Source organism: Tachypleus tridentatus, chromosome 3 (assembly GCF_004210375.1).
Source record: "Tachypleus tridentatus isolate NWPU-2018 chromosome 3, ASM421037v1, whole genome shotgun sequence".
NCBI classification, from domain to species: domain Eukaryota; kingdom Metazoa; phylum Arthropoda; class Merostomata; order Xiphosura; family Limulidae; genus Tachypleus; species Tachypleus tridentatus.
Window position 1 is genome coordinate 19,230,713 of NC_134827.1, and position 72,089 is coordinate 19,302,801.

The following is a 72,089-nucleotide window of genomic DNA, read 5'->3' on the forward strand; positions in this document are numbered from 1 at the left end:
GAAGTCTTCGTTACATTTGTTATGAAGTCACGTAACAATGGTATTTCTTAATTATTTGTTAATTTGTTAAACAAGTAAAACCGAAGAAACCACGTCGATATAGAGTAATAATGGAATACAAATTAATGTAGATCACACACATATTTCTGTCCAGTTTAGTTAAACAATCCGTTGAATACTGGAGTTACATTCCGCGGAAAACAGTTTTTATTTTCAAGTTCCCCCTAGAGGGCGAGCGCGTTTTATCATCAGGTATAAAACGAAAAGCCAGCGTATTTGCTCTTCCACTTTACATCTCTTAATGTTGTAGTGTTAGTGGATGGCGACAAATTTTCTTCATTGCAGTTAGTAAGTACACTTGATTCGAGATAATTGTCATTTATACCTTCTAGACGTTATTGAAGTACACCAAAATGGCGAGATGTTTAAGAGGTTCTCTTTTACTTTTAATTGTCTTTTTTTCTTAAAAAACAACAACAACATTTATGTCATAACTAATATTATTAATTTTTGCTATTTCTACATTATCGTATACGATAAATGGATAGCTATTTTTAAAAGAAAATTTAAATTAAAAACATTAATATACATTCTTTGATAAACAGCGTTAAACAATTGTTGTATTATTTACAAATAAAATTCTCCTTTGTTAATATCAGGGCAAAGTTATAAGCATTTATTTACAGCTAAAGTTGCCTATCTATCTACACGTCTTTCCAACAACGACTATTATTGTAACTTTAGCCTTCTCGGTATTCTCCTTTGTTAATATCAGGGCAAAGTTATAAGCGTTTATCTAGAGTTAAAGTCGCCTATCCATCTACACGTCTTTCCAACAACGACTACTATTGTAACTTTAGCCTTCTTGGTAGGTTTGTTAATATTCCATTTCTTTCTTACGATTAGGTTGAAATACTCAGTAACGTTTGTTTTAGTGTTACTTGTAACTGGCTAGCGTACAGTGAGTACATAAAAAGATGTGCATAACATGTGAGCGATAGTTTAGTTTGATTATTTATAATGAGTTGACTGTGAAATCAGAGATAACTGATAAACGAAACGTTTGTTGCAAATATAGTGGAGATTACACAACGTACTTGAAGGTTTTCAAATCGTTGTCCACTACATTAGTTTCATAGTAGATTGTACAGTCACCACTACATTTTTTACATTTCTTTCTGTAATAAATAGTTGTCGTTCATTTCAGTCAACTCACGTGAATAACAGCAGTGCATCTTCTATCAGTATTTATTAGCTTGAAATAGATTTTGTTTTAATACACCATAACATACTTAATCCTTGGTTGTTGCCCTAATTTTTTTTGTGTAATTTTGCTTGAAGTTTACGGAATCTAGAATCGAAGACAAAACGTTACTCTTATTTATAACGCGAATTACCTTGAGTAATTTTCAAGAATTCTATTGCAATTTGTATACATATGTATACTTATTTTATAATTAAAAATTATACTCATATACTTTTGTACTTTATAGTGTACACATGAAATATGTATATATACACTGTATGTTAGGACAAGATCAACAAACTAGATTTTTATAGGCTATTATAAAACACAAACGGTTGACTGATTATAAACTTCGCGCAAAGCTACTCAAGGGCTATCTGCGCTAGCCGTCTCTAACTTAGCAGTGTAAGACTAGAGGAAAGGCAACTAGTCATCATCACCCATCGCCAACTCGTGGGCTACTCTTTTATCAACGAATAGTGGGATTGACCGTCACATTATAACGCCCCCACGGCTGAAAGGGCGAGCATGTTTGGTGAGACGGGGATTCGAACCCGCGAACCTCAGATTACGAGTCGAACGCCTTAACCCACCTGGCTATGTCGAGCCTATGTTTGAGTGTAATATAAGGGCTATCTGCTCTAGCCGTCTGTAACTTAGCAGTGTAAGACTAGAGAGTAGGCAGCTAGTCATCACTACAACTCTTGGGTTACTATTTTACCAACAAACAGTGGGTTTGACCGTTACATTATAACAACCCCACGGCTGAGAGGGTGAGTATGTTTGGTGTGACGGGAATTCGAACCCGCGACCCTCTGATAACGAGTCGAGTGCTTTAACCACCTGGTGATGACGGGCCGTTGATGATGTGACTGAAATATTTAGACTAATTGCAAGAATAAGCAGGAAAACAATAATTAAGTATCATAAATACTTAAATGATCGAACAAAAGGATTTGGTTTGGAAGGAGAACCTTTCAATCCAAAAAACCTTTGTGATGAAATTTGACGTAATTTCTGTTTTCGCTAACAGATTGATAAACATGAATTTCAAGTTGATGAAGGCTAATAAGTTAATAGTAGGAATAGTGGGATTGACTGTTACATTATAACGCCCTCACGGCTGAAAGGGCGAGAATGTTTGGTGTAATGGGAATTCAAACCCGCGTCCTTCGGATTACGAGTCGAGCGCTTTAAAACCCCTTGCCTTCCAGGGCCTGGTACTTCAGGTAATGCGTATTTACTTGCTTAAGTAAAAGAACCATAGCAAAAGTGAAAGAGGACTATTTTACAACACTATTCTTGTACCTTGTAATCGGCAAGTCAAACGTGAAAAAAGTATTCTGTCTGTGTTACGTTGACGCTCGTTTTATAATACCAATACACAAGGATAAAAACAGTTCAGGCAGAAACAATTGTTAATGAAGAATTTGCTACAGGTGTGATATTCAATGATATTACTAAATGTAAGTAGGAGATTTTATTGAACCAAATCAACGTAATGTTCGAATTTTTAATGATTACCATTCAATTAAAGAGTAAAATTTTCTTTAGATATTGTAGAACCTTGATTTATAATTAGGGATTTTCATAGGTTTCAAAACTTGCTCGCTATTCTTACCTTATGTTTGTTTTGGAATTTCGCACAAAGCTACTCGATGGCTATCTGTGCTAGCCGTCCCTATTTTAACAGTGTAAGACTAGAGGGAAGGCAGCTAGTCATCACCACCCACCGCCAACTCTTGGGCTACTCTTTTACCAACGAAAAGTGGGATTGACCGTTACATTATAACGCCCCCACGGCTGGGAAGGCGAGCATGTTTAGCGCAACTCGGGCGCGAACCCGCGACCCTCAGATTACGAAGCGCACGCCTTAACGCGCTAGGCCATGCCAGGCCCCTTACCTTATGTATTCTGAAGACTGATTAGAATTATAAAATTAATAATCCGAAATATTTTATGTTAGTATGCTCTCGTTATTTCCAGTTAATTTTCAAATAATTTTTCCAACTGATGAATGTTAAATTAAAAATTGAATGAAAAAATATGTTTTTGCAGTTCACGTTTTCCGCAGGTTGCGAAACGAAAGAAATGGTGGCCTTAGGTCTATTTTTATTAATCTGAAATCAGTGAATAATTATTTATCATCGCTAAAGAAGTCCGTGAAAAATATGTTTTACTTTATACTTTAAATAGAATGCAGTAGCTGAGTGAATACCTTGAGGAGTTTATAAGAATAAAATTTGGAGTTAAACTCCTGCGGCGGGAAATTGTAGAGCTCTGTCTTAATCGAACAAACATACTTTATAAAATAGCTCTAAGAATCTTCAGGGTCTGGTATTAAGGTACTCGACTTGCAATATGCGGGACGTTGGATCAAAATCCATTACTGAAAATGTTTGTCTTTTCAGTCATGGGGGCGTTATGTTTGTTGGTTTGTTTGTTTTTGAATTTCGCACAAAGCTACTCGAGGGCTATCTGTGCTAGCCGTCCCTAATTTAGCAGTGTAAGACAAGAGGGAAGGCAGCTAGTCATCACCATCCACCGCCAACTCTTGGGCTACTCTTTTACCAACGAATAGTGGGATTGACCGTCACATTATAACGCCCCCACGGCTGAAAGGGCGAGCATGTTTGGCGCGACGGGGATGCGAACCCCCGACCCTCAGATTACGAGTTGCACGTCTTAACACGCTTGGCCATGCTGGACCAGTGGCGTTATGATTTAACAGCTAATCTTGGGTAGATGTTAATTTAGTTGTTTTCCCTCAAGCTTAGATGTTGATTTAGTTGTTTTCCCTCAAGCTTAGATTTAATTTAGTTGTTTTCCCTCAAGCTTAGATGTTAAGTTAGTTGTTTTCCCTCAAGCTTAGATGTTAATTTAGTTGTTTTCCCTCCAGCCTATTATTTTAAAATTACAAACAGGGACAGTGCAATTGTCTCCAAATTCAACAAACAAACAAACAAATATCATAGCACCATATATATTTTTAGCGCAAGCAACTCTCTAAAGTTGGTGATGTGAGTAAATGTGTCTGTAGTGTGTAGTTATAAGTCATACGACATGTTAAGCATTATAAGCCTCCTTCTAACATGGTATTATTGGTTATTTTTCAGTATTGGTTATTTTTCCTGTGGGATCATTTTTGGAAGTAACGAAAATTAACTAGAACGTGAAACAATGATGCCAAAGTTCATAGGTCGAGTCCTACGATTATCCGTGAATGAGGTACAACCGTTGGCCTATTTATGTATTTTAATCAGTCTAGTAGATGTATAAACGCTTTGCTTCAGGTGTGAAAGTAATTGTATTTCGAATATATTTTTTTCATGTTACATGTGTTAGAACATTATTCTTTAAACTGACTTATCTTTAAACTCAGGTTAACCAGTGCAAAAGAATCAACTGGTCTTGTTAACTAGATAATCATAGGAATCATATAGGTGCCCATGCGCGCCTGATATTACACCAGTTGATAAAGAGACACACGATAATAAAGTTTATCTTTCAGATGAAGCTTTCATTTTCTTCTTCTTTGTTTAACTTACCAGTGTCTAGACGCACATCTTAGAGACAGATAGATCTGATAAACTATTGGTAGTAAGACTAGTTTAACGTACACCTTTTAGGCTGCACGTACATTCAGATGCTCTTGTATTACAAAGGTAGAAAATGCTCTGTAATAAAACGTTTTTGGTTTAGACCTCAATTCACTTAAAATAAAGAAGTTTGACCATTGTTACGCACAAAACTACCCAATGGGCTATCTGTGCCCTGCCCACCACGAATATTGAAACCTTAATTTTAGCGTGTTAAGCCTGAGGCTTGCCGCTGAGCCACCGAGGTGTACGATTCTCTTATAGCAAAGCTTCACCGGGCTATCTAATATTAGTGTTGTAAATCCGTAGACTTCCTACTGTTCTTTCCTTTGTCACCTTGTATCGAATGAGTTCTGCCTTGTAAATTTTTCAACATGCTCAACTGTTTCAGTTGCAATGTTGTTTTTGGTTGGTGTTTTCTACATAAACGTTACGGCAACATTTCCTTACAACTGTCGCAGAATCTTCAAGAATAACTGGGTTGGAAATGTATTTTCCGTTCAGTGACCTATGACCTACTTTCAATTTCAGGTTCTGGATAAGTTGTAATTGATGATTTTGCACCAGTAATGGATTCTTTATAATTACCTCTGGTAATAAACGTTTTCCTTTTTATTGATAAATATTTCGTTTAAATCTTCTATATGTCAGCAACAACCACAGAGAAATCTTATAAGAGTTATTGTCTCTTGTTACGTTTCTAGTTTAGTTGAAATCCTTCCCTGTCAGGGAAATAGAAAATGCTATTTTGTTGCTATTTTTACAAACATATCTAATGACGATCCCTATCCTTCCTTTTATTTAATAAAGTACAATAATTATGTATCATTGGAAACTTGTCTCACTACGAGACATATTTTAAGTACAACATTCACACGTGTCAAGATTTTATTCTGCTCAAAGCTTTATTTCAAGTCTGTGCTACACATATTACACTGATCATCCACACGGGTCAATGTTTTCTCCTATAATTGTTTCATTGCAATCTGCAAATAACGTCTCGTATACCACTTGAACTTAATTTACCAATATTTTAAGGATATATAACTTTTTTGTAACAATTCAAATAAAATCTACTCAGTATTTGAAAGATTTTAAAAATGCGTAACGTGAGACATTTACATTTATAACATTAAACTTCAACATTTATTTTAAAGACATGTTTATAGCTAGGTAACAAAAATATATTTGATTTGGGTGTCTGTGTGGAATATCAGCTTTCCTTTAATTGTTTCAAGTGTGTATTACTCACTTTATATTGATCATCCGTACGACTCAGTGTTTTCTCCTATCATAGCTTTATTTTAATTTGCAGATAACATTTTGTATTCCATTTGAACTTCAGTGTTACCACTGTCTTAAAGATATATAAGTTGCATATATTCGTTGACGGACGAATTTTAAATATACGTAAAAAACTAATAAACTGCTTTATTTTATTTGCATATGATAAACACGTAAAACTAGTTTGTTCTTCCCACATAAATAAAGCAACGCATCCCAGTTAGTAAAGGATCCCATAAAGTAAGCCTTTATAGAGTAGATTATCGAGCTTTATAGAAACGATTTGCATATATACTAACATAGTACCTTGTTTATGAAGATGTGAACCTTGGTGCCAAGGAAAACGCATTTAGCATCGCACCTTTATGTTTGTTTTACTGTATTTTTTGGCTATTTAACAGTGCAATGCTGTCAAGGATAGAATACGGTTGGATTACTTTACTCACAGCTCTTTCCAAGGGTCCGAAGGAGTATATTTGTATAATGGAATTGTTAAGGTTATGAAGCTTTTTTAGGTACTTTCTTATGGAACAAGATTAGAGCAAACGATCTCTCATGGTAGATGGAAAAGAAGACATTGTCATATTTGAAAACAAAAATCTGAATCTCAGTTATCTTCTAAGATAATTATAATTAGAGGTAACCCTTGTAGAGCTTAGGGTTGTATGAACAGAAAATTTGTAGTGGAAATTGATCATTGCTTGTCACTTTCAAATTTTTGTGATAAAAACATTATATGAGTAAAAACGTTTTCTAGATATATGTAATACTTAGTTTCTCGTCGTGTGTTTTGAATAGCCTATTCTCAAATTGTATTTCGTATATAGGAAAATTAAACCACCGGGTTAAGTGAACAGAGCCTGACAAGCTTTCTAATATACCAATTAATATAGTTATAATTATTGAATTGGAAAAACACAAGATAGTCTTTATTGTAAACTAATTAGAATAACTTCATTGCATTTTCAACAATTTTGTTTGAGTTTCTTTAATAAAGAAATACAAGAGAGTTAATTGCTATAAACTATTTAATATAACTAATAATGAATACATGGATTTTTTTCCTTGGCTTTCTTAGGGAAGAAATAACTGAAGTTGTTAAAAATTAACTAAACTTGTTAAAATTCTATATTTGGCAGTTTTTTCCTTGGGTGGATCTTTCTTACAGAAACGGAAGCGTAGCGTTAGATGCTGGACCAATCGCAGAACTCATAAACGGTTTACAGTGGACGCTAGGACTTAGGTACGTTATATATATATATATATATTTATAAAATAATATAAATTATTATGAGCTTATAAACTCATATGATTATATACATATATTGTATATAATTATATAATATAATTACGTTTTTAAACTTATCTGACCTATATATACCAGGTCTAATATATAAATATATATATATATATTTCTTTTTTTCTCCATTCCTTTTTTTATTTTCTATCGTTCAATCTTTACATCTGAAGTAGATAAGACCACTAGCCGACAGGACGAGGATATTACTGTATGTGTAAGTTAAATATTTCTTGGTCCACTATATAATATCAAGTAATGAATTCGACAGGTTCTCATAACATTATTCACGCGTTTAAATTAGTTACTATATGGTAAGTAATACGGACCCTAACACTATAGATACAAAGGTTTTATTGTTTAAAGTATGATCTATTATATATGCTCACGGCCACACCATTCTGAACGAAATAAATCGTTTCGAACATCAATCAAATATTCACGAATTCGCAAAGTAACGTTTTATATTTAGGCTGGAAGACAAACTGATAAAATAACATAATGACGGTTTTTCGATATGCACTAAATGTATCGTACTTTGATATGGTAATGCATATCACCTTATTCTAATAGTTTCGTGTCCAGCATGGCTATGTGGTTCAGGTGCACGACTCGTAATCTGAAGATGGCGGGTTCCCATCCCCGCGGTAGCAAACATGTTCGTCCTTTTAGCTGTGGAGGCATTATTATGCAACAGTTAATCCCACTATTCGCTGGTAAAAGAATAGCCCAAGAGTTGGCGGTGGGTGGTGATGACTAGCTGCCTTCCCTCTAGTTTTACACTACTAAATTAGGGACGGCTAGCGTAGATAAGCCTCGTATAGCTTTGAGCGAAATTCGAAACAAACCAAGAAAGAACTTTCGAAAGTATTTATTGATTATGCAAATTAAACTCTTATTTTATGAAATAACCATTTGAAAACTTTTCATGATAAACCATGATTTAGTTTGAATTGATAATTCTATGCATACTAAATTAATCTTGTCTTCAATTTTATTGAATTTCGCTAGTAGGTTACTGATTGCCATTTTTCAGTTTCTTGATGTATTGGTTTAAGGAAGACTTTGAAGTAGTCGTGTACTTTCATTCCATATATCTTAAGTAACCATCACGAAAAAATTATTTGAGAAGTTATTTGATATGTAGAGTTACCAGATCATAGAAAATTCGTTCCATCTGGTGGCTCAACGGAATGTCTTAGGGGTTTTAACTCTCAAAATCGCGTTCTAGTACCTGTAATGGGCATAGTACACATAGTCTACTGTGTAGAATTGTGTTTTACAACAAACAAACAAGCACGAAAAATTTCATAATACCTAGGAAGCGTGGCCTCGTAGTTAGCACACCCAACTGTGAATTTGAGGGTTCGTGGCTCATGATTTGTTGTCACAACATTACGCTAGCAGCTTGTGGCAATTTTTGCATTATAAGAGTAACAGTCAAATCCCACTATTAAATCAGAGTCGGAGGTAGGTGCTTATGACGAGCAGCCATCCCTTCAGTACTTAAGTCCAAAATCGGCTAGCGAAGACAGATTTTGGGAAATTTTAAAGAAGCTTTTGAACAAACAAGTCTTTTGCTACAAATGTGACCATTAGTCACACTGCAAAAAGTCATTCCACTTTTAACCGATGAAATGGATTCTTTAACGATGTTTCCACGTGCACCATGAACAATCGAGGAAGGTGTTTCACTGCATGAATATAATATTTTGAGTTTTTTCTAATGTGCGCTTAATTTTATACATTTGACTGTAAAACCTTAAGTTACATGTAATTATTCCTGAGAAATAGGAGAACGTGAATCAAAGCTCATCAAACTGTTTCAAATAGGTGGTCCGTTACATTTACTTTCTAATAACGTTAAAGCCCGGCATGGCCAGGTGGGTTAAGGCGTGCGACTCGTAATCTGAGGGTCGCGGGTTCGCATCCCCGTCGCACCAAACATGCTCGCCTTTTCAGCCGTGGGGGGGGGGGGTTATAATGTGACGGTCAGTCCCACTGTTCGTTGGTAAAAGAGTAGCCCAAGAGTTGGCTGTGGGTTGTGATGACTAGCTGTCTTCCCTCTAGTCTTACACTGCTAAATTAGGGACGGCTAGAGCAGATAGCCCTCGAGTAGCTTTGCGCGAAATTCACAAACAAACAAAAAACCTAATAACTTTAAAATAAGCAAAATGTGAATAGGTGGAGTTATCCATAGTCTTATTTATACTGTTTCAGTCTTTACATCTAAAAAAAGGAATAACATAGGGATTTAATTATTAAGACTATTAAAGGATTAAGATATTAGAAAATGCATTAATTCATAGTTATCTACTTCTGTGAACTACACGTACTAACCGTTTGTGCTTTGAAATGCGAAAAATTTAAAGAATGAATTGAACTTTAATCCTTGTAGATTCGAAGCTTATGTGCCGAGGGACAATGCCTGGGGAAATCGCTTGCCTAGTGGTGTTTGGACTGGTATGATAGGCATGCTACATCGTAATGTAAGTTGAAATAGTTAGTAATGAAGTGTTTGGACTGGTATGATAGGCATGCTACATCGTAATGTAAGTTGAAATAGTTAGTAATGAAGGAACAATTTACATATTTTTATTCCTGATTCTAAAGTATTCAACCATCTTTGAGCTGAATTAATTAAGATAACGTTTTTATGAGTTGATGCTCTCTAAGATTCTACTAAAGTAATAAACACTGTATATATAGCAGCTGCATGTTTCGTAAACTTTCGAACAACAATCATTGTCTGTGTTTATCTTAAGCTGCGGCACATCGGCTGATAGAAAGGCTCTGATTTTGTCTTTTTTTTTCAAATTCAGGTTTTTAGCTCATAGCTTTATCTTTTAACCGATTAGAGGTCAAATTATAGTTTTAGACACAGGATTTCCTCGTTTGTAAATAATTTAACAACTATGATATAAGAAAATGAAATTGAGTTATTTTTTTACTCGGTTAGTTGTTAGGAAAGTGGTGAAAATCAGCTCAGCTGCACGTTTTTATTCTCGTATAGAGTCCTCTATAGATTTTAAAACAGATGTATATAACAAACAAAATTGCAGAAAACTTGATGTTATAAAGCTCACCAGCTAAGCTGGATTAGCGACAGACAAAATTTGTTTATAACTTTGAACTTTATCGTCCAAGAAGATGAAAGATTAAACTACAATGCTAATGAAAGCAAATACTTTTCGAGTTAAACGTTTAAACAATGGGACTAATAAATATATTTTCAAGCTAAGGTCCGAAGCTGCATTGCTAATACACATAATCATCTCCGCCAAAGACTAAACTGGAGTACTAAAGATCAACTCTTCTCCAGCTGTGAAAGCCTAAATTGAAGTGCTTTTAAGACAAATGAAATGCTATAAAACACGATCTCTGACTGTTGATGTATTTCTTACAATTGTATTATTTAACGCAGGACTATTTTTAAACCAAATGTCAGTTAACAGCTCGGATAGCTTCCATCTTCCAGTGGCTCAACAGTATGTCTGAGAATTTGTGACACTAGAAACCGGCGTCAGTACAGGTGGTGGGCACAACACAGATATCCCATTGAGTAGTTTTGTGCGTAAGTACAAATAAAACGAAACAAAAGCGGTAAAACTATATTCAAATGAGCAAAGTTTCTCCGCGTAATGCCAGGCCGATATTTTTTACTCAGTGATATCTACTCGGCGTTTTCTCGTAATGTTATTTAGTCTACATTTTACTCGGTTGTCAAACTGATAAAAAGATGAATTGTGATAGCATGCACTTAACTTAGACGTCTATATCTTACAAACAACTAGAGATGTACTTGTTTTATTTACTAATATAGACTTGAACGCCTACGTTTGTGATTAGATGTTTTGGAAGTGTTATGTATGATTCAGTCGTTTCTATTTAATGAAGCTTTTGTGCATGATATATGAATTTCTAGGAAGCTGATATCGCAATCGGCCCGTTCATACCTAACTATGATCGGTACCAGATTACCCAATTCTCCACCCCTCTCTCGATGGCGTCGTTGGCCATATTGACTGGACAGCTTTCTACAGTCAATGATTACTTCGCATTTTTGAGAGTTTTTGAGCCTCAGGTAAGTGTTTTTAGTTTTGAATACGTTATTCTGAATTATAGCTATGATTTGTTTCAGAATTCCGTGCATGTCTACACAAAGGTCGTCCCTTCTTTTAAAATGGTAGACGAGAGGGTTTGTTTGTTTTCTCGTTTTCAAGCGCAAAGCGTCGTTGGTCTGTCTGCAGTCTGAACACTGCGTGGAATAGAACTCCAGATTTCAGCGTTGTAAGTCCGTAAAATTACAGCTGACTCACCGAGGGAGAGATAAATTAAAGTGTGTACAATTAGCCAACATACCCAACGTCAACTCCAAGTAATAATAGAGTTTGAACTTTCCACTCTTATAGTGCATACTTGGCTCCAAAATAGGGAGAGCGATGTTTTTTTTTCTAGTAACGAGCCGCGAACCGTGAATCCTCAGTATGAGCACGTTAACTACTAGGCTACAATGAGCACTACTTAAACAATTAAGTGTTTAGGTAAATATTTATTTGCTGTAAAGCCAAGCGATATTAGTACATCTGTTGTGTGCTCTGCGGCAAATAGAACCCTCTATTTTAGCGTTATAAATCCGTAAACCTATCGTTGTCCTACAGATGGGCAATGAGTGTGTTGCTGATTGCATTTATAGAAACTAAATAGACACAATCAACCATGCTAAAATTAGTCATAAAATTTGCAGCCACTGGTTTAACGTCAGTTGTATGTATCATTCTGTGATGATTTACGATACTTGATGAATTTACTTATTTCACTAACAGTTTATCAAGGTTTCACAACAAAACTTACTCAATATTTATTTATTTCTCTAATTTTTTGTGGCTTGAGGATGCTTTATAATTTTGTGCTAATAGCTCGCGCAATACTTATTCATTTTAGCAAAAACCTTTTGTGATTTGAAGGTTTTTACAGGTTTTGTAATAAAAGTTATATATGTATTTCAGATTTAAAAGTACAAAAATAAAATTGCAAAATTGGAAAACTACAAGTCAAATTTATATTTACATAGGAAAGCTTTCGTTGTTTGATTATCTTTGACCTAAATCGCCGTATAACTAAAAATGGATTACATTTGAAATATAATTTATAATAAGTAGAAATGGTACTTCATAACCGTTCGTGCTGTAAACACCTATAATATTCCATTAGTTGTAACTGGTGGTATGAAAAGAAAAAAATATTAATTTTTTTCTTCTTCTTGAGATACTGTTACTAGGTAAGTAGATTTTACAAAGACAAGAATGTAACACAATATTTTTTCGTAAATCATTTAAAGTATTGCTCAATTACTATTAAATTCTGGCAACATGGTCTATGACCAGCACACACTGCTGGTTTACGACATAGAGTTTACTCTAGCTGGTTTACTCAAGGAGTATAAAATAATAAATGAGAGAGATTAGGATGTACATGAGTTTAGATATAATATTTTTTTTGAAGAGTAAAGCTCCAGTAATGTATTGAATGATTGGTCATTCGTTTCCTCGTGGTTAAATAAATGCTTGTTTTAGTAAATAACGAAATAGGTACAAACTCCTTTTAGATTTAACGTGTTTAAGAATAAATAACCCAATGATGAGATTTAAATTAAAACAGATTAAATCAAGCTGTTTTAACATCGTTTTTCTTGACTAATTGTTTTTGCTTTGACCTTGATCAAACTAGAAATTTTGACTCTTGTAATCTCTGAAAGCTTCAGGTCACATTTGTTTTTATTACTCTTCCGAAAAGTTGTTGAAGTCTAGTTTTTTATGCTTCTCTGTTTATAATTAAGCACAAAACTACGTAATAGGCTATCTCTGCTCTGTCCACCACGGCTATCGAAAGCCGGTTTCTAGCGGTGTGAGATCTCGGACATGCCGCTGTACTACTGGGGCAATTTCTTACGAATCAAATTACAATAAAATTTTGACATTCGTTTAAAAATTGGAGGCCGAGGTGGGCGAATGCGCCATCTGCTAATTTTTTTTACTACAATCATATGCGAATTTTGCTCAAACAAACGACAGGCGAATATACTATGAAGTTTTGAAACAGCTGTTCGTTGGATAACGGTTATTTAGATTCGAAAATTAAGTTGGTACCTATTTAAAGCAGGAATACAGTTACGGGTCTTTGTAACTTCCAAACTCCTCGACTACCTAGACTTAGTGTTGTATCTTTTAGGGAGGAACGACGCTGTTTATATCACATTTTCAATCCAACACGCTCTAAGATTTGTCAATTTTTTTACTTTAATATATTTTTTTTACGAATGGAATTGTCACCGGTATACAATTATTTTGGGCTGATGGATCATTAACGAACATTGTGAAAACAGTTCCTCTAATCTCTATGTCGTAAAACATGCTTCATATGTCTGAGTTTTTCGATTTTTTTTCAGCATAGGTATAGAAAAAATAGAGAAAAAGCATGCTTTATGTTGGTTTGAAATTAAGCACAAAGATACATAATGGACTATCTGTGGTCTGCCTAAAACAGGTATCGAAACGCGATTTCTACCGTTGTAAGTTCGCAGACATACAGCTGAGCCATTGGGGGACACGTGTTTCAGGAAAGCCATTATTGTTAAAAATTATTGGTTGACATATTTTGTTCAAAATATCATGATTAAGTCCAGCTATTTGTCTCAATTTCGTTGAATAACAAACACGTTATTTGAGACTTGCAAGTATTTTTAGTTCAATAAAACGTTTAAGCAATATTTGACTTCAAAATTATATACTGTTTCAGAAATATCAACATTACACAGTTAAAAATGATGTTTATAGTTAATTGCGAATGTCAAAACTCGGTCCAGTTATGTAAGTGCCAACGACAAATCGTAAATTTACAAACTTACGGCCCTAAATATGTATGTAACGAGTATGGGTATTACCATCTGACAACTGCACCACAGAAACACCTGTTACCCTTCGTAAGGGTAATGATAATATATTTATATATAGGCTTCAAAGCCAGTTTTACTAACCTGTCTAGATTTTCAAACACAATTTTCGTCAATAACTGTAATTCTGGGTGACCTATGAAGAACTTAACTTCTTTAACCAATTACTAGATTGCTAAAATGTTGGGAGGAAAAGTAACTTTCCAAATTAAATATGGATGGAAGTCCAAACTTACCTATTTGCCTCGTAATTTTAGCTTCCTATTTCAAAAAAAATGTTTAAAATTCTGAAATTTATTTGAGATAAACAACAAAAACGACTCCATAAACGTAAAGTGTGTAGTTAAGTGTTTTAAAAATAACTTTTATATATATTTTTACTAAACGCATAATGCGCGTCACTGGTTTACATTCCGTTTTCACACGAATAAAAGCAAAACCAGTGAAACCTGACAGCGATTTTTTGAATGTATATTTCTGAATGTATATTAAACTCAAACAAACACAGATGTCTGTTACAGCCTTCACTCTCCAGGTGGTTATGTTTTTCATTTAAGCCGACGTTTTACCATTGAGGCTTCATCAGGACTAGCACAAAAAACTGATTATTAACGATCAGTGATGACGAGAAACCCACTTGTTGAGAAATTTATATGCAAAAACGGCCCGGTTTTGCATATAAAAATATGATTATTAACGGTATTAACTTCCTTCAGGACATTATTGTTTATTTTCAGAACTGTTATAATATTATTGTACAGTTATGATATTAACTATGTTATTACAGTTTTTGCATTGTTCATATTTATGTTACACATTAATATATTCAAAGATACGTGTGAAAAGATCTTTCGGTTTTTCCTGTATGTGCATCTCCATCTATATTTCACGTGATTTGATACACTACATTTCCGACTTAGTATTTTAGTTCTACTCTGTTTTATCATTGTCTGTCACATTTTTTTGAAGGTATCAAGAACAAATTAACAGTTTAATGTAACTATAACAACGGTTGGCATTAGTTATTGTCTTCACTAGCCTATAATTAGTATTAACCGACAGAGTCGTTTCTAGCGAATGTGTGTTTTCTTATAGTAAAGCCACAGCGGGCTATCTGCTGAGTCTATCGAGGGGGAATCGAACCTCTGATTTTAGCATTGTAAATCCGAAGACTTACCTCTGTACCAGCGGGAAACATTTCTAGCTTAAAAAAGAACGTGTGCTCAAAAATCGTCTTGTAAATACATTACTACTACCATGATTTAAAGGTGATTTTTTGCTTCTACAAGTTTAATTCCTTTGTATATGAATATTGATTTCGGGTCTTTTGGTGCTGCGTTTTTGTTTTATTTGAAAAACATCTTTGTTGTTATATTCTGGGTGTACGTTTTTGTAATAGCGGTGTTTAAGGCCTTTTGTACTGTTTGAATGGATTTAGGAGTAGAACAGTTTCGATTTATTCTTTTAGTTCTTTCACTGTTCCCTCTTTGACTTCGCTTGGGTTGTATAGTACACAATAGGAATAATGTCCGGTTCTCACATTATTTGTTATACACAGAACTTCGAATTTGCAAGTTTCGACTTTTTAAGGTTACATCTGACAATGTCAATATTCCTTTTGTGTTAGTAAACTCATTGAAATGTGAAAACTGTTTAGTAAGCTAAATCTGTGTAAATCTTTTATACATTTAAGTGATTTTGTTCTCAGTGTACGCATGTCTATTATTGTAAATGTAACAGCTCATCTGTTATTTACCATTTGTTACTCATCTCTTTTGTTCATACAAGGTGTTTCCGAACTTTAAATAGCTGTTGCAGACAGGAGAATATTAATCAAAATTGTGAAACTACAATAACATACAAACGTTATTTATTTGTTTGTTTTTGAATTTCGCGAAAAGCTACTCGAGGGCTATCTGCGCTAGCCGTCCCAACTTTAGCAGAGTAAGACTAGAGGGAAGGCAGCTAGTCATCACCACCCACCGCCAACTCTTGGGCTACTCTTTTATCAACGAATAGTGGGATTAATGGTCACATTATAACGCCCCTACAGCTGGGAGGGCGAGCATGTTTGGTGAGACCGGGATTCGAACCCGCGACCCTCGGATTACGAGTCGAACGCCTTAACATGCTTGGCTAAGCCGGGCCCAAACGTTCTTAAAAACAACTTCTGACAGACTCAAGAAGAACATCATAAACAGTTTAACAAATTAACATATTTACATATGAACCAGTTTTTTACTAACCCTGCTGAAGAAATGTAGCTTCAAATGAAGTTGTTGTTTTTTTCTATTTTTCATTAACTGGAAGTAAGATCGCTTTGTTCTGAACAGGCTCCCCACGAGCCAGTGGGGGAACATTTTTGTTGAAACAACAACTACCCAGTTTGGCCTTTCTTAATTTGAACTGAAATTTTTTGGACAATTTTATTTGTTAAAAAAAGTCGTATTCCGCGCTGTTTTAGAGCTTGGGTGGCAAAAACGTGATTTGAAGTGGTAAGGTGACTAAAATCCCTTCAGCGAATCACTAGCTTAACAGCCAAGTACAAAAAACACGGAAGTCTCCAAATGACACACAGAGGTATTCAAAAACCGTATAGATTCACTTTGATAAATCTCGTGCAGCAAGCTGAGTACAATATTACTCCTGTAGCTGATTTCAGAGTGTTCTTGTCTGCTACTGCTACTGCTGAGTATCGTAATACTTCGTTCGACCTTCCCTACCTGGACAGGGCATTGCCGTCAGGTGATTAGAGCGCTCGACTCACAATCTGAGAATCACCGGTTCGAATCCGTGTCACACCAAACAACTTCAGCCGTGGGGGCCTTATTATAATGTGACGGTCAATCCCACTATTATTTGCTAAAAAAGAGCAGTCCAAGAGTTGGCGGTGGGTGACGACGACTAGTTGTCTTCCCTCTAGTCTTACACTGCTAAATTAGGGACGACTAGTGCAAATAACTTTCTTGTGGCTTTGTGTGAAATTCAAGCAAACAAACATTCCCTACTGAATCGCAGATGAAATCATTTTTGTCTCAGTTGAAAGCTAAACATAAATAGGTGAAAGTAGAAACATAGAAGATTGGCAGTTGTTTAATTAATGATACTGAGAATGAGGCTTTATTAATGTATACTGAATTTACTTCCAGCAGGTAGAACTTAGTACTAGCTAGTATGGAGGCTTGCTTCATACTACCGTGTTTCTCCGATAATAAGACCTACCCATAAAATAAGACCTAGTGTGATTTTTGGGGATAGTTTTAATATAAGCCCTAGTTAAGAGTGGCAGGAAGAGGAAAGAAATAAAAAAAAAATTAATTAGTTTAATAGTTAGTTAATTAGTTTGTTTAAGTATTAATCAGTTAGTTTAATAGTTTAATAATAGTTTATTTTAAATGGTTAGTTTAATAGTTTTACTTTGTAACTTCATTTTTTTAATATATCAAAATAAGACATCCCCCGAAAATAAGCCCTAGTGTCATATTTTGGAGTGAAAATTAATATAAGCCCTGTCTTATTTTCGGAGAAACACGGTAGGTAGTATGAAGACTGGAAGATACTGTATTTTACTTATAAATTAACAAACAAAAGCTTGTCTCGAAACAATGTCTAAAACCACCCTTGTTGGGAATTTCTGGATTAAACTTCCATTTGATATTCAATAAAGTTTAGTGTAAAAATGAGGGTCGTTTTAAACATTATTGTCAGTGTATCTAAATTTTACCAATACGCAATACAACTTCCGAAAACCAGCAAAAGATAATTTTTCTTATCATTAAGTTTCTTTTGGGCATATCTAATAGGTGTTTTTTCGTGGAAATTTTCTAATGTGTTTAATAGCAACCGTATTTCAAAATAATTAGGTCTGGTTGGCAGCTATCGTTAGTTTGGTTTTGGTTTCGTTTGCCACTGCTTTGCTGAACACTGCCCGTCAAGGTTGGAAGCAACGTGAAACCGAAATTACGGCTTCTGGCTCGCCACATGGTTTTCTCAATAACTTGCATCATGCTTTGTGGACATGTTTTACATCACACATGAACCAAGGTAACTAACTATGACGAAAATTTAAATTATCGCAAAATCTTCGAAGTTTCAGAAACTAAAGTAAGTTTATTTGTAAAGTTTCAGATTATTAGGTTAATCAGGGAAGTCGAGTGAAATTATTTTCCAACGAATAATACTCGTAAAAATTTTGTTGCTATCGTATTAAACTTAATTTAGTGCTAATGAAAACTGTTGGGTATATCTTCGTTCCAAACTTGAAATACAAATACATACATTATCTTGACTACCAGTAGTCTGCTGTTGTTTTCCCTATTGTTCATACTTTTGTTTTGAAAGTATTATTTGTAATAATATGAATATATATGCAAACATTACATAACTGATCACCTTGTTTGTTGAAGCTTTGATGATTGAATGTCTCATTTTAAATAAATTCTAAAAAAAAAGAACAAAAAAGAAAAAAACCGCCATTTATTCACGTTTAAGTAACAAACCAGGAATGAGGTTGTGCACCATGACACATGTTACAATCTGAACGTATTGAAGTATTTAAATGTAAATATGGAAAATTACTGATAATATATTCCTATATGAATTGCACACTGCAACGAAAGTTAATATGTTAAGTGTCAGTTAGACACGTTATGTACAATTAGACGTGGAACTTCTATATTATACCATCATTTATAACACGGCTATATTCATGAACAATAAAACGACTAAACGATTACTTCCTCTCATATTTATTTCTTGGTTGGTTAAATTCCAAGTTATAGAACCAATACTGTTCCTATCATGCAAATGTTGTAACTTTAAAAGCAATAATAACAAAGTTGGAACCTATAAATTCTAGATATATAACTTGTTATTTGAACTAACGTTTCATCTTTGAAACTTCATCAAGGCTAGTGCATACAATACTAATGTACTAACCCTGATGAAGCTGCATAGGTGGCAGGTTGGTTCAGATAAAAAGTTCTTATAATTACCTGGAGTTTGAATGTGATTTTTCTCTTGCGTTTTAATCAAAATGTGTACACCTTCCAGTGTGTACTACAAAATTTAAAAGACAATGATAAAGTTAGAAGTTTCATTATCGTAATTACCCAATAATATTGTATTGGAAGTTTTATTATTGCAATTGACCAATTATAACCAGCTCGCTTTTGGTTTTCATTGATCTAAATTTGAACCGCTTACAGCGAAAATCCAGTGAAAGACGTTATTAAATATCAAAGAAATACGCACTAAAGACGCTTTTAATACATAACGTATGCTTATTTGTTATCACCCCAAAAGGTATAACTCACCAGCCTGGATCATTGCACGGGCGACTCCTTTTTGGATTCTGGATTCTAGCTGTGTTTGTAGTAATGTGTAGTTTTGGAGGCCAGTTATTGTCGTCAATGCTGATTGGTAGAAACGCCCGCCATATCAACAGCTTGGAAGATCTTCGTGACTTTAAACACATAACACCGGTGATATATTCAGGAGGAGCAACCGAAGCCTTATTCAAGGTAATCGTTGTACCAGTCAGAATCACTGTTGATTGAGGTCTTCCATACTGACTGTAGAAAATAAAACGCTAAATTATTTTACTAAGTGTCACTTAATATTACACTTGTTGAGAAAATGTACATCATTTATGATGGATAAATGTTTTTGTACCATTTTTGAGAAAACAACATGACTCCAAACCCAAACGCATGTGTGTGTTTTCTTATAGCAAACCCACATCATGCTATTTGCTGAGCCCATCGAGGGGAAACGAACCCCTGATTTTTGCGTTGTAAATCCTTAGACTTACCGCTGTATTAGCGGGAGACAACCCAAACGCTTTCGAATAGTTGACTATTTTTCATGGTCTTTCTAAATATATTGCATTTTTTGTGCATCATTTTATAATGCTATAGATTTAGAGAACTACTAGTCCACATATCTTGTTTTTAACTATTATATTCGGCCCTTATTTTTTCCTTTCAAACAACAATACTTTGATTCAAAGAAAGTAATTGAATAAGGGTATAGTGCAAGTTATTATTGTTTATACCTTAATAGGTTAAACGATATTCAGTGTGGTATTGCTGTAATTATTGAACAAATAGATTTTAACTCTTATTTTCACGAGGATCTTTGGGAGCATATATTAATTTACATCAAAGACCTTTAAATCGCAAAACTTTGTTGCATTGGAATAACAAATTGTTTTATCTTCAGAAGTTAGTAAAACACGTAGGTTCGAGAAATCGACTTAACTCCAAATTATGATAATCTATAAGCCGAGTGCTTGCAAAAGGTGGACCTTTATTTTTCAAGGACGAGATAGAAATGATGTGTAAAACAAAGTGTGAGCTAAAGAGTTTAATTGACGTCATGCACACTACCATGAAAGTACGCAAGTGTTTTGAGGAGCTGTGTTGTTATGAGAGTTTTTCATTTTCGGTGCATTACTGCCGGAAACAAGAAAGCCAGATTTAAAAAAGTTAGAAATATATTTAAAAAAGAAGAATGGTTAAAAAATACCATTAAGTGTCAACAAAATTAAATAATAAAGAGTATTACAAATTAACTGTTAAAAAAGAAACGTTAAACAGATGAAGTTAAAAATAATTCGAAACTCGAAAATCATAAAACTCATAAATTTAAAAAATGAGCGGTGAAGATTGAAAATTCATACAACAACAAACAAACAAGTGATCAGAAATAACTGATTACAGAATATAGATTTATTTATTGAACAGTATTTAAAGCTACGATTCAACAGGCTTCTTTCATCTCTCTCGCCTTTAGTTTTGAAGATTTATGTTTCTTGAAACATTTTTAAGAATTATTTGGGTCTACCGTACGTACTGGTGATTACAGCTTTATTTTATGTGCGGCTTCTAAGTTCTTTGAATCAGCTCTTTTATGAGAAATATACGTTGTTGCTAAGATCTGGATACTTTCATGTTTGAACCAGTTTTCATAGTCAACCTGCCGTCTCTACTTACCTTTTATTTGGGAATTTACTGGATATTAAGTCTTGACTTATTAATGCTAATTAACTAATATTCCAAACAAGTACATTTAATGTACCCGCTTAAAAAATTCAAACCATCTTTTGACCAAAGCGTGTAACATTTAGCTAAACATCTTCACGTTATGATAAGCAAGATTATTTTAACCACGAACGTCGTTTTTATTTGAAAAAAAATTGCCTATTTAAACGCTACAAATACGTGTAGGATGCTACAAGCAAATATTGGATCATTTGGATTTGGTACAAGTAAATCTGAAATAATACAATTTAAAATAAAGGTAATGGAAAGTAATTAAGTAAGAACAAATACGTTTTTGTTGAAGGCAAACATCCGAAACAATTAATTCAGTAGATCTTGAGAACTGAAGTCTTTCGTTAAATGTTTTGTTTTATAGTTCAGTAATCAGGAACTCTATCAGGATCTGTGGAAGAGAATGAAACTGATCCCGAACAAGAAAGAGGTTGTCGACCAAGTACTTAACGATGTGCAGACAGGCACCCATGTTTTGATTACAGATATTTCTTCTATAGTTGGTATTGTGATACAACGTTACAATGAGGCTCCGAACGAAATGTGTACTTTTCGAATTGCACCGAAGACGTTTTACAATATGCCGTATGTCCTCTGCCTCTCAAGGAATCTGGACAAAGATTTAAGCAAAGCATTACAAAAACAGTAGGTATCTGTCAATCAAAAACACTAATTCTTAAAATGTATAACCTCGCACTTTATGACCGTTAATACCACACATAAGTTAAGTTTTCTTTGGTCAAATGATATTTCTTGCTAATAAGAAACAATGGAATAAATGATAGCTAACCCTTTATCCATTATTGTTTTTTTAAATCTTAGCAACGCTTTTTATAGCTTTACGTATTGGGTTTATTCTTGTGTATTTTCGTACACATTGGTAAAAAAATCTAAAGTCTAGTGTATATATATGTAAAAAAAGACACTAGCGTATTTTCCTGTCCAAAGACACAGCTCTCTATTGCGCGTAATTTTTGTTATCAATCCTATATGCCTGACCAGCTCACATGACGTCTTTACAAATGCTTTTCTTGAGTAGATCGCATAAAGAGGGAGACAGCCTACATGAAAAATATGATGATAATTATGTAAGTCGTTATATATTTGATACTGACATCAAGTTAGTCCAGAAATAACTTTCTAATTAAATGTATAGCCGTTTTTGTTCGAGTGGGCCGTACTTAGTTATGTGTAACAATTTCCTTCAGTAATTATTTTTGAAAACTGTTGAATCTATTTATGTTCACTTGTTCAAATGTCAACTTGATGTATATTTTTAAGGATCAGCCATTTTGTGGAGAGTCATGTGATTTACAAGCTCCTGGAAGACAGATCAAGAAATAACACCAAGTGTGTTAACCGTGAACATAAAGAAAGCGTCTCAGCACTGGGCATTTCGAATATGATGGGCATTTTTGGTCTCCTGTGTTTAGGGCATGGCATAAGTTTGATTTTTCTAGCTACAGAAGTAATTTTCTTTAAGGTAGTTGGTTACCACAAACACAATCAACGATAACAATGACTTTATTTAGCTTTAATAGCTTGATGTCTTTGAAAAAATTAATTTAGTTTGAGATTTAAAAGTTTGATTTTAGAACGTTCTGAAGTATCGATATAATAAAGCAACAAAAAATCTAATAATCGCGAGATCTAAAAAAAATTTATAACATCTGCATTAAAATATAATCTTTGTTTCTTTAAATGTTATTGAAAAATACATCTATACGTTCAGGGTCTAAGCATATCCATGAAATGATCTATTGAGTGGATTCAGAGTGTTTTTATATATAACTCCTAAAAAGTTGCGAAGAATTATGTAAATATTTCGACATTTATCTGGTGACTAATTTAACAATCAATTTCACTGCACAACAATTTTTTTCAAAACTTTTGCTTCCTGAAAAGTTTTTGCTGATTGTGACAGGTACCTGGTTGGTATGTACAAATATAGTTTTGGTTTTGCTTCAATGAATCACGTAGGAACTCTAAACAATAGACAGTTAACTGTTTACCGGTAATAACGTATTTAATTGCGTTTATGTTTCTAATACGCTCTTAAGTTCAACATAATTAAAAGTGTTTTTTAAATTTTCGTTTGTATTCAATATCCGGTGCATCACGTTGCAGCGTCCAACAGTAGTCAGCAAGCATTGACGGATTCCAGTTGCCCTGATATCGTTTTTGCATTGTAGCAGTATCCTAGTGAAACTGAAGATTTCGATGAAATGGTACATGATGGGAAAATTTGGATGTGATTTTCGTGATCAGCAGCCAAAAAGCTGTAAGGAACACCCAACAGTGTTCAAGAAGCAAAAACTTTGTTGTGCAGTGTCATCTGACGACTGACTTTACAATTTTGGCGAATGTCTTAAACATTATCAGAAGCGTGGCTTAAAATTCATATGACAACTTACCTAACAATCATTCAAATGCTGGCAAATAGCATTCGCTGAAGAGCCATTCGTTACTCAATTTAGGGTTAATTTAAACTGTGCGTAAAATCGGCACAATACAGATGTGATAAGGAAACTTTTTTCTTTCAACTAAGTTAGAATATATTTTAATCTAAACCATATGAAAACACAGCTTATTTATTGTGTCAGAAATTAAATTTTGAACCGGAAAGTAGCGACATCTCTAATTTCATAAATTTCAGAGTGAATAATAAATGATATTGTGTAATGTTTGGAACTTATTATAATGATTATTTTGTTTATTAGTGGAGAGTTCCTGTTATAAGAAAGCGAACATTTCTTGAATAATAATGTTAGATAATGTTTCCATTTCTTCTTTCTTTAGTTATTAAATCCCTAATGACTCCATTAGAAGCTTATTGCATACCTTACTTTGTGAAAGATAATAAATAATTCACCTAACTTATCAACTACTTGTGTCTGTCTTTAAATTTAAAGCCAGAATTCTAAGTTGAATTATGCCTTATGGTAAGGTGTTTCTAATACCCTTTTTCTGGAAAACATCCTAAAAACAAAGTAACCCATGTGCATTGTTGAACAGTAATAGAGCAAGCTAACTGTGTGAAATGGCTACACCCTCCCCCACATAATGGACTATCTTTATATATTGCGGTGATAATAGTTAGAAAGTTTCACATTTAGCACATTTAAAAAAGAGAAGGATTCTAAACCATGAGTGAAAATAGAGTAGGACTTGAGCTACAAAGCAGGAAAGCAGTCATATAAATTATTTCAAAAACTGTGCACCAGTACTTGAAGTATATTGCTTGTATATCACTGTCCACCAGCTGAAAGTTCTAGGCTGGAACATAGAAGAGAAACTTAACAGTAAACTTAACTTTTTGATAGCAAAAAAAACAAACAAACCATCCCTTTTATAGCTCGTCTATAGGTTTAAAATTAGTAACGAATTTTTGCGACAACAGGTTGCATAACACAAACCCTATAATTCTTAGTCCGGGCACTTTAAATATTAAGCCACACCCCTACTAAAGATTCGTACTGAAGAAAAACGCGACAAGAAATACGTACAAATGTGGTCTGAGATTTAAAATATGTAAACACATATGCTCTAAGATGCTTTATATATACATATGAAGCCAGTTGTGGGTTGTATAAAGAAAACATTTAAAAATATTATCTAGGGAATTATGTTATGATAAAATACCATTAGAAAAGTGTTTTGGACACGTGAAGAAACTTGTATTTAGTAGGGATAATATTAGAATTTTGTAAATTTGGTTTAACTCCAAAACGATAAATTTGTCTAACAAAAAGACCAGGATTATACGTAAGTACATACTATTTTCAAAGGACGAAAAATTTAAATAATAAATATGAAAATAACTCTACGGACCTTATTCTCTGAATAAACGAACTCACGAATTTGATATATTTTGGTTTTTACATTATAAGATTACACTAATTACGTTACCTTATTTTCAACACACTTTCTATTTTGACATCGTGGTCTTCTGTGTTTGACATCGTGGTCTTCTGTGTACTGGTACGAAACTGAACCCACTTTTCCCATCAACAGTCTTTTGAGGGCTTATAATCAATAAATAACTTACTTCGATTCATGTCCAGAACTACCTTTTAGTATGACAGTGACTTCCAATAGTCAATAGTTCTGAATTAATGTGGAACCAATCTTAACGAAAGGGTTTATTTTGTTGTTAGGCATAGAGGTAAATAATAGATTATATATTCTATGCTCATGCAGGGATCGAACTACAATTTTAGAATCTCAAGCTCTTAATCTTACTTCTGAGCCAAGGGAATATAATTAAATAGAATACATGTTTTATTTTACATATATTTAGGCATGAAAAAAACTTAAACTGTTAAAGATATAGTCTTAGTTACCTATTATTTCACCCTAACCATTCTTTAGAAGTGTTTGTTACGTGTAGTCAGCAAATATTTTCTAAAAAATTGCGTTAATATCATTGTTGTTAAAGGTATCTGAAGAGTTACAATTATATAGCCAAATGCTGTAACTGCTCACGTTATCGTAGTTTAAACATGGCCACCATCACCAACCAAAGATGATAGGATCTGCTAATATTACGTATTATTTATCACCTCTAAGACAACCGGCTATTCAGTAGATAAATTTAACCCGGCTGGGCATCACCCCTCGAATCAAACGTGAACAATTTCAAGTTAATAAAATAAACCACATTTAAAATCAAGGGGTTAAAAGAAATTCAAATACAGAAAAAAAGATCTTCAATTAGTAATTTCATGAACATTAAACATCGAGGAAGGGAAGTGTACTCACCAATTGCTCAGACTAATATTTTAGAGTTAATAGACACAAATAATAGCTTTGAAAAGGAGAAATTTTCTGAAAGGAGAATAAGATAATTTAGTGTTTTTATTAGTATTTTATTTTATTTCATTACCAAAATATTTTCTAAAATGTCTAGTGTATTTGTAAAAAACGATAAACATGGAAGAACTGAGGGTCGTATAAAATTATCCCGTATTCCAAATCTAAAACTGCTCAACGTACTATAAACAGAAAGGTTTTAAATGATTTGGACGTGTGGATAATACGCTAACCTTTCTAACAAGGCTTCGTTCAAATCACTGCATCACACAGTTATTCTCAAGACTTCCCTGAAGATGGCAGCAGATTAGCAGTTGATATGTAAAATATAAACTAATAAGAAATTAGCATCAAAGAGAAAAACTGATGGCTAATTAGACTTAGGTAGTAATATACCACTAACTTGACAAGAGGAATCCTACAAACATTTCTTATTGATCGTGCGAACGGGTATGAATGGAAAAATACAATTATATGTCATCATGTGTGTGTGTGTGTTCTTATAACAAAGCCACGTCGGGTTATCTACGGAATCCACCGAAGGGAATCGAACCGCTGATTTTAGTGTTGTAAATCCATAGACTTACTGCTGTACCAGCATGCGATTGCTTCTTAATAACTTAAAAATATATTTCCTTTTATTAGTAAGTAAATCGAGTAACGTTTTTGTTTTAAAGTAGGAAAATAAATTTTGTTAAACTTTCTGTAAAGATACGTATTTATTTTTACACTTTCTGAAGCTGAAACAGTGAAAACAGTTCAAGAGAATGATTCAAAACTATATTCACAAACCATATTTCATTTTATCGTTTATTACTGTACAGGGGCACAACCCTATAAAGGTGTTACACGTTTTGTATTATAACATTTGAAACCGAAATTCAGTACTTCATTGTGCAACTTAGCACGGTCGTCGCATGTAAAATTTCCTAAAAGTACTTCAAAACACGAAAAAAACTAGATTTAAAAACAAAGGCATTTAGAAGAGTTTTCCTGTAAATTGCTACAAGAGAAATACTTTAACAGTTTATACCTGTAATCATAATGATGGAATCGAAAGAGAAAATGGTTTATTAGACAATCAGTTATACGTTATTAATATTACAAAACTAAATACTGTAGTGATGTTTTTGTAACAGCACAACATTAAAACACACAATCATGAGAAGTATCATTTGTCAAAAGAGTTAACAGTAAGGATTTATTGTTTCAAAACTATCACAGGTCTCAGCCACACACTGTTGTTATACTTACACGAATGGGCGTGGTTGATGCAAGGGCTTTCATTTATCAGATTTAGTCAGGGAAGATCGGGTGGTTAGGGCGCTCGACTCACATACCAAACATGCTCGTACCTTCAGCCGTGGGGATATTATTATGTGGCGTTCAATCACACTATTCGTTGATAAAAGAGTAGCCTAAAAGTTGGCGGTGGGTGGTGATGACGAGTTGTTTTACTTCTAGTCTTACCCTGCTAAATTAGGGGTGACTAGAGCAGATAACCCTCGCGTAGCTTTGCGCGAAATTCAAAACAAAAAGACAAAAAAAATTAATTGGTTAAAAATGAAGTAACATAAATTGTTTCAAGATTTTCCCAAAACTAGTCATATAAAGTCTTCAATAAAGACTCAAGAAAAAGCTCAAGTTCGTTAACAGACCGAATGACCCACAAAAATTACACAATTTTGTAAACCGTTTAAAATCACATAACGCTGCCCTATGATGTACAGTTTGGACTACTACAATGACCGTGTCATAATTATTAACACTTGAGTTCTTCGTATTTTGTTTACTCAGTCTATCACCAAAACGTTTGATACGGGCAAATTCAGTCCATGTACTTAAATTATACATATTAAATTATTCTTGTGGGGTACTTTCACCGCCACCTCCCTTCCCGAGGTTACGGTGGAGTTTGTGACTCAAGGATACCTAAGTCAGAAGGTAGTAGGGAACTCGTTAAGGATTAGATGCATGTGTGTGCATATAGTACGTAATCACGGAACTCAGCTCATATTTTATTTTCGATTATCTTGTGGTTAAAAAATGATAAAAACCTTATAATTAGGGTGCTTTCTAAAAACGGACCTTTCTACTTAAGGAATGAGTTCAAAATCTTGGAGTTGTAATATTATTAGTATTAACTAGAAAAACAACAACACCTTTATGCAAGTTACGCTCTAACCTTAATAAACCACCTTGATGTTTTCATAGCATAATAAGGCCTGTCATAGTCTGGTGGTTATGACATTCGACTCGCAATCTGCTGGTCACGGGTTTTGAATCCCTGTCACCATACGTGCTTGTCTTTTCAACCTTGGGACGTTATTAACGAAACGGTCAATCCCACTATTAATTGGTAAAAGAGTAGCTCAAGAACTGGCGGTGGGTAGTGTTGAGAAACAATCTTCTTTCTATTCTATCATTGCTAAACTAGGGAAGGTCAGACTGAGCAGTTTGGCGCAAAATTCAAAACAAAAAATAAAATTAAGAGTTGTCAGAAGTGGGATTCGAACCCACGCCTCTATTCAGAGACCAGAATACATAATGCCGTTAAGTTAACGGAAGGTTTTCATACCTTAAGTCTGGCGCCTTAGACCGCTCGGCCATCCTGACGTTACTATCCTGCAAAGGATCAAAATAATATTCAGTTCAACAATTACAAATACTAATCCGGCAAGACCATAAGTACGGGGAGGAGGTAGAGGTCATAGAGAACCTGACCCTTCAGGGTATGAACATTTCTTACCCAAACACCGAGAGACAGAGCATAGCTAAAACATCAACTACAAAACACTTTCAAAACACATAACGACCCAGATATGAACAACTATTTTTACAATACACTAAACAATCATGTAACAAATAACACAGAATTATACAAACGGTATTTCCCAGTCAATATCAACGATAATTACTCCAATAACACAAATGACTATAATAATCTACTGCTTACAAAAAAACCCATAAAAAATACACACACATTGACAGAACTCAAAAACGCAGTTAATAACCAAAAACACAAATCACCAGGAAATGACGGCATACAAGCAATTCTCATCAAAAAAATCATTCCGAAATTATTTGACCATCTTTTAGCGATTTTTAATTTACCATTTTACTCTGGCTACATCCCAGTTTCTTGGAAGCAAGTCAATGTACTAATGTTTCATAAAAAAGGTAAGACAGCCAATAAACCAAACAGTTATCTACCAATCAGCCTGACCAGCTGTATGGACAAAATTCTTGAACGAATAATCAGTAACGGACTCTACACATTTTTGGAGATAACATCAAAATTACCTGAGGAACAAAACGGATTCAGAAAATTTAGACAAACGACAGATGATTTAGTTAGGTTAACTGAAACAAAAATAAACAGCTTTAATAATAAATAATGCACTGTTGCTTGCTTTCTCGACATCGAGAAGGCATTCGACATTGTATGGCACAATGGTCTTCTGTTCCATATGAATGAAATGGGATTATTGCGTGGAATTATTTGCTGGTTATCTAACTTTCTGGAAAACAGACAATGTAGAGTAAACGTAGAGGAAACTTTCTTGGAGTTCTTCACTCCAGAAGCTGGCGTCTCTCAAGGAGGGGTGGTTAGTCCTATTCTCTTCATCATTTATGTGAGCAATATGCCACTTAAAGATCCAGATCATGGATACTCCTCACAGTTCGCTGATGATGTAGCAATCTGGAAAAGTGCCCCAACACCAGCAATAGCAGCCACAAACATACAATCGCAATTAAACAGAATATGTGAATACTGCCAAAAATACAGAACAAAATAAACACAGCAAAAACTGAACTAGTGATATTTTAAAGGTCAACAAAATATCAAAAAGCACAATCACAGATTTACATGAATGAAACACTTCTACAGACTGCTACATATGCAAAATTTCTAGGATTAACGCATGATTCTAAACTTACATGGGCAAACCACGTAAATAATACAAAAAATAAAATTTAGCGAAGAATAAACTATGCTAGGAGTCTAACTGGTAAAAACAGTGAAGCAACACCTGAAAACATCCTCAAAATATACGAAACATATATAAGACCTGTAATTGACTGTGCAGCCCCAGCATGGATTAATGTAAACAAAGAACAATTGAAAACCAAACTACAGTCATTACATAATAGACTATTTACGACAGCTAATAGCGTACCTAAAACCACCTCTTCAAAGTTTATGCATAAATATTCAAACATACAAACAATACCAGATATATCTCCTCCGTAATACAATAAAATATTATGATAAAAATTGGACAAAACATGAACTATTATGCGAACTCGACAGGTACTGCATATATGATGAAGATAGTCTTAAACACCTCTCATCGATTAATTTATATATTAGATCATTAAAATAAAATTATTAAATAATTAAAATATATAATAATAATAATTAAGTACTAAAATAAAAACAGGCCACCTATAAGCTAGACATTAGTGACGGAACTGATGGTGCAAAATACATGGACATAGCCCTGAAGAGGGCCCGAGTAAATAATTCTGACACATATATACACAAACAACGAGAGAAAGAAAGAATAACTAATTTATATTTTAAATTCTGAATACAGTTTTAGCTTACCGGCACAAATAACTCAGGATTTCAATATTCAGTACAAAAAGAATTAAAATGTTTTGTAGCTACTGAAACTAACTGTACTATTAAAATTTGAGACGAAGAATACGCTTTCAGTGATTTTTTTTAACTTTTACTTCTGTATTTCAGAACTCTCCTCCTGTATTGTGGGAATAAGTAACTTAACACATTCTTATTTATTCAATGAAAATTTTATAAGTTTAGATAGGTTCTGAAATATTTGTCTCTACGAAGTGTTTTGTACTTTAAAAGGTCAAAACCTGGGACTCAGTTCCTTGCGATGGGCAGAGAGCAGATAGCCCAACGAGCAGTTATACGCTTAAACTAACAAGCAAGACGGGATAGACATGTCACTAGCTTCACAATAAGGTAAAATATAGCATTCTTGTGGACTGTTAGATGGATATTTTTCTACCATACGTAATTTTTACTTTCAAATGAGCTATATAAAAAAAATGAAACTTTCTCGATAAGTTACTCCTTATTGCTGATCTCTGAAAACTTTTATGAATCAGTTGAAAAGTTTAATACTATGGTATGTTCATCAGTATTTGCTGAGCACTGTTTGCAGACATGTAACACTAAAACGAAAAGATGTTCTTTATCTTCCGTAACTATATGTAAAATTTAAACAATTAGAATGATCCCATCAAAATTTAGGATCATTTCTTTGTTACATTAAAGGAAAATCAGGGAGTTTAAATAAAGGGTCTGAAAATTCTTGGTTTAACTAATTTACACAATTACCTTCTCAACTGTCTTTTATGGAATTGGTAAGCAGTGATTGTAGATAATTTTAAAATATTGTAATTATAAACAGATGTAAAAGCCAGTGTGTGTCACGTCACGCTATACTCGAAATAAAAAGAATCATAAAAGCCAAAATGCATTTACTCAGATTCGAGGTCTGTCTACCAATTACAATTTTAGCGATGGGATTGCAAAGAGACCGTGATGGGTGGTTGCTGAGAAACCTTGTAAGTGCTGGTGTAATAAGCCTAAAATGAGACGTAGTGTTAGATCACCCAGCCTACCGCCAAGTTCATAAAATTTATCATGAAAGTAAAAAATATCGATTCGATTCTAAATTTAAATAGATTTTGAATTAAGCTGTTCTCTGTTATATCACCAAAGTTTTAAATAAAAAGCAAACCTTTTTAATCAACATACACCCTACATTAAGAAATCAACAAATATTTTTTTCCAGTTTTGTTGTTTATAAATTTCGCATTATATTTTCAGTACACAGATTAGCAAAAACATTATGCCATACTTTTGTTTCTAAGTAATATGACGTAAGAGTCGTTGTTGGAACGTAGTGTAAGCGAAACGAAAGCTTTTCTGTGTATTAGAAGTTGTTAATCTAATTGATTTTTACCAATAATTATTCTATGAATACGCCACAAATTCATTCCATGAATAATCTTAATTTTGATTGGCCCCAAAAAGGAATTTACCAACGTTAGACTATCTCAACTGACCTTTTCTGTCTCTTTATTAGTCAAACTTGAGTTCACAAAATTTATATATTTCAATTAGCTCTGAAATGTGAGGTTAAGATATACTATGGGACGGGTATGGTAGTATTTGCCCCATCATTTTTGATGGGCAATACGCTAGTATATATATATATAAAAGCCAAGTGTAAATCGGTCACGTTCGGTTTATCCGAATTTTGCAAAATAAAATTCCACTTTTATTTTCTATAATACGTCCTCTTTCGATTGCCTCTTTCTATTTTAGTTAAATTTAATAGCGAACGTAAATTTCGGGACTTTTTCTACTGTATAAAAGACTGTCACGGAGGAGTTTCCAGGATCAGATCAAGTACGACGTTGTGTGTGTGGTACCACATCATCCACATCATTATGACGTCAGGATTCGAAGAGAAAAGCCAAAAAAACTCCTTTGAACGAAATCTCCAAAATTAATTCTGGTTTATGTTTTGAAATTGCTACAAAAAGCCATTTGTTAAAACAGACTGAAATTACTAATTATCTATATGGAAGAGAGACAACATTTTCTCGGAAGAAGAACAAGTGTATTTGTAATCACATGGTCATCGTATGTGTTAATCTTTTATTGAAAGGCACCGATATGTGGTATGTTCCTGAAAAAAAAATTCTCTTATTTATTTCTTTTGTATTGCTAGATTTATACAGAATATTTTGTTCTTTTTGTTATTTTCACGAGCTTTTATGATAGTGTTCACATATATATTAGTTTATTTACCACCAGGAATTCAGTTATGTTCGCCTGGCTTTCTCAGTTAGCATTTAGGTTTATTTGTGTGTGATTTATATTCTACAAAAACATACGAACACCACATATTAGTAAAATACCTTGAAGCCAGATTATTGATTTATCTCGGTGAAAGAGCTCTAGGTTCTTTCAGTGTTTTTGTAGTGTTGAATATTTTTATTGAATTACATTATTGTTACACGAACAAATACTTCATGGGATGCTATTCTTACTTAACAATTCATGCATATTGTTAAGGTAGTTTATTGCGCGTGATTAAGTGATTTTTCGTTGGTGTTTTCTTTTTGTGCTCACTGAATCAACGTACTTTATCGGATATCGAATTGATGAGATGTTAATGTTTTACTTGGAATAAATAAGTAAGGCTGGTTATGGAAGCCCTATTTTAACTTATGCCTCTTCAAAAATGAAGTATGGAAGAACTGAATCTCTTATGTATATATAATCTGTCTTTTGATATACACAAGTAATTCTTTTAATCGTTTATTTGTTATTTACAGCAAGGCTACATTGTGTCTACTACGGGGAATCGAGCCCTATATTTTAGCGTTGTAAGCCCCTAGACATTACCGTTGATTCACCACGGAGCTTCTTTAATAGCATATACAACATTCAGTGGAACCTAATAATTTGAAAAAAACTTTATTGTTTTTTTTTTCAATTTCAACGCGCCCTTTTTGGCCTGGGGGCGTTATAATGTGTCGGTCAATCTCACTATTCGTTGGTAAAAGAGCACCTAAGAGTTGGCGGTGGGTAGTAATGACTAGCTGCCTTTCCTCTAGTCTTACACTGCAAAATTAAGGACTGCTAGCGCAGATAGTCCTAGTGAAGCTTTGCGCGAAATTTAAAAGCAAACAAACAAACAAACAAACAAATCAATTTCAACAAAGTTCAGAAATATGTTAAGTTCACTTGCATTCCATAGTTTTGGGAATTAGACCTGATATTAATTTGAAACGCAACGGAAGAGCAACAAAACAAATTTACAAGTCAAAACTGTTCCAACCACACTAAAATTAAGCCATGAAATAACAGATGAACAAAAACATTATGTTAGATCAATCTCACGGATTTTTTTCTTCTTCTGGCTAATAAAAAGCCACATAAATATACGAGCTGAAAACTAAAGCTACAAAGCACATTTTAGTACGTCATTTGTAAAGTTGTAACAAGTGTTCCAGATTTAAACACTTGTCCTTCTCTCAATAAAACAAACAATAAGAACAGAACATTTCACTTTGTTGACAATGTTAACTCGCTTCACTTTCTATACATTGGGCTGATAAGCTTTACCGGTATTGTATTTTTTAAACGGTATTTTCAAGATCCTAAAGCACTCATCCATAAGTAAACTTAAAAGCTCGCAACTATAATAATACGAGAAGGAATAAAAGATAATAGAAAAAAAAAGAGGACCTTACGCAGGTAAAGCGTGTGTATATGTGTGTGTGTACTAAAGATTTCGTAGGATCGTGGTTCGTGTTCATGCACTGAAAGGATAAGTAGCACCTATATTATTTTCGCTTTGGATCTTCTTTTTTAGAGTTTAACAAGAAAGTAGGATGGAAATTTTGTTTCTTTCAGTGTCATATAAGTGGGTTGTTTTTCTATCTTAATCGAAAACGTTAAATATAAAGCAACAGTTAAACAAATTATCTTTTTATAATCGGCCTTCTGTATCAGTGATAACATCCATGATATAAAACACGACTTACACAATTAGTTATAGGGGTCGCTATGCCGGGTAATTCATTATCGACCTTATATATTAACCAACAGATGTCTCTGCATGCAGTATGTATTTTAATTCTACTGTACTAAACAAATATCGAAGGATAAGAACAGTCTTCGTTTGAAAGAAAGACGGTTAAAGAACGTGAGTTTAACACTGAAAATATATACCAATGGTATTGATGGAATCTCCCTCGTCTCACAATGGGTCAACGGCAAATGCACGTATTTATAATACTAAAACCTCGAGGGAGATAGAATGCAGATGGCTTATTGCTAAGCTTTGCGCTGAAAGATAATAATAAAAAAACAAACAACAAATTGAAAACACTGCTGAAAATGTTTTATAAAATTAAAATGTTAACAAATGGATATATGCTTGGTAAGTCAATGAACGTATACTATCTACATACACGTAGATCAATACTGATAAGGTGCAGATGTGGTTAGAATACATTACAAGTAAGCTCCACCCATCTAGGCATGGTGGACTTTCAGCACTTATATAATGTTGCTCTAGATTATTTCTTAAATGCACTGTAACTAGTATACTGTTACTCTGTACTATATTTATAAAATGACTGATTTAGGAACATGCAACGAAACTAATAGATTGTTACACTGTAAAACACTTCTAAGTATATCACGACTCTCTCATTAGTCATAATCAATTTTAGGATTTTAATAAATCCATTCTATTTATGTTTAGCACAAAGCTATACAATATTTTTTTGTCTTATGTCTTCTACGGGCATTCAAACTTGGGTTTTTAGTGTTATAAACCTTCAGTCACCTTAGTCACTTGGAAGGACATTTTAATATTGTAGGCTCTGAACTGAAATAAATACCAAATTTAAATTAACAATAATTTTATCTCTTCATTTGATTGGTCTTTGATACATTAACCCCAAACTGTTGTACCTTTTTATTTCTGCTGATTTTATTGTATGTTTCATTTATGCTTGCCGACGTTTTTTTTGTTTTGAATTTCGCGCAAAGCTACTCGAGGGCTATTTGCGCTAGCCGTCCCTAATTTAGCAGTGTAAAATTAAAGGGAAGGCAGCTAGTCATCACCATCCACAGCCAACTTTTGGGCTACTTTTTTATCAACGAATAGTGGGATTGACCGTGACGTTATAACGCCCCCACGGCTGAAAGGGCGAGCATGTTTGGTGCAAATGGGATTTGAACCCGCGACCCTCGGATTACGAGTCGAACGCCTTAATACACTTGGCCATGCCGGGGCCTTATATTAAAGTGTCATCATCACCCGGTGTTCCCAGGTGGTCACCCTCCCAAGTACTAACCGTGTTCCCAGGTGGTCACCCTCCCAAGTACTAACCGTGTTCCCAGGTGGTCACTCTCCCAAGTACTAACCGTTGTCCCAGGTGGTCACCCTCCCAAGTACTAACCGTGTTCCTAGGTGGTCACCCTTCCAAGTACTAACCGTGTTCCCAGGTGGTCACCCTTCCAAGTACTAACCATGTTTCCAGGTGGTCGCCCTCCAAGTACTAACCGTTTTCCCAGGTGGTCGGTCACCTTCCCAAGTACTAACCGTTTTCCCAGGTGGTCACTCTCCCAAGTACTAACCGTGTTCCCAGGTGGTCACCCTCCCAAGTACTAACCGTGTTCCCAGGTGGTCACCCTCCCAAGTACTAACCATGTTCCCAGGTGGTCACCTTCCCAAGTACTAACCGGGCCCGACATTGCCTAGCTTCGGGGATGGAACGAGAACCGGCGCTATCAACGTGGTATGAACAATGACAACACTACACAATGAGCTATCTGTGTTCTGCCCACCACGGGGATCGAAACCCGATTTTTTTCGTTGTAAATGCGCAGACATACCGCTGAGCCCTTTTAGAAGTGATGGCGTTATAATGTGGGGTAAATCCTACTATTCGTTGGTAAAAGAGTAACCCAACAGTTGGCGGTAGGTGGTGATGACTAGCCGCCTTCCCTCTGGTCTTACTCTGCCAAATTATGGACGGCTAGCGCGGATAGCCCTCTTGTAGCTTTGCGCGAAATTCAAAACAAACCAAACCATTAACATCGTCTGCAAAATACGCAAACATTGCTTGTAGCTGTAAACGATGCTTGCTGTGACGTTAGGAGGTTCTTACCTAAAACAGTTTTCAAAATATAGTATACTAAGCCTTGTAAAGGTTCCGAAATACATGTAAAAGAAGTAAGCACGATAGTGCTTCAGTATAATCAACCAGATATTATAAGCTGGTTAATAAGAACGTAGTGAAAGGTAAGTACATTTAAACTAATTAATCTAGTTGGAAAATAATCCTCTTACGTTAATACTACATCGAGGATCATCATGTTTATGTAGAGAAAAATAAAATTATTCAGATGAAACAACACTGTTCAGGTAGACATTTTGGTTTTTACTTTCGATATCATACTTAAATCACAGCTTCATGTAATTTTATAATTGGTCAAACGTTTGTTTGTTTGAAGTTAAGCACAAGGTTACACGATGGGCCATCTGTTCTCTGTTTGCCACAAGTATCGAAACCTGGTTTCTAGCATTGTAAGTCCACAAGCATACCACCGTGCCATTAAACCAATAATTAGAATGATATATGCTGTTGGTGCTTTTCGTGTAATTTCGAAAGCTTGAAGTAACAGTAAAAATGATGTTTTGCTTATTAGAACTTGAATCTCTTTACTCTAAGACAAATAGAGAATCTATACAGGACTAATATGTGATATATATTCTCCTAACATTTACAGCCTTCTTCAAACTGCTTAATTTATGAACTTTCTGTACAATATCAGTTACTTTTTTGCAAAGTTAATAAGAATATGTCATACGTGAGTACAGAGATGTACATACTTTAAGTGATATACCTAATCGTACGTATAAGTTTGGTTTTTCGGAAACCTGCACAATGGGCTATTCGTATTCTGCCCACCATTAAAAATGATATCCGAATTTTAGCGTTGTCATCTATAAATTTGTCTCTATGCTAGGGGAATTGAACCCCGGATTTTAGCGTTGTGAGTCCATGAACTTACTGCTGCCTCATCAGAGGTCTTAATAAATGCAGGAAATATGATCAGTGCAGATCACAAAGTTTTGTTTGCATTTATCAAAAGCTATGAATTTTTGATAAATGAATAAACAAAGAATTGACATCTTGCGTAGATTGTTTACAGAATAATAACATCTTTCGTAGATTGTTTACAGAATAATAACAGGAACAGAAAGAAAACTTTGAAAAATTTATTTGTTTGAATGGTTATTGCTAAGCAATACCTGTATAATCGGCTTTCGATGCAATGATCACCATAGGGATCAACTTTACAATCTTATTGTTAAAAGTCCACACGTTTACCGTTTAACCGCAGAGTGCAAAGTTAACTAGTGTCAATAAATTGTCTGTTTGTTTGTTTTTGAATTTCGCGCAAAGGTACACGAGGGCTATCTGCGCTAACCATCCCTAATTTAGCGGTGTAAGACTAGATAGAAGGCAGCTAGTCACCACCACCCACCGCCAACTTTTGGGCTACTCTTTTACCAACGAATAGTGGGATTTACCTTCAAACGCCTTCACGGCTGAAAGAGCGAGCATGCTTGGTGTGACTGGAATTCGAACCCGCGACCCTCGTATTACGAGTCTAGCCATGCTAAAGCCGTGTCAGTAAATACTTAACAGAAGAGTGGTAAAGAAAGGAGGTAATCTGGAAAGGTCATGAAACACACACACACATATATATATATATATATATATATATTTCAATATATATATATATATATATATATATATATATATATATATATATATATATATATTTTCAATACCTTAAACTGTTTTATAATTCAAATTATATTTCATATACTGTTTTTTTTTTCAGACCAAGTTAAAATGATCTCTTTCTCAAGTACATTGCAACAACAACAAAACAGTTAACGCAGTGATTGTCAAACTTCTTTTTTCACGAAATACCAGATTTTGTTTTTACCTCGGAGGCTCACAACAGGATCTATACGCCATGTTGCCGCTTTACTTCTGTAATCATACAACCTTTACATGCACAACCTGAGGGAGCTTGTGGACTACAGAATGATAATGATGATACTTGGAATAAGTAATCTTTAGCAGAACCACTGTTAAAGAACAACGTCTTGTCCCTAAGTTAATCAGCCATCCTATGATTATCACAGGATCCAAAACGCAAATGATTGCTATTTAAACACAAATTTACATTTTTAACTTTCGGAAAATTTCTCTTTAACATGGCCATTGTGAACCATGTTGACATCGATGTCGTATACTAAAGTTTCTGAAGTATATTAGGTAACATTTCTAAAAGTGTTTGGAGTCACTTGACCGTATGTCTCTGAAGAGTTTTCTGTACATAATAGATGGTATTGAAGCTCAGTGAGCACGAAGGTCATTCCACTAATCCAAACCTTTATTCTTCAAGGAAAGTATCGACGAGTTAACAGATTAAAATGAATGATTTTTTTTTTCCGTCAGGTTGGTGTAAAAGTAATTTGAATAATAAACACGTAAAGTCATAAGATGTTCTCTCTATAATACGTGGCACTCAGGATATCCTTCTGCAGGAAATAAAATAGAAACCCTTATAATACGAGCGCTTTCGAAAGGTAGACCTTTCACTTCAGGGGCAATCTGCAGGAAATAATGTCCGTACTTTCACCACGTACGGCCTTTTCTTTTTAAACCGTCTGCACGTGTTGATAAATCATTCAGCTACACTTACGAACATCTGATTAAATCTCAAAACAGGTATCTACAATTGTACTGAATCAGAAGTTACAAATAATGATCAGCTGCTTAGGTTGCGAATGATGATCTGCCTTGTTCGAGTGTCTGAGCAATTGTATCATTTAGCTCTGAAGTGATTCTATATGTTCGGAATGGCAGGTCAAGATATTTATAGTCAGTTCAAAGAAGCTTATTATGACTGGCTGGCTTTCAATCATCTGATGGCTTTGCATATGAATTAAATATACAAATATCTTTTTTTTTTTAGGGCTCAGCCATGTTTCAAAGAAAGTTTAAGAACTTTAAACTGTGCGAGTCATTTCACAATGATCATTACAGGAAGATTAGGCGAAACTGCTTTATATATAGTATGAATCAAATGATCAGTTCTTCACATCAGATGCATGCTAATTGAATGCCCGAGTTTCATTGCAATGGACTAAGGTGAAGCATAGACATTATTTTATAATAATGAATGTTCAATATGCTAGCTTTAATGACACAAATTCCAATTTTTTAAACAACCTTACAGTGTGAATAAATACTTATTGTACGTTAACATGTAAGAATATTTGGAAAAATAACAATTTTTTATGTAATAAACTTCGAAACCTTTCTGAAAATTGCAATAAAAGAGGTATTGAAATTGCTATAAAACGTCTCTAATTCTCTAATCTAAAATAAAATAATGTTTTTGTTAAATTAAATATAGACTAAAAATGTAACCTTCGCTTTATGATCGTTTCAGAGAAATGTTTCATATAAATCATAACCTCATCTTAAAATCGCATTTTGCTGTCTATGACTTCGGTTTTTGAATTCTAGAATACGGTGCTTGTACTACCATTCTATCACTTTGTTTATACGGTGCCTGTACTACCATTCCATCAATTTGTTTATACAGTCTGCGTTAGTCACGACTGAGTTAAGATAGTAATTGCAAAATGCATTCTAACAGAGTGGTTTGATGAACATAAATGCGAGATAATTACTATATCTATACGCATAAAAGCGATATTGTATGTTTGTCTGTCCGCTTACTCGTTGCACACTATTTGACCAATCACCAACAAACTTGGCATGGTGACTCCTACGGTTTCCAGGAGCAACGACAAAGGGAGAAATTCTCACAAGCTTTCTAACAAAAAAAGTGTATTTAGTAACCTGAAACTATTGTTTTGGGTTTAAATTCAGTTTCTGTTTGTTTGTTTGTTTGGAATTTCGCACAAAGCTACTCGAGGGCTATCTGTGCTAGCCGTCCCTAATTTAGCAGTGTAAGACTAGAGGGAAGGCAGCTAGTCATCACCACCCACCGCCAACTCTTGGGCTACTCTTTTTACCAACGAAAAGTGGGATTGACCGTAACATTATACGCCCCCACGGCTGGGAGGGCGAGCATGTTTAGCGCGACGCGGGCGCGAACCCGCGACCCTCGGATTACGAGTCGCACGCCTTACGCGCTTGGCCATGCCGGGCCAATTCAGTTTCTACATATATATTTGTGCCACGTTCCTTTTGGTAATACTCAACAATATACATCGTCGTTTAGCAACAACGCTATTACGACATTGTTGTTAAGCCAACATTGTTGGTTATATTAAACGTGTAATGTACACGTTAATTAGTGGTTTATTTTAATTGTCTCTATTTTTAAGAACTTTAGTGGTATAAAAACAAACGGTTTAATAAGAAACTTCTGCTTAAGTTAGTGTTGGAAAGTTTTCAATCAAACAACTACATTACTATTCCAGATAATTGTGGCTACTCACTTAAGTATAGGCAAGGTCTAAAGGAAAAGGTATTTCCTAATATTGGCTAAAATTACAAATTATTACAGCTCCATTGTCAGTGCTCCAATTACAGATTATATTGTAAATTACCGAGTTGGATTCTTAAATTTCCTTAAACCAATAGGGATGCTGGGACAGATTCTGAAATTAAAGCTCGATTCATTAATAATATGGATCTAGTCAAAACCTGTTTATTTTGTCGGAAGAAGGAACGACAGCCAATCCAACCAATATTAAAGCCAGCGTGTGTCACGTCCATCACGTTTGATTTCTCGAAGTAGAGAAATGGGACTTTATAAGTGTAGTGAGTGTTGGTATAATAATCCTACAGTAAAGGTGTAGTGTGGAATCACCTTGCCTAGATCAAAGGGCATAAAATTTATCATGAAAGTAAAGATATCGATTCAATTTTAAACTTAAATCGTTTCTGAATTAAATTATTTTTTGTTATATCACCAATGTTTTTAATAAAAAATAAACTTCTATAATAAACGGAGACTTTAAGCTTAAAAATCAAGAAATATTCTTCCAGTTTTTGTTTGTATTTCGTTGCACACCTTCAATAAATGGACTAACAAAAATATTAGGTTATACTTTTGCTGCTAAGCAACATGACACACGAGTCGTTGTTGGAACGTAGTATCGTCAAAACGGACTGGTTCTTTTATATATTAGAAGTTGTTAACCTGATTTTTATAAATAATCATTTTTTGAATGAGCCACCAGTTCATTTTATGAATGATCTTAATTTTGATTGGGTCATAAAGGAGTTCACTGACGTTTGGCTGCCTCGACTGCAGGGTAATTCAGCTAGTATATGTATATATATATGTATAATTATTTTAGTAAGCAACAAAATTTTATTATTATTATATAAACAGCTTACATTTAAAGGAAGGATTGGTTTGTTTTTTAATTTCGCGCAAAGTTACTCAAGGCCTATCTGCGCTCGCCGTCCCTAACTTAGTAGTGTAAGATTAGAGGGAAGGCCTACCTACCATCACCACCTACCGCCAACTCTAGACTACTCTTTTACCAATGAATAGTGAGATTGACCGTCACATTATAACGCCCCCACGACTGAAAGGGCGAGCATGTTTGGTGCGACGGGTATTCAAACCTGCGAACTTCAGATTACGAGTCGAACGCCTGAACCCCCCTGGCCATGTTAGGCGCTTAAAGGAAGGATAGCATGAATTTTTTTTACAGCATATCCAAAGGTCAGATCAAATATAATAATTGGATTTAATTTCGTAGAGAAGGAAAAATAAATCAATCTTTGTGGTTTCTTATCGCAAAGCCACATCGAGTTATCTGCTGATCCCACCGAGGGGAATCGAACCCCTGATTTTAACACTGTAAATCCGTAGATTTACCGCTGTACTAGCGCGGGGGGGGGCAAATAAATCACTAAAAATTAACACTTAAAAATAAAAGCAGAAATAAAATAAAATTTTATTATTATTTAAACACATTACATTAAAAGAAAGGATAGCGTAAATTTTATACGGCATATGCAAACGCCAGATAAAATACAACAATTAGATTTAATTTCGTAGAAAAGAAGAAAATTTATTAAAACTTAATACTTGAGAAATAAAAGCAGAAATAAAACAAATGTCTAACAGTACCGGGGCACAAATCAAGGGTGGGTTGTTATGTAGTGGGTCACATTTTTTTAAGATACCGGCGGAAGTAAGAACCAAACTGAGATCTACCCTCATTACAACCTTTAAATGATTTTGTTTATTTGTATTTGAGCACAAAGCTACACATTTGGTATCCGTGCTCTGTCCTACCACGAGTGTCGAAATTTGGTTTGTGGCGTTATAAGCCCGCAGGAAGTCTGCTTTGGAAAGAGCTCTCGTGAACTTTTGCGAATATTTCTTCACTACAGTTTTATTTTTTTCAGTCCATTTATATGTCAGTGAGCTTTTATTTTTGCCAACTTGCACGTGAAATATTTTCGTCGAGAAAATGTAGAAAGTGCTGAGTGTAAGGTGTTGGTACCTAAAGGCAGACTGTCTGAAGAAAATTTTCCACGTGGAAGATTGCAATATTTTATACGTGATGAATATTGTTCGTCTTTTATATTTTGTATAATTAAAGGTGACATTAAAGCAGTATATCATTTCCAAACGTGAGCAGTATTGCCAGTTTCCGTAGTCTAGAACATGTTGAATCACATTTTCCTGAAGTCAAAATTAAATCTATCTGCTTGATAATTAAGAAGAAATTGGAATCAAAGTGTATAACTATATATACAATAGAAAATTTTAAAAACCAAAACCACATTACGATTTACTGACTTTGCGAACGCTATAATTTGTATACGTATATCATGCATTGTTTACTAGAGTAACTCTTTGTTTGAATGAAGCGATGGTGCTTAATGTTTTGCGTAACATTTACCTAACTTTGAAATTTATTAATTTAGTGTCTGAAAGAACTGGTTTGGTTTCATTTCGCGAAGAGCTATTTAGGGCTAGACGCGCTATTTGTCTATAACTTTTATAACATTACCCTCTGCCAACTCTTAGGTTATTCCAGTCGAATATTGGGATTGACTGAAACTTTATAGCGCCCCGCAAGGTTGAAAGGACTAGCGAGTTCGGTGATGGGATTTGAGCTCTTGACCTGTAGGTTTGCGAGTCGAACGCCTTAACTGCCACACACTTTATAATAACTTGTGATACTCATTTGTGATTTGGGCGATAAAAACTAGAATATATGGTTTGTTCAGGACAAAAATGACAACTTGGACTGCAGATCACGGAGAGCTTGAAATATAATAACTTCCTTTAGTATACTGATGGAAGGCTAATGAGGCTCAGAATGTTTCTTAGTAGTTCGTATATCCTAGAGTGCAGTAACTCCCAGCTGAGTAGATTTAATTATAATTTTATACAATATATTACAACATACTTTTATCTTCGATGTGTGTTCATTTCACACAGCGTGAACAGTAATTTTGAAAACGAGCAATTTGACGCAAACCAATATCTCATCCACTTGACATAGAACATATTAACATATTATTCTTTTCCTTACCAGTAAAACATTATACATTAATATTTATGTAAACAAAAGTTTCAGAATGATCTAATCATTTACTCTTAATATTTAACAACAACTTTATTAGTTTTTATGCTCTCATATTCTATCCCGTTTTTTAATTTCAAAATTTAATAAAAGTAAGCCTCATATCCTTAAATTAAACTTATCAAATTTTTGTATTGATTTTAGCTAAGGGAATATTAACTTAAAACACAGTTTTGCACTTATATTCTAAATCTAATTACGAATAAATAAATTGCATACTTCTGTAGTTGCGCGTTAAGGCGTGCGATTCGTAATCTGAGGGTCGCGGGTCGCATCCGCGTCGCGCCAAACATGCTCGCCCTCCCAGCCATTGGGGCGTTATATTGTTACGGTCAATCCCACCATGCGTTGGTAAAAGAGTCGCCCAAGAGTTGGCGTGGGTGGTGATGACTAGCTGCCTTCCCTCTAGTCTTACACTACTAAATTAGGGACGGCTAGCGCAGATAGCCCTCGAGTAGCTTTGTGCGAAATTCCAAAACAAACAAACAAACTTCTGTAGTTTGATATGTTATCGTGTTCAAACCTTAGAATGTTATTAACAAATCTGAAAATACAATGTTGCGTACATACTTATTCACATCGTGTTTTTCTCAATTCTACAATTTTTGAGAATGAGTGAATTTTTTTTCTAATACTAATGATGCGACGTCGGTGTTAAGTATGTAGCTGCTAATGTTTCAAAGGTTTAAATAGAATTTTAAATAAATAACACATGATTAAAGTTTAGATTATATACATGAAATCCGACAATCATCTCTCAGTACGGCCGTTGTGATATTGGTTGTTTTAGTTGCTACATTTACCATTGTACTAAATATCTTGTTATATTTTAGTTTTACCGTGTTTTGTTTTGAATAATAGACTCCACCTACTTGTATGGAAAACGTTAAGATATGCAGTTACAAATTTAGGGCCTGTATTATTGTTTTATATGTGTATCATTTTCACCTAGCATTTTCAAGCATATTAATATTTGTGTATCTTTCTGTTTCAAATGTCCACTATTAGCTAAATCGAAATATTTAGAAAAATATCTTCTAGTTTTCGTAGTTTTGTGTGATCAGCAGGTTCCTAGTGTGTAGAACCAAGATCACATTACGCTATTTTATTGGATAAAATATAATTTAATATCAACGTACTTCTAAATATCGATGGTTTCGAGGTAACCATGAAAGATTAACGCTAAAGTTCGGGACTCAATCCTTGCAGTTAAGTCAACATATGTAATTAACTGAACAACTTTTCGTTTCAGCCAAGCAAAAAAAAAAATCAAAAAAATCTGGTGTTAATAAAAAGAGGAGAAACGTTTAATATAATACTTCACGATATATTTTTATAGATAGATATATTAGTGAATATAAGATATTAGTGGTACGAGGCAACACACCGTCTTATATAGTTATCGTAAGTTTTTAAGAAATGAAAGCTGAGACTCACACAGTTTCAATTTCAGCTCTCTCTTCCAGAGAAGTGAACTACTTTGTTAGCCATAGAACTTTCTGATGGTTGTTTCAATTGTCTGTTAGCTTCTCTATTTTTCCTGTTATCTCACTTCACGTAACTGCTACCATTCTAATACCGAAAACTGTCTGTCAAACGAGCAAGTGATCTAACGGCGGGTAACAGGAGTCCGGGGTAGTTCGTTCCTTCTGGCGAAATATAACAACGAACCTTCTGTTTGTTTGAGTGAAGTATCGACTTCGTGAGTTTGTATCTCTATATTAATTTTTTTTTTATTTCATTCGAGCGCTAAGACTGTTTTGTATGTTTTATTTCACTTGTTTTTATCGAAAGTGCTAAAAGAGTTGTTATTCGATTAGTTTGGCAGTCTCTACAGGTTTTATTCGAAGTTGACGGCTGTAACAACTGTAACCAATAAAATGTTTTCATAATTAAACTTTTTTTTAATAATTGCATTTCAAATCCCTTTGCTAAAGATCTATATTTATATACAAAACTATGTAATTTAGATTGTTAAGATACAACGAACTTTTTGTTAAACATTATTGTTATGAAAATGAATACTTAACGATCATGTCAAATGTTATCTCTCACGGGTGATCAGGTAAGAAAATTATTTCCACTTTTAAGCAAATTATGTTTGTTTTCGTTATTAAATCTGTACTTTTAATTGATAACTGAAATATCTAAGGATTTACTAAATAAGGAAGTTTGTTTGTTTTCAATTTCGCGAAAAGCTACACGAGAGCTATCTGCTCTAGCCGTTCCTGATTTAGCAGTGTAAGACAAGACTTTACCAACGAATAAAGGGTTGACTGTCACATTATAACGCCCTACGACTGAAAAGGCGAACAAGTTGGCGTGACGGGATTGGAACCTCCGAGCGCCTTAACCACCTGGCCATGCTAGGCACGAAAACTGGTTTATACCGATTAATAGTTTAGAAGAAAACTGGTTTAAACGGCGTAATAGTTTAAGCTAGAGCTTCAGAATAAACAATATTCTGTTTTTCTTTTCTATGTGTATTTTCTTACACCAAAGACATATCGATCTGTCTGCTGGGCCCACCGACAGGAGTCGAACCTCTGATTTTAGCATCGTAAATCTTAACAGTTACCTTGTCATACAGATCATGAATAATTTGGGAGTTGTAGGTTTAGACAGAACATTAAAATTACCGTTAGCATTTTGTCTTACTGATCGTTCAGTTTCATTTGTTTGTTTTGAATTTCTCGCAAAGCTGCACGAGGGCTAACTGCACTTGATGGTTTAGTTTGATATTTGTTTGCTTTACAATTTCGTACAAAACTACTCTAGGGATATCTGCGTTAACCGCTCTTAATTTAACAGTGTAAGACTAGAGGGAAGGTAGTTAGTCATCACCACCAACTGCCAACTTTTAAGTCACTCTTTTACCAACGAAAAGTGGAATTGACCGTCCAATTATAATGCTACCAAGGCTGAAAGGGCAAGCATCTTTGGTGTGATGGGGATTCGAACCTGCGACCCTCAGAATACGAGTCTAGTGCCTTATCCACCTGGCCATGCCGGGCCTAATATGGAAGTTTGTTTGATTTTGAATTCTGCGGAAAGCTACACGAGGGCTATCTGCTCTAGCCGTTCTAAATTTAGCAATGTAAGACAAGAGAGAAGGTAGTTAGTCATCATCACCCACTGCCAACTTTTGGGCTACTCTTTTACCAATGAAAAGTGGGATTGACCATCACATTATAACGCCCTCACGGTTGAAAGGGCGAGCATGTTTGGTGTAACGGAGATTCGAACCCGCGACTCTCAGGTTACGAGTCAAGCACTTGGCCATGTCAAACCACAAATAAGTAAGTAATATGCGATTTAATTTCAGCCAAGAGCTTGGAGGGAAAACAGAGGGTTTCGACCCCTCTTCAATCAGGCGATGTCAGAAAATAAAAGTGGTCACTGATTGTAATGGATGTGTAGGAAATGAAACTTCATAGGCGGCTTCTTTTCCTTAACGTCCTTTCATCTCACACTGGGTTTATCATTTCGAAATTTTCGGTGATCGGTGTCTTTCTATTGTCTTTTTTTGGATGGTTGATGAAGTGTCTTTTATTTTTGATAATTGGTTTGAAACTAAGTGGTTCAAAGAAGGATTAAAAAAACAAAGAAAAATTTTAAAATTTAACAACGATGTAACATCAATAATTTGTAAAAGAAGAATTGAAAACGTTTGACTTTTGTAACTTAACTATTGTACAAGAAACATGTTTGTTTTACAGTGAAATGTTACATTTTGCAGTTTGAGGAAGTGAATGAACTACACTTGTAATATTTTATTCGAAACTTGTGAACAGACATTCGTGGCAGAACATTTACATACACACAGGTGAGGAATTGCGTTGCAACCAAATGTTACGAGCTTTTATGTTAAGATTTGGAGAGATGAAAATAACACTTATAATATGTTGTTCGAAACTTGTTAGGAGACACTTAGGACAAAACACTTATGGGAAAGGCGTTGCAACGAAATCTTACAAAAATTGTTTATTTGTTTTTTTCGCGCAAAGCTACACGAGGGCTATCTGTGTTAGCCGTCCTTAATTTAGCAGTGTAAGACTAGAGGGAAGGCAGCTGGTCGTCACCGCCCACCGCCAACTCTTGGGCTACTCTTTTACCAACGAATAGTGGGATTGACCGTAACATTATAACGCCCCCACGGCTGAAAGGGCGAGCATGTTTGGCGCGACGGGGATGCAAACCCACGACCCTCAGATTACGAGTCGCACGCCTTAACAAGCTTGGCCATGCCGAGCCCTTCTTACAAAAATTATGTTACTTTTATGTTATTTTTTCCCTTTAAAATTTGTCTATAATCAATTTCAAAAGATCGTTTATATACTCAGACGAAAATATAATGTAAATTGTGTATTTGAGCAGTTAGCTAATAAAACAGAAAAATAGTTGTGAACGTCTGAACTACTTTTCTTTTTAGTTTCCTTTTCTCATATTAGTAAATATTCTTTAGAACAAACGAAGGAACAAGAGTTTATTTTCCAAAAATAATAGAAATAAAAAGATCCACGTTGAAAATAAGGAAAGGAAACATTTATATTTATCATATCTGATGGAAAAAACAAACAAACTTCTTCTGTGTCTCCCGCTGGTACAAAGGTAAGTCTAAGGATTTACAACGCTAAAATGAGGTGTTCGATTCTATTCAGCAGTTCGATGTGGCTTTGCTGTAAGAAAACACACACACACACCTTCTTCTGTAGCGGTACAATGGTATGGCTGTGAACTTACACCTCCACAATAGGGATTTCAATACTGTGGTAAGTAGAGTGCATATAGCCCATTGTGAAGCCTTATGCATGATGATTTAAAGAAACAAACAAACCTCTTTTGGAGTGTAATGTAATCTTTATAAGCGCGATATTAATACAAATATAACACTTCTCTATAAATTACATAGGCTTATATTTATAAGTGGCTTAGTATTGAATTTAAGATATTTTTACTTCAGAAAACTATAGTGAATATAAACTTGACTAATAATGATTATAACTTCAATACATTGCTTTTGCTTTTGAATTTCGCGCAAAGCTACACGAAGACTATCTGCTATAGCCGTCTCTAATTTAGCAGTGTAAGACTAAAGGGAAGGCAGCTAATTTTCACCACCCACTGTGAACTCTCGGGCTACTCTTTTATCAACGAATAGTGGAATTGACCGTAACATTATAACGCCCTCATAGCTGAAAGGGCGAACATGTTTGGTGCGACAGAGATTCGAATTCGCTACCCTCAGATTACGAGTTCGAGTGCATTAACTACCTCGCTTCAATATACGCTGCGTTCTTCGAGATGACAAGAAACCCACTTGAAGTAAAATCGTATCTCAAGAGGGCTGGTACAAGTATTAAAACTTTTATTAAAAATAAAGTAGAGAACAACGTTTCGACCTTCTCAGGTCATGTCATATTCAGGTTAACAAAAGTTAATTTTGTTCTCTACTTTATTTTAATAAAGTTTTAATATTCATATCAGCCGTCTTGAGATACGTTTATATTTCGTTGTTGTTTATTTGCATAGCATTTTAATGTTGTTTGTTTTTATTAGTGAGTTGTATGTGCTACACTTGTCGTGTTTGTTTTTTTGAATTTCACACAAAGCTACTCGAAGGCTATCTGTTCCAGCCGTCCCTAATTTAGCAGCGTAAGACTAGAGGGAAGACAGCTAGCCATCAACACCCATCGCCAACTCTTGGGCTAATCTTTTACCAACGAATAGTGGGATTGACCGTCACATTATAAAGCCCCCACGGTTGAAAAGACAAGTATGTTTGGTGTGATGGGGATGCGAACCCGCGACCCTCAGATTACGAGTCGCACGCCTTAACACACCTGGCCATGCCGGGCCTTTACGCCTGTCAGTCATATTATGTACACATTAGGTCATACGTTATTTTCTGCATGTACTTTTGTTTTTTTACTTTTATGAATTATAACCACAGATAAAATCAAGTATTGCTTACATCAAAGGAACTGAGAACATTTACATAAAGTGTAAAATCTAATGTAACTAAAATTAATCGCAGTTTTCAAAGTGATCTGGAGACATGTAAATAAAAAAAGAATATACGTAGACCATAAATAAAAATCAGATCATGCATTATGGAACAAAACCAAATCTATATATACAAGTTTCCATACCTTCACTTGTTCTCTTTTATTGAACATTTGCTTGTACTAGAATAGTTTCATTGTATATGAATCTGTTAGATTCTTTCTGGACTGAAGAGGATCTTTAGACTTGGTGTTGTTTCAGAAGAATGGATCTAAACTTTACTTGAGATTGTTTTATATTGTATTTAACTATTAGACACATAGATCGTATTTTGGATGCGTAATTAAATTTAGAAGTTCACTGAGAAATACTCAGTGTATTTTATAGATGGAGCAGCAAATTATCCATATTCCTGGACATTAGGACTAATTGGTTCTAACGTTTGTTAGGCTAAGATTACTGAAATTAAAATACCATACGAACAGAGACATTGTCTTACTCGGTTACTGGCAAATTATTTGTGAAATCAAAGTTAATTGCTACCACAAACAGATAATGTGAAGTCTTTTTCAAGACAGATTAATGGCTTCATTAGATGGCTACTTTCTTTTACCAGTTGTTTTAACACACTTGAGAGGAATCTTTCAGTTTTTTTATTCGTAAATAAAAAAATGTTAAAGTTCACTAGTTACGAAAAAATTAGTTTTTCTGTATTTATATCTCGCTGTGTAAATCAGCTAAAGGTTCAAAAATCAGATTTAAATTTGCATTTTGAGAAAAAAAAGCTGTATTTTTATTTTAATAGTTACAGTTTAAACAGTAAAATAATACAAAAACACGTTTACAGCACTAAACTGACACACAGCGATTTGTAAACATAATGAAGTGGTCTGTTTTGTGGGAACCTGTAATATAACACCCACGAATTGTTTGATATACGACATTCTTTGAAATAAGTTTTAATATTTTATTGTAAATTGCGTATAGGAAGAAAAAGGAAAGAATAAAAAAAATGCTTTGACGTAGTATTTGCATAAATTAACATATTTTGAATTAAAAACAAATGAGAAAATATTACCTAGAAAGCTATATGAGCTTTAGACCAATGAAAGAGAGAGTTATTACAACCAAAGTTGGGCTGGGTTCGTTTCGATTCAGTACAAGTCTTCTGATAATATTCATACTGTTTGTGATCTGTTTGAAGATAAGCACAGAGTTACATAATAGGCTACTTTTACTGTTCCCACCATGGGTATCGAAACCCGGTTTTTAGCATAATCTGCCTTCAGGAGTACTGCTGATATTATCTAAATTACACAGCTCGAAACCTGTTCTCTTCCAAACCTAGATGTTATATTTTCACTCATAGGTTCACCCAATGACTTACATGCCATGAAACTTACAAAATGTTATTATATTGATACTTAAACTCATAGTCTTTTTTCCATATCCTGCACTTTGCTCTTAAGGTCATTAACTCCAATAGGCCACGATGAAGACAATAAGAACTCGGGTTATTACAACGCGATAACATGAAAATATATCCTTAAACCATTAAGGTGACTCTGGGTGATAGAAGTTTTCTTCTCTTATTGTTAACCATTTTAACACAGAAAAAAAATCGTTTTTGTTTAGACCAATTTGTTATGGTTCTTACTGGAATAATTAATATTATCAATGTATTTCCTGCTACAATACGTTTTTTACGAATGACTACTGTTATCCACACACACACACACATATATATATATACACTGAAGTAATGGTGTAGAAATATTCCAACTCAGAAGTAACTATAACTCTACTCTATTTTGATAAAGCTCCATCAGTGGCACAGCAGCATATCTGCAGACTTACAACGCTATAAACCGGGTTTTGATACCCGTGGTGAGAAGAGCGAAGATAGTCCGTTGTGTATCTTTGTTTTTATCTACAAAAGAACAAAAATATTTCGATGAAGTTTACTCAAATTAGATCACACTGAAAAATATTCTTTGATAAGTTTGAAAAGTTGTAGCTAATTCTTGGGAAAAAAATTTAGAATATGGGTTATGTTTAAGAAGATTCTTATAATTAAATAATTACTTTTAAATAATATATTTCTCAGGGTCTTTCCTTTGAAGTAGTAAGAATTCAACAACACTAATCAAACAGTAGTTGGAAAATAGTAGGTACTTTACGTTGTTAATACAAGACGTGCACTGACATTACATCAAACCAACAGGTTAACTAAGTGGAATTATTAAATCATATTTGTTTAAATTTTGAAATTCCGGAATAGTAGGACTAACGCAAATGTAATTATTCGGTAATAAAAGTGTAAATTACGAGTGATTAATTGCGTTGTCAAGAAAGAAAGAAAAGTTTTGTCTGACATTCTGAAATATTAGAATATACAGTACTTGTAGACAAAAACATTTTACGCTGGCGTTGCTTTTAAGCAACGTAATTCTATTAAATGTTGTTTGATGCTTAAAAATCGATTGGGGGTTGTGAAGGGTAAACATCGAATAATTGCACTTCTCTGAGCACCCTCTCGCGTCCAACCCTGAACGCCTCGTGCCGTCAGGCTTTCTGCTGTTCTGTGTTATCCGGGTACTTCCTCTGTTGTCTCTCCGCCACCGTGGTACGAATCTCTCACTGAACCTCTTGACACGGCAGGGAAGCAAGCGTGGGGACACATTGTGTCGGCAAGACTATGCCAGTCAATCCTGAGAGTTTGGATCGCACTTGACGAACCACGTTTGTCAGCAGAGATCTGTTTTTTGTGTGCAAAGTTTTTGTTTTAATTTCTCTAGGCTTCTCCACAAGACAAATAACAGTCTCGTGATACATGATATCTATCGTTTCTCAGTCCAGCTGTGACGAAGTGAATAAGACTGCTGTTTATGCCACACATCTGCTTTTTCATGTCGTATGGCCATAAAGTAATGTTGGTAAGAGTAGAACAATCAACAGTAAACTTATCTAAACCTAGTTGTTTTACTGCAGCAAAGGATTTATTTACAGATATAATAACTACACTAAGTTTTTGTTTTAGTTTTACTTTTTATTCTAAGTTCTAGAAATCTGTATATTTAAGATGTTTAACTATTACCATTGTCGGCATATATCTTTACTTGCATCCTGAACTAATGAACTTTGTATTTTTAGAAAACTTATCTGACTTATTATTAGTTTTTAGGAAGCTTACCGAGTTACGCAGAATTTATTTTATGTCACAGAGTTTGAAGTTCATTATGTACATACATGTACGATACATGTATGTATATTCTGTTATATACAAGTTGTCCAATTCGAACTTCAACAATTTAGGTTTACCTGAGTAAATATATTTTGCATCTTTTGGGTGTTTATTGATCTAATGTTTTCTTAACGTGAAATAGATTTTTTCGTTTTTTAATTTATTTTTGCACTTCGTTATACATAGTTCTAAGAATTAAGACAGATATTAAAAGAAATCTGACATAAAAGTTTTAACGATCTACGGTCTCTTTACAAAAACATTCAGTTTAAGTGTTTTAAAAATATACGGTATTTTCACAAAAACATTCAGTTTAAGCGTTTTGAACGATATACAGTCTTTTCACAAAAACACACAGTTTAAGTGTTTTGAATAATCTATGGCTTTTTCAGAAAAGCATTAAGTTTAAGTTTTTGAACGATATACAGTCTCTTCACAAAAACATTCAGTCTAAGTGTTTTGAAAAATATACGGTCTTTTCACAAAAATATTCAGTTTAAGGGTTTTGAAAAATATACGGTCTTTTCACAAAAATATTCAGTTTAAGGGTTTTGAAAAATATACGGTCTTTTCACAAAAATATTCAGTTTAAGGGTTTTGAAAAATATACGGTCTTTTCACAAATACATCCAATTTAAGTGTTTTGGAAAATATACGGTCTTTTCTAAGAAACATTCCAGTGGCGGCCCCAGGATATTTTCGTTGGGGAGGCTGAGGTAAACTGTGGAGTGGCTTCCCAAAATGTCATCAATATGAAGTATAGATGGTAAATTATAATAATGTAAATACCAAGGTACATTTCAGAAAGGTGTGCTATTTTGAACTGCGTTTTCAATGCAGTTTTCATTGGAAACTCATATTCTAATTAATAATTCATTATTACAAATTAAAAATAATCTGTTTATGAAAATATGTGTATATGTAAAAGAGGAAGCTCACCTAAATTCTACCAAAGGTAATACATAATAATAAAGAAAATCAAGATTAGCTTAGATTGAACATTTAATATACCATTAAGAGTAAAGCTACAAATCAAAAGAAATATAACATAAAGACATAGTTTCCATAGCAGAAACGAATTATCCCATGTAAAGTTAATACACTCTGAGGAAAAGTAAGGTCATTATTAAGCTAACTATCTTTCATCATGTTGTGTTTATAGTCAATATTACTTCAAAACAATGCGCCTGTTCTGTTGTAACTTGAGGTTGTCTAATCTTTGGCAAAGCTCAAGCTAGAATGACATTACACAGGGAGCGGCAATACAGTGCATGAGTTTCAGTGCATTTAGTACGTTGCTATGGGACGCATGACACATACTTCCGTCTTAATGAAGACGTTGAGTTCTACAGATCTATATCTCTTTGATGTTAACTGTCAAGCAACAAAGACGATTGTGTTTTCCATATTTTATGACTATATGTAGGTAACAATATTTGGGGCTGAGGGGGCTCAAGCCCCAAGCCCCCCTTGGCGCCGCCACTGAAACATTCAGTTTAAGTGTTTTGAACAATATACAATCTATTCACAAATACATCCAATTTAAGTGTTTTCAACGATGTACAGTCCCTTCACAAAGACACTCAGTTAAAAGTGAATTTTTGATGAATCGTGTTTGGTATCAATAAATTTAAAACAAAAACATTGTCACACTAAACATGTCTGAAAATCTACTAGAAAGTATCTTAAGGTCAGGAAACGTTTGTATGTACATTATATATATATATATATTTTTTTTCTCAGCTGTCAACATGTGAAAAGGTAAAAAAACCTTCTTGCAGTCTTTAAATAAATGTATACATATAAATACATAGTAGTTTAAAGGGTTCACTTTCCGAAGACTGGCATCATAATGCGTGAAAAATGTTTGGATGTCTAAAAGTGTTACTGTTCCTTTTTCAAACATCATCTGCATTTTTACTTGAATTAGCGTGACACACTCAGAGTATTTGAGAATCGGGCAGAACACTTACTCTCTGTCAGGTATGTTTGGATTTCACATATTCCCCTCGTGGAAATGTGTCATATGGCAGCTCATGGCGAAACAACTCACGTGGATTGAATAATTATGGAACGTGATTTATATGTGATTTATTCCAAGGAACTTCAAACGTGATACCGACATTTCAAATTATTATTTTTTCTATCGACATACTTAACTATTCAAGTATTGCTTTAAAAAACAAAACACAATCAAATGTTTCTTGTGGCTAAGATTCATTAACATAATCAACGTTAATACATTAAAGTAGGTGCTGACTTGGACGTGGAATGAATGAATGGGCTAAAAATATCAACAAATGAGCTAAAGTTATCCAAAACGACTTTCTTAAGTGAGCTGAAATGGCCATGAAATGAAGTCGTTTGAAATGACTTTATAATATGCTTGAATGAGGTGATACGAGCGGTCACTTAACAGGAGTAATCCGAAACGAATTGTTATAATATTTAAATGAACTAAAATAATTTAATGTGAATTGGTTTACAACGTGATGTTCAACGCGATTCTTGTAAAATTCAGTTCCGTTAAGGCAGGTACTTAGATAGTTTTCAAAATATAATAATTTTAAATATGATATCTTTTTTACTATCGTCCTACATCTTGGCACGTAATTTATGTTTTATATTAACTAGTAATTTGTAGCTTAAAAATAGGGCACTAGCGTGTAGTTATAAATTCTAATAAAAATACGGTTTATAAGATAAATTAGCTTGGGTATACGTACTTGCAGTGAGTCGAAATATTATTATTTGTCAAATAGATTCTCTTGATATCTTCTTTAACCATACTAAATTTCAATTATATGTCTTGTAAGAAAACAGCATTACGTTTCTACTATTATACACTTCTTCCATGAAAAACCCAAAGGAGCCGAAATAAACATGCAGTGTTTAAAATATATAATACCCTCAATATTATTGTATTTTAATAATTATAAATGAACATAATCATGCTTTGTAAGCAAAAGGCTTCAATACCATAATAATTGTTGGACTGCATTTAGATGAACACAGAAACACAATTTTCGATACACAACTTCTTGCTTATGTGACCAAAATGTTGCAAATAAAATATTTTTTACAATTCTACTTGTCACAAAACATTTACTAGGCTCATTACATTCTAAACACTATTTTCTAAATATGATCTACTACATTTTCAGCACCATTTTCTAAATTTGATCTATAACATTTTCAGCACCATTTTCTAAATCTAATTTACTACATTTTAAACACTATTTTCTAAATTTAAGCTACCACATTATAAGCACTATTTTCTAGATCTACTCTACTGCATTAAGAACACTATTTTCTAAATATATTCTGTTACATTCTAAACATTGTTTTCTAAATCTAAGCTACCACATTTTAAGCACTATTTTCTAAATTCATTTATTAGATTTATCTATTAGATTTTAAACACTATTTTCCAAATCTACTCTATTAGATTCTAAACACTATTTTCTAAATCTGAGCTACTACATTTTAAGCACTGTTTTCTAAATCTAAACTACCACATTTTAAACATTATTTTCTAAATCTAGTCTACTACATTTTAAGTACTATTTTCTAAATCTATTCTATTAGATTATTTTCCAAATCTACTCTACTACATTCTAAACATTATTTTTTAAATCTAGACTACTACATTTTAAGCACTGTTTTCTAAATCTAAACTACCACATTTTAAACATTGTTTTCTAAATTTAGTCTACTACATTCTAAACACTATTTTTTTAAATCTAAGCTACCACATTTTAAGCACTATTTTATAAATCTACTCTATTACATTCTGAGCACCATTTTTTAAACCTAAGCTACTACATTTTAAGCTCAATTTTCTAAGTCTAGTCTGCTACACTTTAAACTCTATTTTCTAAATCTAGTCTACTACATCTTAAAGACTATTTTCTAAATCTAGTCTACTATATTTTAAACATTATTTTCTAACTATAATACCTTAGATATTTGAAAGAATTAGAATAATTTATAATAATAGTATTAGAACCACACAATCCAGAGAGTTCTAAAGACAGGCTATTATACAATAAAAACAGTAGTGGTGGAATACGATTTACGTAAGTCATATCATACAACAACAGTTGTACAAGAATTAAATGACCTTATAGGAACAAAATTCTGTTTTTATTTAATTAAATACTCAACATTTCGTTTTACAGCTTCTTCATTATTTAAATTCATTATTTAAACCATTCAAAGTTTTGTTGTGCCTTGTTTTCGGTTTGTGTTTTAGTGTGCACCCCTGAAAAAGGTGTAAAAAGAAACTTTGAGTGTCTAGTTAAATAGAAACAACATTTTGGTGTTATATGTTTGTTTATTTCTAGTAGTAATATGTCTTCTGTATACCAATATGCATTACAGAAATTAAACAACAGTCGTACATTAGGTAGTATTTTTACTATGCATATTAACAAACTAAACAACTGAAAGTTGAACGTTCGTAACTGGAAAAATTACACAATGTTTACGTAACTGTTGACGTATTATTGCTGTATATATAAAAGATGTAGGGGATATACTTACAGATAACAGCAGTTATTTTTATTATAAGTTATTTTTTAATAAAATGAATGTCTGAATGTTTACATCATATGCTTTTTGTAGCTTGATCAAAACGCAAGCAACTGTTTCACAAACAAATATGTCCTGATTTAAATACCTTGTGATGTTAAGTCCAGGATAAGAATTTCTCTTTCTCTTGGTCAAAACGTAAGCAATTGTTTTATAAATGAATATGTCCTTATTTAAATACCTTGTGATGTTAAGTCCAGGATAGAAATTTCTCTTTGAAATACATTTCAAGTATTGGACTAATTATTATAGATGAGAAAGTTTTCTAAATTTCAAAGACTTGAAACGTATATAGAGTTTAGTCCAAAAGTTAGTTTCCTGAGAACAACATAATTATTTTCATTTTTAACTTTCACCTTTCATTGTTAATGTGCCAGTATAGGTGAATATTACATAAACACGGTACACGAGCTGCCAAATTTTGATGCGCCATGTAAAATTTTATCCACGTAGAAGACACTTAAATATCGAACAGCTGATTTATGGATAGCACTGTATTATTTAGAAATATTTATCAGTAGCTGATTTTTTATTTTGATCATCTACTGGCGATATTAGCGCTTATAAATTAACGTGTATAATAAAATATATACGTGTTACAAGAGAACAATCTCCGTATACAAACATTGGCTATGCCACGTTTACATAGCAGGCGACGTTGAAAAACTCATTCCCGTAAATATGTTGGAAAAAGGAGAAAATTCGATTGTCGTGATAAATCAAACTGGTTTTTAACGTGTGATAAGTGGTAGTTTTGTTTTGTGTTTGGTTAAATATTCTAATTACAAACACAGATATGGAATTTCTAAATTTCATTTTGTAGTAGAGTAAACCACTTGTAAAAATTCTTGTCATTATCTATTGTCCTTAAGATATGTCAAAAACATCTAACTTTTCTTGCCTCCTCTCTCTTTAATATCGGTTACATAGTGCCGTAAAAAAACGTAGACATAACCGTAATAAAGAAGGAAATAATGATGTCACTATGTGTTTCTGCCCGACTCGGTGTGACTACTGAGATGACCACAACATATCAAGGTGTGGTGAATAAAATATGTTGAAATTTCGCTCAACAACAAAAATTGCAGCTGTAATCTTACAAAATAAATTATGGCTAGCGATGCCTTTTTTATTTCTAAGTTCTATCCATGTATGTTGCTTAGCAACACAACTGCAACTACAAGATTAGATATATGGCAGTTGGGGTGAAGTTGTTTATGTCGATAGCAAAGGAAGAGAAACTTCATGTAATATTCATTAACGCAAATTACACGCGTATTATTTATGCTATAAATTTTGGAATCTGTCGATCCTCTCAAGACGCTTTTATATCTCATTGAATAGTTCTCACAGAGTCTAGAAGAACATGGATCTAGGCCTTGATGTTTATGTATCGATAAACATTCTCCAGTTCCTTTAGGAAAACAAATCTATACCGTTCCCAGTACGCTGTGGTTCAGATGTGATAGAGATCGTATTTTTACTTTACTAATAAACCCGTCATCCCAAAGATCAGAACTGTTTATTAGAATTTCAGCTTGGTTGAATCTTCTTTAAGTTTAATTATATTACGTTTCACGATCTAAGTAACTCCCATTTTTCGTGATGACTTAGATCATCACGGTTTATTGACGCACCTGTACTCACACTAAAAGAATAATTAGTACTTTTCATGATTGCTTTTTAATTTATCCGATTTTTGTCGAGGTCAACCATTGATTAGATTCATGGCTCTGAAACTGTTTACATTTATAATAATTCAACTGACTAAATTAGAAGTTTTGAAATATTTATAGGGAGTATTTTGGTCCAAAAAAATGGTAATGGATATCTAGAAGGGATGTAAGAGTACCTTGGTGTCGACATTCTACTCTCTACAATATAATACTCAACTGTTCCAGATTTGTTTTATTAAATTGGGAATATTTGTGAGTATATTTTAATGAATCATCACCATAAACACAGCAGCCAATTTCTTGAAAACACAGCAGCCAATTTCTTGAAAATTCCAAATACAAGGTTCTAGATCAAATAGCGATACTCATTTATCCCATGTATCCTGTTTTAACTGACAAACTATAATATCGAATAGTGATATTCATGTATCATGTTTTAACTGATAAACTGTGAGATCGAATAGTGATATTCATGTATCATGTTTTAACTGATAAACTGTGAGATCAAATAGTGGTACCTATGTATCCTTTTTTTTACTGATAAATTGTAAGATCGAATAGTGATACTTCATGTATCATGTTTTAACTGATAAACTGTAAGATCAAATAGTGGTACCTATGTATCCTTTTTTTTACTGATAAATTGTAAGATCGAATAGTGATACTTCATGTATCATGTTTTAACTGATAAACTGTAAGATCAAATAGTGGTACCTCATGCATCCTGTTTTAACTGTTAAACAGTAGGATAGAATAGTGATATCCATGTATCCTGTTTTAGCTGTTAAACTGTAGGATAGGATAGTGATATTCATGTATCCCGATTGAGCTGATAAACTATAAGATCGAATAGTGATACCTCATGTTTTAGCTTACAGATTGTAAGGTATTTAATTTTTGGTATTTATGTTTAAAAACATATTTTGAGAATAAAATGTTCCTTCATACAAGGTGTGAATAGAATACGGTGGTAATGACCATATGAATATTAAAGAATCAATAATATGACGTATTCCAAGCAACATCACTGATTTAAGTCTTATCCGACGGTGGATCAGTGGTAAATTTACGGACTAACAATGCTAAAATCCTGGGATCTACTTCCCTTGTTGGACAGAGCAGATAGTCCAATGTGGCTTTACTCTGAAACAAACGAAACAAACAAGCCTCAAATCTAAAGAATTATACAGTACTGTGCAAAAGTGTTAGAGAATATTTTATCATTATTTCCATTATATTGGACTAATTCTTCCATGTCACTACAGAATGTAAATTTTAACGTATGATAATGCTTAACTGATACCTGTTGACAGTTGAATGATCCAGGGTGCGAATACTTGCCGTATTGTAGTATCCCCATATATTTGAATCAAGGCACATCAAAATGATTCTGATTGAATGAACATACTAATCAAACTTAGGATCTGATATAACTGTCATGGTATCCCATGAGATGTCTTAACTATAGAGAAAGAAGCTAGTAAAGGATTTAGCATATGGTACTGGTATATGCAAGAAGCAACCAATTTAATAAAACTCCACAAATAAACCTTCATAAAAACAGTGTTTAACGCTATATATTTAGTTTTGTTGTCATACCACGGCTCAAAAAGCATAGAGAATTCAGTAAAGCAGAGAGGACCTGGCATGGCCAGGTGGTTAAGGCACTCGATTCGTAATCTGAGGGTCGCGGGTTCGAATCCCCGTCACACCAAACATGCTCGCCCTTTTAGCTGTTTTACGTCCCACGACAGTTTGTCCATAACTCGAGTAGCTTTGCGCGAAATTCAAAAACTAAACAAACAAACGAATGATCTTCACATTAGACATAGTTACATCTAATATGAGTTCGAGGATAATCTGTTTGATAACGTTCTATACTATGAATCAAAGGACGTCTGGTTCGAGACGTGTCGCCAAACATGCTTCAATTTGTTGTCGTCCGCAGCTTATATTTAGAGCAGACCATGTCTTAAATCTAAGGAAGTCTTTGGCTTGGCCTTTAGCCCATTTTGTGTATAAGTAGTCGCCACGTTAAGGTTAATCTTGGAATCACAATGAACAATATACAGATTTATTTTTCTTCGTCTATCCTGCTAATGTTTCCTGTAATGTTGTATTAACCTTTTCGGATTCTCATCTTTCCCATAATCCTTTTCTACGACGTTTGATTTTGAAATAAATACTGTATTCTTTCCTGATTCTAGACGTTTCATGATAGTTTTCTAGAATATCCACCTTTTGAAATATGCCTATAGATACCGTCCTCTTTCGACACTATCTTCTGACAAACATGTACAAACAACTATTCTTTTCACAATACTAGTCGCGACCATTTTAAGTACAAAACTGAGCATTAAAGTGTTCTTACCTTCAAATAAGAAAGGACGCGGATAAAATTTAAATCTTACATTTTTTTTTTGAGGAAGATGAAAATGAAAGAAAAAATCACAGACTTTTAATCTTCCCCCTGTAAAGAAACCCAACTGGAATGATAAACATGCCAACTTATAGAACATTTTAATAATAACATAATTTGATTCATTGAAGTCAATATCCAATATCCAAGGTAATTTATTAGTTTGCTAATCATAATAAAACTAATATTCATACAGTTACTCACGCAGTTATGTTCATGGACAATCATTCACGTTGTAATATTCATACAGTCACTCACGCAGTTATGTTCATGGACAACCATTCACATCACTATATTCAGATACGGTCATTCACGCCGTAATGTTCATACACAATGATTCACACCATAATTTATTATGCGGCCGTTCACGTTGTGACTCTTTACACAATAATTCACATAGTAATGTTCGAGCACAATTATTTATACAAATTTCGAAAGCCCTGGTAGCCAGAGTACATATAGTCAATTGCGCAGCTTTGTGTTCAACTAAAAACAAGTAAACTCAGACAGAGAGCAATTTTCGAAAGGCCCTAAACAGAATTTTGTTTACTCTTTCTGTATGTCTAAATAACTGAAACTCAGTTCATGTTGTCATGAAACGAATCGATACAATTTATTTGTCTTTATGATATTTTAGCTGACTTAGTCATCTCTACAGAGACTCAACACGTAATAAGTAATAACTGACCAACAGAGTTTCTTTTTAACTTAGTAGTTAAATTACTTTATTCGAATGCAAATAGTTACAAAATCACTATCTGATTTCCATAAAGGGTAGATAGCTGGCTTTTAGGATCCTATTAGAGAAAGGTTTAATGCAACGTGTAACTCATATTTCCACAAATCACTTTGAAATTATATTGTAGATTTTAGAAAGAGATACGTGCATCACTGATGATTGAATAGCCTTTGTTGAAACACAAAAATGGGCAAAGCAACCGAATGAAGAAATATATAAGTTTAGTATGTTTAGCCCTCCTCTGGTACAGCGCTGAGTCTACGGATTTAAAACGCTAAAATAAGGGGTTCGATTCTCCTCGGTGGGCTCGCCAGATAGCCCGATGTGGCTTTGCTATAAGAAAAACACACACAAACACACATGCTACACTTTAACAGATATTAATAAATCTGCCAACTTTTAACGGTATTCTACGTTAATGTGGGACTAGTCGTGGCTTAGTGGTTAATGTGCCATGAATGTGAGGACTCATTTTTAGTGTCACTTTTCAGGAAAAGTGAGCACCGTCTTTGCTTTGCTTGATAATTAACGTATAAAGCAGCAAATTAATGACAACAAATTAAACATTATTAAATACTTAGTAACTCAAGTTGCATAAACAGTTTAAATGGAATGTTATAATAGACATACATACAATTCCGTATGTTATATCCTAATTTTATTTACCTCATAATACATATTTATGCATCACGTAAAGCTTTTATGGGAACTCTCTGCTTTTGTTTATTTTATTTTGTTTTCGAGTTTCGCGCAAAGCTACTCGAGGACCATCTGCGCTAGTCGTCCCTAATTTAGCAGTCTAAGACTAGAGGGAAGGCATCTAGTCATCACCACCCACCGCAAACTCTTGGGCTACTCTTTTACCAACGAATAGTGGGATTGACCGTTAGATTACAACGCTCCCACGACTGAAAGGGCGAGCATATTTGGCGTGAGAGGGATTCGAACCCGCGACCCTCGGATTACGAGTCGAGTGCCGGGCCAAGACCATTCGTATCTTTAATAAATATCATGGAGTCAGAGGTTTGACTATAATAAGTAATCTTACTTTAGCATTCGGTCATTTCAAACCAACTATCGCTATTTACAAGGAATAAGGTCGTCAGTGAGTTGATTAAGTTTATTTCTGGTGTTTTTGGTCATCCATATATTTTATTGTATCAGAAATCTTTGAAATATTCAATCTTACATATAGATTAAGATTAATTTAATTTTTTTACCACCTATTAGCAAAAAAAAATTGTAAAATTGAAAACAAATTCAAGTCTGATTTATTCTTCACAGTTATTTAACATTTAAATGTTATTTAACTTTGTATGTGCGTGTCACTTTTTTACTATGATCGATAATATATATATATATATACAATTTGTTTGTTTTTTGAATTTCGCGCAAAGCTACACGAGGGATATCTTCGCTAGCCGTCCCTACTTTAGCAGTGTAAGACCAGAAGGAAGGCAGCTAGTCATCACCTCCCACCGGCAATTCTTGGGCTACTCTTTTACCAACGAATAGTGGGATTGACCGTCACATTATAACGTTCCCAAGGCTGAAAGGGCGAGTATGTTTGGTGCGACGGATATTCGAACCCACGACTCTCGGATTACGAGTCGAACGCCTTAATCCACCTGGCCATGCCGTGCCATATATATACAGACATGTTTACATATATATATATATACAAGAAAAAGAGGACTGATAGAAAAATCTTGTTTGAGTAAAACTAGTAGTGAATCCTAAATTACACGTAAAAATCTCAGAAAAAGCACTAGTAGTGAATCCTAAATTACACGTAAAAATCTCAGAAAAAGCACTATATTTATATATATAGTTAATAAATTATCTTTCGTTAAAGACCCTATACTCAAAATGTTAACTCAGATCCTCTTAGAATGTTAGAATGTATTTTACGCGTATAGAATTTTAATACCTACAAAAACGTAAGATGTTTTAACATGTAGGATACGTGTTCTTATATGCCGCAGCTCCAGATCGACCAGTAATTCTGGAACATGCTCTGCTTCTGTCACAGTTCTGGGAAGTGGAAGGGTGTGATGTCGCTCTTGATTGCGTGAGGTCTGCTTTATCAGACTTTCCAAACGTTGCCACTGCACTAACGACCATTGTTATTAGTTGGATGTATGCATAAGCTTGCGATGTAGTTTGATAGTTCAAAAACACATATATGTAGACATTTCTTAAACGATTTCATAATGTGTACTAACTTAACAATAAAATGGTTTTCAATAACCTGGAATACAAATACATACATATATGTCTGTATTCATATACTGTACTTAGATAAATACTGTTTATTAACTCCTCAAACTGCATATTAATACCATTCAAAAAACTCACAAGGCTTATCAAAATTCTACACACATATTGTCATGTTTTATCTATATATATAAATAGTGCATTGTTAAACAATTCCTAACAGTACATGTTAAGATTCTATATACTTAAGATGGCTGGTATGGGTATTAAATCTTTTGTTAAAATAAAGTTCAAAACAACGTTTTGACCTTCTTAGGTTATCTTCAGGTTAACAAAGAGAGTTTGCAACTGATGGTTTCTTAGGGACGAGAGTGTAAACGTGGACGGGATTGTAGGGGGCGTTGCAGTTAGATGTTAGGTTATTAATTAGTATAGGTATAAAGGTGTTCCTTTATAGTGGTATAATTTTGGTATAAGTTGTTGTACAAGTTGGGCTTCTTTGATTATGCGTTTTTTTTATATTTAGTATCTAGGTGTTTTCTATGGTTATGTTGTGTTTATTTGATCTGCAATGTTCACAAACGTGCGAAGGTATTTTTTTTCTTTGGTTCTATTGTTTCTCAAATATAGAGGTCGTTGCAGTTGTTCCATTGTATTTTGTATATAATGTTGGTGTTATGTTTGTAAGTGTAGTTACGATTCTGTCTCAAGTCACGTGGCTTATGCAAATTATGGAAATCTTATTTGTATAAGCATTTACTTCTTTTCAGCGAGAATGCCATGGTTACCTGAAAGCCAATGATCTGTGATTTAAATCTTAATTAATGTGAACACCTTGTAAGAAATCTACAACTATTATTGACTTAAGCGTTTGCTTGAAGCTAATAACTTAGCTATAATTGAACTGTTGTTGTATAATTGAGCGACACTCTATTTCTTTGTCAGTGTTACTTTCATTAACAATATTGTTTAGAATGATTATTAATCTAATTTTGTTATTTTAATTGTTAGCTTAGCATGTGAATTTACAACTAGTCCAAATTCCAGAAAAGGTGAGATGTTATTGGGTTTATGGTAAAAAATGTAATTAACAGTGAGGGTACTCCACTGATGGAACAATGCATTCGAATCTTACTTTTATAAGAACAAAAGTGTTTCAGTTAACTATACTAGTTGCCAGGTTGAGTTTTTGGTTTGTATATAAGTAGGGAGTTTCATCTGAGTAGAATATAATATTAATCCCTCCTGCTAAGTTTAAACAATTTGCTAGCACACGTATATAGAAATATGTTTAAAACTGGAACTGTAATAAATAGGACGATACGAATTCGTTTTTGGCCTTTTTGTTTGATGTACGTTTTATCAATTTAGATTCAAAATTTTTTTTGGTGCATCCCGAAAAACAGCTTATACCTGAAGCATGGAATTACGAAAAATAATCGTGTCATTATTGTGGAAACTTTCATTAAGTACCCTTCTCAACAAGTACCTTTCACATTATCAAAATCTCTCCACTGGCTTAGCAGTAAGTTTGAAGCCTCATAACGGGTTTTGATTGCTTGTTTGTGTTTTTGAGTTTTACGCAAAGCTACTCGAGAGCTATATGCGCTAGCCGTCCGTAATTTAGCTATGAAAGACTAGAGGGAAGGAAGCTAGTCATCATCACCCATCGCCAACTCTTGGGCTACTCTTTTACCAAATAATAGTGGGATTGACCGTCACATTATAACCCCCCACGGCTGAAAGAGCGAGCATGTTTGTTGTGACCGGAATTCGAACCCGCAATCCTCGGAATACGAGTCGAGTGCCTTAACCACCTGGCCATACTGGGCCCAGGTTTTGATACCTGTGGGAGACACAACAGCACATATGGTTAGTAGCTTTGTACAGACTGATAAACGAGTAAGAAAAACCCATTGTCACAAAACTTAGTAATAAAAGCTTATTGAACTTATTAATACCTCAAAAACAAACAATATAGAAATATTATCGTTGTAAGAAAAGTATTTACCAAACAAAGAAATACTTGTGGACCTAAACGTAGCAACCTGAAGAATGTTTTTTTTAAACTGTCGCGTTTTTTGTACACGTGTTTTAGCGATGTATGTATAGAGCCATTGAGTCATGCACGATATGTGTATTGTAAAAGATTACTCCAGAGAATAGGCGTGGCATTTGTGTTCATGAATATACTCCGATTGCGTTTTAATGAACCTGTTTCTGAACTTAATACCATTAGTTGACCTCTTTGTGCTTTATTTGTGGTGTAAATACACCCAGGAAGATCTAAACCTAAAGATGTCTGCAATTTGCAACCCTTTATATCTTCTCAGATAATACACAACTTAGTAGTTAAAAAAAATCTTACCTGTTCTCATAGCTATCAAAATTTGATTTAAATTTGTAGATTAAAAATAAGAACTTTTGAAATATTTGCCAGTGTTACTGACCTATTATTTAAAAAATTACAAGAATTTGCAAAATGTAGAATTATATTACTTAGTAGTTCTTACTCTTAGTTTAATGTAACCACTCATCATCTTTTTTTTACGTATATGTGGACATATTGGTAACTCATAAAGCTAATTTTTCATACCTGTTTTTTATAAATTAATTAGTATACCATATCTTTCGGCCCGGTATGGCCAGGTGGTTAAGGCATTCGACTCGTAATCTGAGGGTCGTGGGTTCGAATTCCTGTTATAGAAAACATGCTCGATCTTTCAGTCGTGGGGGCGTTATAAAGTTACGATCAATCCCACTATTCGTTGGTAAAAAAGTAGCCTAAGAGTTGGCGGTGGGTGGTGATGACTAGCTGCATTCTATCTAGTCTCACATTGTTAAATTAGGGACGGCTAGCGCAGATAGCCCTCGAGTAGCTTTGCGCGAAATTCAAAACAAACTAAATCATATCTTTTCAATCAGTTTCCAGGCGTCACCTTTATTTTACTTAAATACGTAAATATAGTTTTACATATATTTATCCATTTCTAAAGTAAAATATCACTAACACATTTTCACATACACTCTCGTCATTGGCCACATTGTATGGGAAATAAGACACTTACAACAATACATAGAGAAACAGATGAGCTTATGATCTCACTAAACTTCCTCTCTCTCTCTCTCCATATATATATATAAATATATATCACTCGTTCTTTTACACCACCATTCCAATTTTCTCCTGAAGAAAAAAGGTCCACCTTACAAAAAGTGATCGGATTATAGGTTGTTTATTTATTAATTTATATTCAAACAACAGTTGTTATTGTGTTAACATCTTTTCCCCCAATGCCGAAGCATCATTATCTTTCGTGTCACTTCATATTCATTGCCGACGACGTATTTTGGTCAGTCCAGAGCTCATCAGGCTTGCTTGGATATAATAAACACAGTAATGGTTTTGTCTTGATTATATTTGTAATTAATTATAATTTTACAATAGTTTCATGTTGCTTCTTACGATGGTGCATTACACACATGCGAAATACATTTATCGTTGGAAATGTCGCCACAAAGCTGCACAAGATACTCTATCTGTACCAAACATGTTTATCTATACCAGATTTTAACCTGATTTATCTTTTACAGTTTTAAACTGTCTTTCGGAAATTACAGAAGGTTTAGTGAATTTAATACCCTTAATAATTAGATAAGTTAAAACGAATTAATTTCGCCAGATGGAATTTCGGACTTTCTTTTACAACTTTTAATAAAATATGTAGCCTGATTAATAGTAATTTAAAACAGAGTGCTACATGTTAAATAAATCAAAAGCTTTTTAACATTTGTTTAAATTTGTTTGTAATTAATGACAAAGCAGTACAATGGGCTACCTGTGCTCTGTCTACGACGGGTATCGAAACCCGGTTTCTGGCAAAGAAATTCGTAAACATACTTATGTGTCACAGAGGAGTGATATCGTTTAATATAGAACAACAAATATGCGAAGAATGAACGGAAAGTTCAAGTAGATGGTTATTTGTTTGTTTGTGTAAAGCTATCTGCCGCTTTGTTCACTACAGGGATTCGAATCATTGATTTCACAGTTGTAAGTCGGTAAAATCGGGGAACAATTGTGTCACGCGTATTTAATATATTTTTAAACATGTTTTATCTTTCAGGGGTAATCATACTTTGTGATTTAGTTGTAACATTTAAAAAAAAACAGAAGTTTAAGTTTGTTTTTGCCACTGTTTTAATTATACACTTAATGTATGTGTTCATTTATCACGAATTATGAAATGTTTAAGGCTAACAATCGTTTTATGTTACAGAGTGTATTGGTTAATAAACACGCATAATAGGTTGATAGTGTTTTGTTTGTTGTTAAGTGCAAAGATATATAGTGAGTTATTTGTGACCTTCTCACCGAGAGTATCGAAACCCCGCTTTTAGCGCTATAAGATATGACTCCCTAGCATAGCATATAATAGTTTCAGCAAGGTTTCTTGTACCCAGTCTACAAAGATATGCAGTGTTCATCCAACAAATTTCTTAGCATGATTCGCTGAAGTTTCAAAGGTCACTGTTCATGTTAAAGACATACAGAAAACAAGGAGTGAAATGCTTGAAATGTTGAAAGAATGTTAATTCTACATGAACCAACATGAACAATAGATATGAGATTTGAAGGATGTTTCAGTTCAAAGATACGCGATGTTCACCGCGGATAATCGAACACCAGATTTTAGCATTAGAAGTCTTTAACTTTACCGCTGACTGATAGGAGAACATGCTCCAAAGTAAATATTTCAATATATTATATGTTGAATTGAAAATGTTCATTATATTTATTGGTTGAAGATATTTTTCCAATGATATCTGATTCATAGAATTTTCATTCAATTTTGAACAAACTAGAAGTATGAATGTCGTAATTATGGCTTGTCAAATATATTTTTTCCACTTATATAATTTTATGCTTTTGAAATACTGTTTTTACAATTATTTCTGAATACAAAGCAGTGGGAGTTATTTCTATTTAGTTTTTAAAGTTAGGCTATTGTTGCGTTAAATGTCTAGACTATATATAATACTATTGGTCTTTTATGTGGAAATGAACGAATCTGTCAAGTCAGCTCCCCGCCAATACAGCGGTAAGTTTACGAATTTACAACACTAAAATCAGGGGTTCGATTTCCCTCGGTGGGCTTGGCAGATAGCCCCAATGTGGCTTTTCTATAAGAAAACACACACTCTGTCAAGTCAGAGACCCCTAAAGTTGAAGTAACTGTGTCCCTGATTCTGAACTTCTCGCCAGAGGGAAAGTAGTCAGCCAGCAACCCTTGCTGGTACATGAAATGTATTTCGTCTCTTAGAACCAAATAACTGGATTGACTAACGACTACAGATGAATGTGTGAAACATATTTAGCGTCATTACATTTCGAGTCCTGAATCTTTCAATCAATATTTTATCTTAGAATACATAAAATAACTACAAACAATAGTGAAAAACCAAAAGCACATAAAAATAAAACATCTTTAAAATATATTAAAATTTTTCTTTCAATAAATAGATTGTTCCGTTCAAGTTTCATTCAGTTCTTTTGCGTGTGAAATAAACCTAGCATAACACACTGTATAATGCTTGGAATCGATAACATTAGTTTTTAATTAGAACTCGTATCATCATTTGCTAATAATAACTATTTGGCATGTTGTTTGTGAGATGCACTTGCAAGTAGAAGCTAGCAAGTATAGGATTTAGGTGTGGACTGACAAAAACTGAACAAACGTATTCTGCAAATTAAACCAAGTTTTCATGGCAGGAAGAAATGGTATATGATGAGCGACATCGGATGCATAATATTCGTGATGGGATATATTCGGTGCATAATATTGGTGATTAGATATATTGATGCATAATATTGGTGATGAAATATATTAGGTGCATAATATTGGTGATAGAATATATTAGGTGCATATTATTAATGATGGGATATATTAGATACATAATATTGGTGATAGGATATACTAGGTGAATAATATTAGTGATGAGATATACTAGGTGCATAGTATTATTTATGAGATATATCAGGTGCATAATATTCGTGATGGGATATATTAGGTGCATAATATTGGTGACGAGATATACTAATACATGATATTGGTGATGGGATATATTAGGTTCATGTTATTAGTGATGGGATATACTAGGTGCATAATATTGTTGATGAGATATTTTAGGTGCATAATATTGTTAATGAGATATGTTAGGTGCGTAATATTTGTGAAGATATAGTAGTCACACAATATTGCAAACTTCTTTTAAAGTAAATTTAGCATGGCTTTACCTTTATAAAAAACCTTTTGCTTGATTAGGATTCATGTCCTGAGACATATACATTCAAAATGTGAAGTAAAAACAACAGTTGGTTCATCTCCAGTTAATGATCAAAATTCATTAAATGATCTCTCATATTTTGTACTCTGAGCAGCATGAACTAGCTGCGTATCTTGGATGATATTTACTGTTGGCATTGATTCGTTAAAAGGGTTAATTATTCATCTAGAAGCTCCCATTTTCCTTACGAAAGCGAAATACTCTCCATCCTACAACTTATTTTAAAACTTCTGAACTTTTAAATGGTAGGTAATTTGTGTCTCACATTAAAAATAATATATGGTCTACTTTTTCCCTTCCCTGTCGGTGAATTTCCTATTCGTAGGTAAGATAATACAA

General features: G+C 33.9%; 1 protein-coding gene and 1 non-coding gene across 3 annotated transcripts; one reads left to right on the forward strand and one right to left on the reverse strand.

The window, feature by feature from the left end:
• Positions 1 to 286: 286 nt before the first annotated feature.
• LOC143246480 (glutamate receptor-like) lies at positions 287 to 24,288 on the forward strand. Of its 2 annotated transcripts, XM_076493283.1 has the most exons (9): positions 287 to 348; positions 4,363 to 4,474; positions 7,269 to 7,372; positions 9,825 to 9,915; positions 11,352 to 11,510; positions 18,242 to 18,422; positions 19,683 to 19,900; positions 21,798 to 22,078; positions 22,715 to 24,288. In XM_076493283.1, exons 2-9 carry the CDS (start codon positions 4,427 to 4,429, stop codon positions 22,947 to 22,949), a joined length of 1,317 nt encoding a protein of 438 aa, XP_076349398.1. In that variant the 5' UTR covers positions 287 to 348; positions 4,363 to 4,426; the 3' UTR covers positions 22,950 to 24,288. The 2 variants fall into 2 exon arrangements, with proteins under 2 accessions (XP_076349398.1, XP_076349399.1); XM_076493284.1 differs by lacking the exons at positions 287 to 348; positions 4,363 to 4,474; positions 7,269 to 7,372; positions 9,825 to 9,915 and adding an exon at positions 9,948 to 9,978.
• A 4,452-nt stretch (positions 24,289 to 28,740) lies between these two features.
• Positions 28,741 to 28,861, reverse strand: TRNAL-UAA (transfer RNA leucine (anticodon UAA)). The gene is made up of 2 exons: positions 28,824 to 28,861; positions 28,741 to 28,786 (listed from the first exon to the last, which is right to left on the reverse strand). It is a non-coding gene; the product is annotated as a tRNA-Leu (tRNA).
• Positions 28,862 to 72,089: the final 43,228 nt, after the last annotated feature.

Coding starts and splice junctions, on each gene's coding strand:
- LOC143246480 (XM_076493283.1), top strand. CDS start 4,427: ATGATGCCAAAGTTCATAGGTCGAGTCCTACGATTATCCGTGAATGAG. Junction 11,511..18,241: donor TGAGAGTTTTTGAGCCTCAG/GTAAGTGTTTTT, acceptor CAAAATAATTAG/GTCTGGTTGGCAGCTATCGT. Junction 18,423..19,682: donor TACATCACACATGAACCAAG/GTAACTAACTAT, acceptor TCACCCCAAAAG/GTATAACTCACCAGCCTGGA.